Genomic DNA, 72,089 nt, shown 5'->3' with positions numbered 1-72,089 from the left:
CTCAGGTAACTGGAAAGGTAATTTCTATGTGTCCAGTCATGGGTAACATAACTAGTTTAATGACCCGTTATTTACACTGGGCTATTGAAAGCAGGGTAAAGTGGGATTTAAATTTAAAATTGGAATGTCCCGATTGTGTATTCAATGAGCTCACATTTTGGCTGAATAACATTCTAAGATTGAACAGAAAACATTTAGCAGGTTATTCTTTTCCCCACGTGGTTGTATACTCTGATGCAAGTAATGTAGCTGCTGGTGCTTACTCGATAGATATTGACTCTAATATTTTTCATCAGATGTGGACTTTACAAGAGTCTATACAGAGTTCTACTTGGAGAGAACTTCAAGCTATTTTGTTAGCATTGATGTCTTTTAAAAACCGTTTAAGAAATAAATGTGTTAAATGGCATACAGATAACAATAACTGTGTTTTCATTGTTCAGAAAGGAAGTTCAAAAGTACATTTACAAGAGATAGCTATGAATATTTTTAAGTTGTGTTCTGAATTGAATATTACGTTAGAAGTTGTTTGGATCCCAAGATCTGAAAATACTAAAGCTGATTATATTTCAAAAATGATTGATATAGAAGACTGGGGAACAAGCATAGAATTTTTTAAATTTATAGATGATATGTGGGGTCCGCATACTGTGGACAGATTTGCGAGTAATTTAAATAAAAAATTACCCAGGTTTAATTCTAAGTTCTGGAATCCAGGTGTTGAAGCAGTTGATGCGTTCACGCAAAATTGGAACAATGAAGTTAATTGGATTGTTCCTCCAATTTCTGTTGTCTGTAGAGCAATTAAACATTTGATTTTATGTAAAGCTAGAGGCACTTTGATCGTTCCAAAGTGGCCTTCCTCGTCATTTTGGACAATGATTTTTAAAAGAGGTTCGCATTTGCAACCATATGTAATTGATGTTTTAGAATTTCAACCAAATCAGAACATTTTTATTCATGGTATGAATAATAAGTCCTTGTTGGGATCTTCTGAATTCGTTTCTAGTGTTTTAGCTATTAGATTGAACGCTGAGTTCACGTAAGAATTGACGACAAGGCTGTTGAGCAAGGTCGCATAGTAAAGACAAGGCCAAATTTATTGGCAAGGTCGTTTGTTGATGACAAGGCCAAATTTAATAGGCAAGGTCTCATTGACATGGCCAGTATGAAAAATAAATATGGCAAGGTCATTTAATTATATTGTAAGCTTGTTGTATAGTAGATTATATTTCTATTTCATATGCACGTTTTTCAGATATTTTTTCATGTGGAATATGGAAATCCTTGCCTAAGCCAGTCGACCAAGATTTGACATCTTTATCTAATTGCCTACCTGAGTTCTGTCTGCGTTCGAAGGCCGAGAATACCAAAAGAAAATATTCATATGCATTTAACAATTTCTGTAAGTGGTGTAATAACTATTTAAATGTTAAACCTTTACCAGCTTCAGATTTTTATGTTTCATTGTACTTAATACACCTGTCAAAGACATTTAATTCGTATGCTAAGGTTGAAGAAGCATATTATTCCATAAGCTGGGCTCATAAACTAGCAGGCTATCCAAACCCGTGTTATTCACAGTTGTGTATATCGGTTAAAGAAGGAGCTCATAGAAAGATCGGACATGCTATTGTAAATAAAAAAAGAACCAATTACACCAGATATTTTAAAGAAAATTGTTATTAAATATGGTCAAGAATGTAACAATCTTATAGAAATTAGAATTTGTTGTATGTGTCTTATAAGCTATGCAGGGTTCTTAAGGTTTTCTGAAATGGTAAATTTAAAAAGATCTGATATAAAATTTAGTGATTCACATGTCTCTTTGCTCATAACGAAAAGCAAAACTGATCATTATAGAGAAGGCACACAGGTTTTAATTGCTAGAACAGATACACAAACATGTCCTGTTAGTATGTTGGAGAAATATTTATTATTATCTAATATTGACGCTTTATCTTCAGATTATATATTTAGATCAATGTATTTATGTAAAAAATCTAAGTCTTATAAACTGAGAGGTCTTAAACCTTTATCATATACTAGAGTAAGAGAAATTATATTATCAGCTCTTGAATCTATCGGTTTAGATAAGTCCAAATTTGGATTACATAGCTTGAGATCAGGTGGAGCTACTGCAGCTGCATCAGCTGGCATTCAGGATAGATTATTCAAGAAGCATGGTAGATGGGCTTCAGATAAAGCCAAAGATGGCTATGTAAGAGAAAATATAAAAGAAAAACTGACAGTGTCTAAAAGTTTGGGAATATAATTTTCATAAATATACTTTATACATTGTATATGTATCACTCTATGTTCACATCTCACATCTACTTGCATTTTTTGCTTTCTTTGTCTTTCGAAAGGCTGCTACAGCTGTAGGCACACTTATCCTATTTATGTGTTGTTTTATTTATTAAATAATTTATATTCGTTTGAGTTGGCGAATTAGAATATAAATATATTTATTAAAGGTATTAAGTCACATGACGTTGTAACGGTCAAGTGATTGTTTACTATAAACACGTGTGTGTGTTTATATCAAGCACATGGTGTGTGTTTACGTTCTATTTGATTGGATGGCATATACCCGTACTGCCGGTTTTACGGGTATATGCCCTCATGATTTTCGTGAAAAGCATGATTAAGTATTACTTAAGGGGGTAGCTTGAGAAAATTAAGTTATTCGAAGTTTGCCTATAGTACGACGTAGCAGCATTCGTTATTATGTTTACCCACCCACCCACCCCTTTTATGAGATGGTTATCGTTAATAGGAGTATATGCATTAGTACATTATATTAATATGAATTTTTCCTCTTTTGTAGATAGTTTTTGATTGTGTTACTGTTACTGTATATAACTGTGCTATTGTATGATTGGACTGATGGTAGTGTGCCTGAATTTAAAGTGAAGGACTTTAGTTTTGAGAATGAAATTGAATGTAATGTAATATTAAAGGCTGCTACAGCTGTAGGCACACTTATCCTATTTATGTGTTGTTTTATTTATTAAATAATTTATATTCGTTTGAGTTGGCGAATTATAATATAAGTGTTATTTTTAATGATTGACTTTATATCCTGACATCATTTTACATATCTGTTGGACAGATATGATAAGGGAAAACAATGTTATCATTTTATTTAGTTTTTTAAACTAACAATACAATTTCAAAGACAAAGCAACTGCTGTTTCTTTAGATAATGGTTATGACAATGTTAATAGTTTTTCAGTAGTGATTTATGTTTGAAATAATTAAGTATAAACTGTTGCAATATTTCATACACAACTAAATGTAAGTTAAAAATTATGTCTTTGAATTTTTGATAAAAAATTAATCGTTTTACGTTTTTTTATTTATATATTTCACATCGGAAAAGACAAGTAAAGTGTTATTTGTAATTATATAAAGAATAACGGAAGAACGTGTATCTTTTCGCCAAAAAAAAAAAAAATCACAAAAATACCGAATTCCGAGGAAAATTCTAAACAGAAAGTCTGTTATTAAATGACAAAATCAAAATCTCAAATATATCAAACGATAGTATAACAACTGTCATATTCCTGACATGGTATATGCAATTTCTGATTTAGAAACAAATTCTATACGGTCTTTTTTCTGTTTGTAATCAGTATCGAATGACATTTTTTGTAGTGCTTTTCATCTGTACATAGACATTGTATTAGTTTTTCTAAATTCTTTGGGTTTTTTTAATGACAACAAACAAAAATATGCAGAGAGTTTACAATTTCTAGTACGTTACTTCAATGCAACTGAATGTTCTATTAAGACTTAACCAACATGGAAATGTCTCTGTAAACTGTAATCAACGACAACATTGTGTTAATAAGTTACTGTATCGACTATTCCGTTACTCCCGGAAGAGATATATGTGTTTCGTATGCTGGTGGCGGATGAGATGGATAGTTATAGTTTCGAGGTGAATACGCCGGTGGATCAGGAAGTCTGTAAGGACGTCTGGTGTCGTCATCTGTAATGTATAAATAAGATTAACATTACCGTGTTCATTTTGTGTACATAAATTAGACCGTTAGCTTTCTCGTTTGAATTGTTTTACATTATCATTTTTGGGCCTTTTATAGATGACTATGTGGTATGGGCTTTGCGGATTGTTGAAGGCTGTACTTTGACCTATAGTTGTTAATTTCTGTCTCATTTGGTCTCTTATAGAGAGTTGTCTCATTGGCAATCATACCACATCTTTTCTATTTAATAATTACTTTTCAAACGGATATGTACAACAGTTTTTATAGTGTTGCATTAAATTGTTGTTTTCAGCTTTTTGTCTATTTTTATTATCTTTACTTAAAAGGATTGATTGTTGTATCTTTTACTTTTACTTTTGCCTCTGCTTTTCGTATGATTTTACTCCATAGATGGAAAAAACGATAAAGTGTTTGTAAAATTATTCAAAAAACACATTGTACATGAAACGAAAAGCAACATATATCCTTTCATGTTATACTAAGAATTTAACATAAATGGATAAGCCACGATTGCAGTATTGTGCTATATACTTTTTTTGTAATAATAATAACTTTGTAATGTGTGTTTTCTAACAAAAATGTATGGATTCCGTTTGTTTGATGTGTAGACTTTTTATTTTTAAGCTACTGCTTTCTACTAGATGATTTATTTGCGTTTTGCTTTTTTTATGAGACGTTGTTAAAGTAACTTTTTTGTCGAAGCGATCATATTTGATATGAGAATGCTTGGCGTTGAGTTAGACTAAAATTTACACAGATATTGCATATGTAAAGTAAATTCTAACATAGCATACAGGTGTATTTTAGAGAGCAAACCAACAGGCACGGCTTCCTCTGCCTCATTTCCAAACGTATACCTCGAATTGTACATACACGGTCACCTAATTAATTATCAGAATCTATGTCAAACGAGACGAATTTAATTTTAAAATTATCATCTCGCCCACCATAAGATCTTTTATAGAACATACACTCTAAGTATATTTTCTCTGTCAATAGTATTGAACATTTGCTAGTTAACCAACAATTTCAAGCGAAGAATTAAAATCATCACTTCCAAAACTTTACGGACGCTATCACGAATTGGATGATCGTTATAGAATATTTCAGATGACAACATTTATGTTTTATCAGTCTTTACTTCTCAGTCCTGTTTGTCCTCGAATGAAGCCTACCAAATACGACTTATAAACGTGTTTTTATTTACATAAAAATCTATACGATACCATATGGAGCAGGATCTAATTACCTTTCCAGAGCACATGATATCACCCCAGTTATAGTGGGATTGTTAACGCTCAGTCTTAAGTTTTCTTATTTAGATTATGTGTATTGTTGTTTGTCCTTTAGTTGTTTTTCGTATTTTCCCATGGCGTTGTTCAAAATACACAAAGGAATACTTGCAAGCAAATGATGCGATGCCTTTATTGTTTGGATTGTATATTTCAATTTAGTTTTATTTGAACACATTATCCTTCCTGCAATTTCAATTGTTTGGATATTAGTATTAGTTCTTGTCCCTTTTGTCAAACATGCGAATTATACGAATGAAATCATTTAATAAGTAAAAGTAGATAAATACATTTTTGCGGCAATTCTGAAAATACGTACATGATGGCGGACCACGTGCTCGTATATTTCGGACAGGTGTCTTTTTACACTTCAAACATACACATCGTACAATTAAAATAACAATCACCATGAGAACCATTCCACCTGCTATGGAGGCAATAATAATTGTAACCCTGAAAAATAAAAATCCCTCTTCAAAATCTTTCAAAGAGATGAATGCCTTGTATCAATAATTTCTAAAAATGCTTACCACTTCTTGTATAGACAATTAAAATTTCTGATCTAATACAATAGTAAAAGGGATAAATACCAGTATGGTTGATTCACTTTAAAAAAAAAATAAAGAAGTCGTCATGTAAAGTATCTACACGCGCATTTCTGAAACAAAACTTCTGATCAATTGTTCTGTGGAAGATATTTTTAACTATTCATATTGTATTGGTAAAATTTGATCAGCAAAAAAAATAAACAAGAAAAATGAGGAATAAAGAGTAAAATAATTTAAATCTTAAAACATAACAACTTATTTCAATATCTACAAAATATTACACGAATAACATACCATATGTCGCTCTTTTTAAGAAGAACACAACTTTTAGAAAGCCTTATACACTATATTTATTTTGTTATCAAAATATGTTGTGGACAATAGTTTTTAATGTTATTGTAATAAACAATGAAACAAAGATAATTTTAAGGACATCCTTATTAGTTTTCTTTATAAACGAATAATGTGCAGTAAAAACAGCCACATTTAAGCTCAAAGTATAAGTTCGCAACTTGTGAAATGAAACCTTTGTGGTTTGTGAAACAAAATTGTAATCAACTCGAACAACTGAATCCAAGACGGGCCTAAATAAATATTTTGTATTTTTTTTTCCAATTTCGCATGCTTTATTCATTATATCTTATTTATTTGGGTTAAGAACTTTATACTACGTCATACACTTCAGATGTGTTTAGTACAACATAAGATACAGCTATTTGATATTTTAAAGACAAATTACATCGTTTTGTATTTTTCTGATACATGCTAGGATTTACAATACAAATACTTGATACATGTACATTGGATAAGAAGAAAAGTAATATAACAAAAAGATCGAACTCCGAGGAACGTTCATATCGGAAAGACCCTAATCAAATGACAAAATCAAAAGCTGAACTCATCAAACAAATGGGAAACAACTGCCATTTTTTTTAACGTATACAGGCAATCTCTGATGTAGAAAAAGACGGATTAAGGTAGATGGGGTGTCTAAATTATAATCCATAGAAATTTTAATAATTTGCAAAAACGTAGTTTATATCATGCTTTTAAATACAATAATACAACGCAAGGGTCTATTACGATATACGGTGATCGAAATTGACAAATGTTGTATAGATTATGCATTGAAAACCCAATTTTCTGCAATAACGCGTAATCTACACCATAGAATTTTGAGATAACATATGAGAAGATTGCTTTAATAGTATGTTTTCAGTTAAGAAAAAGAAACAATGGGGTCACCGGACCCGTTTTCTTGCTGATAAAATAGGTAAATTCCTAACACATTCTGTTATAATTAGTACCTTAATCTGAATTATTTGCCTTTGCATTTGAGTTGCCTCCCCTGATGTGGCAAAGTTGGGAAAAAAATTGATCAAACAAAAGTTTTCTGTTTTTTTGTAAAATACAACCATAAGAACATGTCATTTTATATATCAAAGGGGAAAATCTTACACATGAATTACCTACTACTCTAAAAATTTGCACATTCTATTAAAGATCTAGAACTTGCTTTGTGGTATTTCCAAATCAAAGATAGAGGAAGACACCTTATCTACCTAAAACCTCGTTTATTGGCTAACTAAACCTCTCACTAGTTTGACAGTCGTATAAGATTCTATTAAATTGACAACAATTTGTGAATAAAATAAACAGACTTGATAGGTAAAAATGTCAAAATTAAGGGCACATTGTGTTTTAATCTTAATCACTAAAGAAAACAATACTGACTACATTCTCAAAAAGAATATTCATGAAAAACAAATTACACAGTGAAATGAATAAAAATGTAATCACATTCAATTATTATAAGCAAAAAACATATGTAACATTGAAGAGCAAGGTAATTAACAGACTAAATCTTGACTGTGTAATCAAGATTATATTTAAATTCATTAAAGTAAGTATTGCCAATATTACTTCCTTCGTTTGACATGTATGCATATCTAGTATAACCTCGTTTGACAAATTGACAAATTTAAAAATTTAAATAATTTATTTTACGGAATGCAATCACCCTTTACGTTATCAGATAATACACTAAAAAGATCATGACGTATCATACAGGCATTATGCCAGATGTAATTATTGATAGTTGAATGTATTTTGCGAGTCTGGTTATTACAATCTTTTGTCACATATACAAATCTAAAATCAAAAGATATACATGTGTTTTGTTTAAATTTATTCTATTCTACTTAATACAAGGTTAACAAGTCCACAGACGCCTTTTTGTGCACAGGGCTAGTATGAACTCTTATCGCCTTCCTGTGTCCATTACAATATGCTTTCAATAACTCGATTCGCATCACACATGGTCAATATGAAACCATACTTTCCAATTAATTTAACTCAATTTTATTTTTATTTATACAGAACCAAACATTTCTTATCCCTTGCTATTGACTCGGTTTTTCGGAGGTATAGAAATTGAGACCCTAATCAAATGACAAAATCAAAAGCTGAATTCATCAAACAAATTGGTAACAACTGCTATATTTGTTTTAATGTATACAGGCAATCTCTGATGTAGAAAGAGACGGATTAAGGTAGAAGGGGTGTCTAAATTATAATCCATAGAAATTTTAATAATTTACAAAAAAAGTAGTTTATATCATGCTTTTTAAATACAATATTACAACGAATTTGTCTTTTACGATATACGGTGATCAAAATTGACAAATGTTGTATAGATTATGCATTGAAAGCCCAATTTTCTGCAATAACGCGTAATCTACACCATAGAATTTGGAGATAACATATGAGAAGATTGCTTTAATAGTATGTTTTCAGTTAAGAAAAAGAAACAATGGGGTCACCGGACCCGTTTTCTTGCTGATAAAATAGGTAAATTCCTAACACATTCTGTTTTAAAAAGAACCTTAATCTGAATTATCTGCCCTTGCATTTGAGTTGCCTTTCCTTATGTGGAAAAGTGGGGGGGGGGGGGGGGAAATTGATCAAAGAAAAGTTTTCTGTTTTTTTGTAAAATACAACCATAAGAACATGTCATTTTCTATATCAAAGGGGAAGTTCTTACGCATGAATTACCTACTACTCTAAAAATTTGCACATTCTAATAAAGATCTAGAACTTACTTTATGATATTTCCAAATCAAAGAGAGAGAAAGACACCTTATCTACCTTAAACCTCGTTTAATGGCTAACTAAATCTCTCACTTGTTTGGCAGTCGTATAAGATTCTATTAAATTGTCAACAATTTGTAAATAAAATAAATAGACTTGATAGGTAAATGTCAAAATTAAGGATACATTGTGTTATAATCTTAATCACTAAACAAAACAATACTGACTACATTCTCAAAAAGAATATTCAAGAAACAGAATTACACAGTGAAATGAATAAAAATATAATCACATTCAATTATTATAAGCAAAAAACATATGTAACATTGAAGAGCAAGGTAATTAACAGACTAAATCTTGACTGTGTAATCAAGATAATATTTAAATTCATTAAAAGTAAGTATTGCCAATAGTACTTCTTTCGTTTGACGTGTATGTATATCTATATGCAATCACCCTTTAAGTTATCAGATAATACACTAAAAAGATCATGACGTATCATGCAGGCATTATGCCAGATGTAATTATTGATAGTTGAATGTATTTTGCGAGTCTGTTAATAACAATCTTTGTCACATATACAAATCTAAAAACAAAAGATATTCATGTGTTTTGTTTAAATTTATTCTATTCCACTTAATACAAGGTTAACAAGTCCCCAGACGCCTTTTTGTGCAAAGGGATAGTATGAACTCTAATCGCCTTCCTGTTGTCCATTACAATATGTTTCCAATAACTCGATTCGCATCACACATGGTCAATATGAAACCATACCTTCCAATTAATTTAACTAAATTTTTTTTTTTTATACATAATAAATCATATGTTATCCCTTGATATTGACTCGGTTTTTCGGAGGTATAAAAATTAAGACAGTCCTGGAATTTTCTTACCCGATTGCTGATTAAACCAATGCTTATGGAAAGGATGTGCCAGATGTTTAAATACGCAATTACGTCCGGACTAAATTAAGACCTAAAATCCTATTTCTCGAATACGAAGAGTCGGACGCTCTCTGCATATTAAAGATACTTTACAAGGCATAATTTCTGTCCTTATCCACGACATGTTTTCAAGCTTCAGTGTATTTCCGCTTTTAAAATAGGTCCTGACAATTAGATTTATTATTACCTTGATGTAAATGTAAGTGATATAATGTATTATTAACAACATGTTATCATGTCATAAGATGTTGCTTAATGGTGCGTTTGGACGAAAATAGAAAGAAAGATATTTGAGAATTGTCTTGATTATAACCGCTTACATAAATTATATATATACTGAATAAAGTTTGGATATCAATAGCGGTAGAAACATTATTAAGGTAGCCAATTTTATATACAAATTCACTGGACAATTTGAAAAACATTTTTTTATTGAACTACTATACAATCACTTGCATGTCTCATGTTTTGAAGTTTAATTATTTAACACGTGATTAAAAATGACTTAAATTGGGAACTTTTAGATAGTCTTTCTCATTTGGTATTTTTATAAGTAACTTACACATAATCGACATCTTGTTGAGCAGTTGAAGAGGCTGCCTTCACACCTGTACTACCTGAAATGTGTAAGCTAACTTCAATGAAATGCAAAGGAAATCAAATATCAACACATGTGTATATATTAACTCAAGTCGGTAAATTTTTCAATTGGTATTCAATGTCTCTTGTCTTTTCTTTTTTATAAATATTAAATAAATTCTTCAAAATTGGTTAATCTTTTTCATCACTTTCTATCAATTATGCTCTCCAACTTTTTACTTATTTGGCTTTATAAATATTTTGATATGGGCATCGCTGATGAGTCTTATGTAGACGAAACGCGCGTCTGGCGTACTAAATTATAATCATGGTACCTTTGATAACTTTTACACCACTGGGTTGATGCCACTGCTGGTGGACGTTTCGTCCCCGCGGGTATCACCAGCCCAGTAGTCAACACTCCAGTGTTGACAGGAATATCAATATTGTGGTCATTTTTTCAAATTTCCTGTTTACAAAACTTTGAATTTTTCGAAACACTAAGGATTTTCTTATCCCAGGCATAGATTAACTTAGCCGTATTTGGCACAACTTTTTGGAACTTTTGGGTCCTCAATGCTATCCAACTTTTTACTTATTTGGCTTTATAAATATTTTGATATGAGCGTCACTGATGAGTCTCATGTAGACGAAACGCGCGTCTGCTGTACTAAATTATAATCCTGGTACCTTTGATAACTTTTACACCACTGGGTCGATGCCACTGCTAGTGGACGTTTCGTCCCCGAGGGTATCACTAGCCCAGTAGTCAACACATTGGGGTTGACATGAATATCAATAATGTGGTAATTTTTTTTTAAATTTCCTGTTTACAAAACTTTGAATTTTTCGAAACACTAAGGATTTTACAGTTAACCTTCTTTTAATGTCTATAAATGCCAAACTAGTTGCCAAAGATGTGGCCTTCTTTTATTGCTTTCTAATTCGACTTAAGATTATTTTCCTTTTTATCAAATAAATAAAGCTAGACTAAATCAATGAGACAGTATTCTAACAATACCTTCCCTTTACTTAATATTCACACAGACGTATCTACCACATCTGTACAAACCCGCAAACTGATTTTTTTTTATTTAATTACAATGACTGTGCTATGGACAAAAGAAGCAGTAAGTTAAAATGAGACAGCAACCAAAAGTAAAAATCTTAAAGGCCGTCATGTCCTGCACTAACTATCACACCACATCTTCCTATTTCTATCTACTAACTAAAATAAACAAACAAATTTGTATTATCATTAGGAAAAGTATTGTTAATCAGATGCTTCTTTTATAGATCTTGTTTATTTTTTATTAGTTTAATTGAAGTTCTTATATTTTTACTATACATCACCGTGAATACACTAAGGCGATGATAAGTGTTTTTCTTCTCGCCGAAAACATGAGACGTTTTTTGGGCGAAGTGTGCATTTTCATCTGTTGTTATGACGGCTTATTCCTTTTCACACTTATGCACAATAATGTCCTACTATTATAATTTTTCAGAATATTGATACGTATACTTTCTAGGCAAGATTATGTCGTTTTAGTTCTGAATAGGCCCATGATATCCACTTGTTCATGTCTTGTCTCCCTCTTTCTACTAAGAAAATGAAATGGTCTTTCCCTAACCTCCTTCACTTACAATACACAGAAAAAATCACTTAAAACCTGTATACATACCTAAATGAAATAGAAATAACCATCCTAAAAAAATATATAACATATTACAATATGTAGAAAAGGTACCAGTTATTTAGAGTCTTCCATATTGAATCACGACTTCTTTACAAATGTCATATATTTATAAAGTATCTGTATGATTCGTCTTGCTTTGATATTATCATTTATTTTTTTGTGGATATGTATATTTTAATTATAGATTTAAATCTTTAACATTATTGTCGAAGAACAACTGTATATACATTTGAACCATATAATGACAGAAGTTGAAATAAGTATTTAAACTTTTGAGGCCACGAATTGGTTAAATTTGATGGTCCGTCTGATTAAGGTATTTATCGATCATTAATAATAAAGTTGTTCACTTATGGTACCATTAACTCACTAATAAGATCACACTGGGGCCTGTCTTGATCATTCTAATTGTTTAATTTTACTAGACAAATAAATGTTATTAACATTTCCATTCACAGTAAAAAAGAAAATACGCAATGCCTTCAAATAGATTTAAGTCCTTCGTGTCTACTAAAGTCCAAGCTGATTTCGATTTTATTAAGAATGATTTCACTGTCATGGGGCATACAAAACCTGTAATATAATTGGTAAAACATAACCTAATTAGTTGTGGTTTACAGTAATAAGCACTGAGAACTATTGGCTCAGTTTTAGACATAAATATTAACAGCTGCAAGAACAGCGAGAAAATTTCTGTAATAGGTAAGTCCAGGAAAACTAGAAAAAAATCATTTCCACATGATATACTTTTTTCACATGTTTCTGTGATACGAGTGTCCATTTTTGTGTTTCTTTTCAAAATATATCATGTGTGTGGGTTTTTTGTGTGTCACTTTGTGTGTTTTAATACAATGTAATTGACTGCATTCTTATCAAGTTTTTTCTGTTCTAAGTGTCTTTCAGTATATCTTTTTGGGTGATTTCTTTAAGGTAATAGTATTACTTTTTGTAGATTTATTGTAGAAATAAAAGATTTCAGTTAATTTTGAGAAAGTATTGACATAGCGTTTATAGAAAGAGAAAAATACAAAGGAGACAATTCGAACATCTAACGTTCAATAAAAACTGACGACACCATACCCACATATAAACACGACGAACAGACAAACACATAACAAGACGTTCCGTTATAAAAATTATACAAAACGAATCAAACCAAGAACTTAAATGAAATCCAATGCTACGGCGTAGTAGGTAGTTTTATCGCCGCATTTTGCTCCCGTCATAATGTTCTAATCGATGAAATGAGACGGGTTTGCGGTACCGAGAAAAGGTGCAAATCCAAGATCAACTGTGAAATAGAAATTCCACGAAAACCACCAGTGTTCTGTACAATATTTGAAGAAATGAGTTTAATTTAATCACTTAAAACACCGTGTAGAACGCAACCTGCAGAGTGTTTGACAGGGTATGGCAATTTCGAAGCGGAGAAAGACTATCAAAGTAAGTTCAAGTACCAAAATTGTTTTTTTTTAGAATTCTTAGTACCATATAATGTATTGCACGGAAGAAAAGGTTTTTTTTAGAATTCTTAGTACCATATAATGTATTGCACGGAAGAAACGGAACATAATTTATTTCCTGCAAGCAGAAGCAGTCGTTTTCAGTGCTCTGTTTCCTCAAATACCTCTCCCTAGATTTCCGTGTTGCAGATTTTGAGGCTTCATATGCAAATTTCTTGATAAAAAAAATACTTTATACGACTACCTCCCGGATCATTTAAATAGAATTTAATTTATATCATGTAATTTTACCAAGTACCAACTTCTTACTAAAAATTAATTGGTTTTAAACTTGTTTTTCATCAAAATATAAATTTTCGCTCGGGGTGTCAGATTTTGCGTCTCAAGGGGTAGGGGCTTTGAATAGAAAATTGAATAAATTTGCATATAAATCGGTCTTTATCTGATACTTTTTAGTTCAAATATTTCCACTTTATTGTTATAACACATTACATACTGAAGGTACTTCATTTTGCCTTTTTTAGTGTTATAAGACATGTGCTTTTTATTTCATAAAAAGTAAAAAATTACTACAAATATTTTGTTTTGAAGCTGGAAAATGATTTCTTTTCCTTTTCAGTTACCATCATGGTCGGACAAAGTCAAGGCTGTGGCGCAATGCACCGAAACATGGAGGAGAATCACAGACAATACCTCCATAAAGATTTGCCAGAAACCACCAACAGTCAAACTCCATCAAAGTTCATCACACAGTTCCTCTCAAAATCTCTCGTGCATGCCGCAAAAAGCACTCATTCAAAAACGAACTCGATAACCCTCTCCAATGAAACATTCAGCGGCATCTTTAACACAGAATGACAATACAGCTTCAAGGATACATGAAGACAATGACACTTCTATTCTTAACAATTCCTTAACAGAGATTCAAAATCTTTAAAAACTTAATCTGGCTGCTGATTTTCTATCTTTTATGTAATTGGTAAAAGAAGAGGAATATCCTTTATGCATTTTTCTTTTTTTCTAGCCTGAAGGCGTTCAGATATATGTCAAGAAGAATACAAATTCGAGGTTTTGGAAAACTGGCTACAGATTTTTTTCATGGTAAATTTTTATATTTTATGGAAGGACCAAAACGTATTGGACACATTACAGAAAACTTGTGTGAACGCGGAATGGTCGATTCCCAAGACGCAGGAACTATTTTTCCAGTTCAAAGCCAAAAGATACTATCAGACTTCATCGCCATGGACCTTGATATCCCAAATTCTGACCTCTGCTTTAGGTATCTTGGTTTTAACGTTGACTCATTGTATTATGTTCTATGAGGCTGACATGGTTTCCTTGATACCAGATGTCTACTGTGCGTTCATTCAAATACTGTGATTGTGTTCCAAATATATCACTCGAACTAGAGAGAAACGAGTTTATACAAGAAAGGCCATTTCCCACAAGTTCAAAATATTTTGACCACGAGCATCACTGAAGAGACATGTATTGTCGAAATGCGCATCTGGCGCAAGAAAATTGGTACCGTTAATTTTATTCCGTTAGCTGAAACAATTGCGCCTGTCATCCACTAATCACAAACACAACTTTCGATAACGCCAATTGTCACCTGCAGACCCAATTTCTGGCGTTTGGCGGGCTCTTGGCATAACCTATAACACCTCGTATCAAAGAAATCATGCTTGTTTCCCGATACCATGTCTGGAATTAAGTACCTTCAGTTTGTAATGTGTTATCACAATAAAATAGATGTGTTTGAACTAAAAAGTATCAGATAAAGCCTGTACCCCTTGGGACGCAAAATCTGACATCCCGAGCGACACTTTATATTTTGATGAAAAACTAGTTTAAAACCAATTAATTCTAAGTAAGAAGTTGGTACTTGGTTAAATTCCATGATAGGAATTCAATTCTATTTAAATGATACGAGAGGAATAAAGGCAATAGTAGTATACGATGTTCAAAACTCATAAATCCATGGACAAAAAACAAAATCGGGGTAACAAACAAAACCGAGGGAAATGCATTAAATATAAGGAGAACAATGACACAACACCGAAGCGCAACACACACAGAAACGGACAAAAAGAAGTCGAATAAAGTATTTTTTGTCCAGAAATTTGCATATGAAGCCTCAACATTTGCAACATTGAAAACTAGGGAGAGGTGTTTGAGGAAACAGAGCACTGAAAACGACTGCTTCTGCATGCAGGTAATAGATTGGGTTTCCGTTTCTTTCGTGCAATACATTATATGGTACTAAGAATTCTAAAAAAAGAAATTTTGATACTTACTTACTTCGCTTCGAAATTGTAAACCCGTGTCAAACATAGCTGGCACTCCGTATGTGGCGTTCTACACGGTGTATAATCCTATAACAAATCTTCCGTATACGCATCATAACTCCATCAACGAAACATTGATAGGAAATAAATACAAGCCTTATTTTTCAGTTTGAATCGAAAATTTTGGGATGCATGACATTACACATATTCATATTTTATACTTCTAAAAATGCAAATGCGTTTTCAATTATGTAGAAAAGGTTATAAGTCTGTTAATTTTAACCTTCCAGGTCCTTTTGTATTGGTGTAATAAAATTATACTGACAAGAAATGAATTAATGCGTTTTTCAAATAAGCTGGATTAGATGTGATTAAAATTGTCTCTCTTTGGCCAGTTTATTTGGAAAATATCCAAAGATTTGTTTGAAAATAAAAAAAAATTATAAAACATATGACTGATTAATTTGACTTGCTTTATTTCCAAATACACAGCTACTTACAACCTAAACCACAAAATAACATGAGTCAATTTGCCTCCTGTATTACCTATAATCAAGTTAAATAAAATAACGTCCTAACTAAATCAGTTCGAAACATCTTCTCAAATTTCGTAGGTACAAATGTAAAATTATTGGATTTGTTTGAATATTCATTTGTTACATTAAAGTAAATTCTTATCTCAAATATTTATTGTTGTATTTTTTTCTACATATAAAGTATTCTCTCTCGTATACCTCTTATACTGTAATAAAACATTATATTTTGCTGTTTTTACATTTGTGTCTGTAAGAACATCTTCACATTACAGTCAACTATTTTATTGGGAAAAAAATGAATTTATAAAGGTAAGGCTGATTGGGTATCTTTTTCCTTCACGTACCATATCTCTTAGAATGAAATCCAAATGAACAACGTTGGTGTGTGTCATAACCCATAGCATTTATAATGTTATGTCTTATTTTAAAAGTTAATTGTTCTGATGGGTTTTTTTTAATTGACAAGTTTTAATTACAATTGTGTAGTGTTGTGGACTATATTTCCCTTCCACTATTTTTTGTTATTCTTATTGTAGGATTGCTGTCTCATGGCCTTTTACCCTAAACTAAATAAGGAACTAAAAAAAAACTTTCTAAATTTAAGAAAATTCCCTTACATGTATGGTTAATAATTTAAAATACAAATCATTCTGTTTAAATGATACGAGAGGAAGTCGTATAAAGTATTTTTTGTCCAGAAATTTGCACTTAGATATTTCATAACATGAATTTGCGGTAGACTCAAAAACAATTGTGTCCCTACAGATTGTTGCAGTTGACTGTGACGATAACAAAAGATTACATAAATAGATGTAATCACTTTAAATGCAATCAAATTATGTTGTCATAAATTGACGCAACTTCGTTGCTTATGTTACAAACTAACAGTTGGTCAGTTTCTCGACAATAAGAAATCCCGTTTGGACCATTAAGATTATTTGATTTGTCCAGAATATCACGGTGATGTTTTCCGTCACTAGATACTACTAGAACCTGATCATAGTCTGGTAGAACAATGAAAACGTTACCATGCTTATCCACATCTAATGAAGTAGAAACACAATACCTAAAGATTGTTTGACTATGTAAACGATTGTCATGAAATGTCCATAATTGATTACCAGCATGGTCAATAGCATAAATAGTTTCAGTATTCAAGCTTACACAAAATATCTGATCATTGTGTACTGCTACATTATAAACCCCATCCAATTTTACAGGAACATATTGCAAACCAGTTCCATCCAAATAAATCATCTTTATGCGTCTTTCCCCCGCAACGTACAGCTTTCCGTTTCCATAGTATATTCCCCATTCAGCTTCATTGCATTCATTAATAGTCCTTTCTATCTTCTTTGTATTGATATCCACTATCTTAATATGTCCATCGACAAGAACAGCTATGTGATTACTATCAATAGGCGTAAGATCAAGTATTTCACCGACTTCAATCTTACCACTGAAACTCCCGTCGCCGTTATAAAATACGAGTCTGTTATACATTTCATCAGCAAATGCAAGCTGCTTTGTAGGAAGAATAACACAAGGAGTCAGAGACATTGCCTGACCTGGTAGACGTGTTATCTCTATCGATTGATGAAGATGCAGATTGATTCTATCGATTGAGTCATGTTTCAGAATGTTGAGTTGTGCTTGTTTCTTTGAACGATCGACGAACTTAAACGTGTCAGAACTTTCGCGGACGACAATATCACCAAATGATTTGAGGTCTGAAAGTAAAGACTTTTCAACATCATTCGTTGTTAATTCTAAATCGAACTTTGTCTCTCTCTGTAAGTTTTTCTCAATGTCTTGTTTATGTTTATTAAATAGATTTCCTATTTGCCGTATTCCAATGAAGACTTGTTTCTCAGATGCATACTTCTTCATGTTAGAAATACGAATGTGTAGCGCTTTTATGTCGGCATTTTTTACCTTAACAGCAGAAAAATACTCGGTTACATTTGTAGAGCAATTGTTATATTTCAAACCAAGATCTCTTAGAAGAGTTTTCTGTAACTGGTCTAAGTGGTTGTTTATTTTGCGACGTATATCAATAACTTCATCTCGGATACTTTGTTCTTGGTCTTTCAAATCAGTAGTATATTTGTCTTCCTTCTCTTGACATTCATCAAAGTTTTGACTCGTACTTTGAATCTCGTTTTCAAGATCTGCTAGTGCAGTAGAAGTTTTGGATCCTTTTGTAACTTCTGACAGCTTAGATATTTTGCAATTACTGTGATGGTCTTGGAAACATTTTAGGCAAAGTATTGAGTCATGTTGTGAGCAGAAAAATTCAAATGGCTCTTTGTGACTCTCACAGTTGTCATCATTGACCAGCTCTGTGTTGTTCATGTAGTCAGTTATTGAAATCAAGTGGTGGGATCGTAGTAATTTTGTCCTTTTATGGTCTTTGACACATTCTTCACAGAAGCCTTCTCCACAGTCATTACACCATAAATGAGCAGACTTTGATAAACCATCATACCCACAAGGTTCACAATTAACTGCAATACTCTCTGCCATACTATTCCTGCTAAATAAAACATTAGATAATGATCATGGTATTTCAATATATGAGTTCTATTTCAAAGATGTCATTTCTTCCCATTGACTTATACTTTAACAATGTATTGGACAATATGGTCAAATTTATCTACATGAAAAATCCCGATAGTGTGAAGGTGTATTTCAATTTGATATTAACGGAACAGTATATATGTTCCGGACCATATGAGTATTTGGACCATACGCGTATGGTCATGACCATATGCGTATACTCATATGGTCCGACCATACGCGTATGGTCCGACCGTACGCGTATGGTCGGACCATATGAGTATTATACTCGTTTGGTTATGAACGGGCCGGACCATATGAGTATTTGGACCATATAGGTATTTTTTCAAATTTACAATAGAAATAATACAATAAACTTTATCTTAAAAACAAATGTGTTTACAAAAAAATGTATTAATTTTACATGTCAAAAGCTACATTAACATTGAATATTGATGCCACAGTCAGTTGATCTTAGTTTTCATCGCTAATTGTATTCGTGTATGCTTTTGTACACTTAAAATGAAATTCACACGGTACCATACATGTCATTTTTCTGAGATTGCTTGTTTTGGCTGCGTGCAGTGATATCGACTCGGACAATTCCGATGTGTCTACGGTGTTTTTGAGAAACTCTAGATCTCCAATATCATAAAATGAATTTCACAGATCAATTTAGATAAAGACAGTGGCTATTTCATGGCTCTTAAATGCTATTTTACCGTCTTATAATTTAGATTAAATAGAAGTATAGAAAAAAGGAATAGAAAAAATAAAGAAACATACACTTTTAATATTTTAATTTTAAAATGTCTTAAAAAATATCATGATCCTTGCCGGTGATGTCACCTACTTTAAACAATAAAATTCCTTGTACAATATGTTCATTTAATTTTGGCATCTTTTTATAATTGTACTTACAAATAGTAAGAAATATTAACTGTGCGAAACTGTTTTTTTAAATAATTTTTTTTTAATATACATAAAATGACATTTTAGTGACGTAACAATCAGAAGGGTCACACCTAATGAAGAGTTTAAAAGTAAACGTGTTGATTACCCCGACCATACGCGTACGGTCCGACCATACGCGTATGGTCGGACTATATGAGTATATACCCATATGGTCATGACCATACGCGTATGGTCCAGATACTCATATGGTCCGGAACATATACAGAATATACGATGCACTATACTATATTTTTTTTTGGAACGGACATGTTAACCAAATTGAAGGCGTCAGGTATTTATGAATTTCATTACGTGCTATAGGGCAAAATTTGATTCAATCGAACGGACGTCTTAATATGATACTCAATAATAAAAAAGTAGTTTCTTTAAACAAACTTCAATGTAAACCAGGAAGTAAGTGTAAAAGCGTTTGAAACGCACTGAATGTGATATTTTTCCTTTACAATTTCATAAAAGTATTCTATTAATCTTCTAAACAACTATTTGCTATAGCTTTACTTCAAAAATTAAAACAGTTTACCTTTGAAATCGATAATTTCTTTACAATCAATCACTATTAACCTGATAACATATGCATATACAGGCAAATAAAATAAAATCACGTGACAAATGAAAAAGTTTAAATATTTAATAATACAAGGAACACTAACTCTATATAGATGTTCCAGACCATATGAGTATTTGAACCGTACGCGTACGGTCCGGACCGTATACGTATACTCGTACGGTCCTACCATATGCGTACGGTCGGACCGTATGAGTATACGTGTACGGTCCAGCTGATCATACATGTTTTGGGATCTTATGGGTTAAATTTAAACAAATATTTATCATAATCTGTATTTTTAGTTACACAAATTCTTATTATTACAATTAGATGGATTCAGTAAATAAGCGAACAATTGAAATTAAATATTTTTATATCCGTGAATCTTATTTTGTCACTCTGGCCCAAGGTGACAAAGAATTGCTTCCAAATATTTGTTTTACATTAACAAGTTTTGATCATGCATGTTCCTATGCATATGCATTTTTTGTAAAGTTCCTAAATATTCTAAAACAATTGTTCTCCAACATTATATTTTCTTCTGATAACTTCAATTACAAGGAGCATAATGGGCAGCAATTATTGAAACATACTGACATGTTAAATACAGGAGATTAACAGATTAAATCAGTGTAATTTTGTTTTCAAATAGTTAAAATATTACGTTTTGATTTCAATTACTATTAAACTTTTTATATTAATTTGAGATATAAGATATGTTGATCTGTTATATACATGTGTATCTAATAAACTTGACAAACTTCTTAATATTAATCAGACCGTACGCGTACTTTAAAAAAAAAGTACGCATACGGTCCAGACCGTACGCGTACGATCCAAATACTCATACGGTCTGGAACATAGATACCATATATGATGAATTATATTTTTAGACATGTATAGCTGGCATGTCAGTTAACTGCTAGTAGTCTGTTGTTATTTATGTATAATTGTCATTTTTTTTATTTTTTTTGGTTACATCTTCTGACATCAGACTCGGACTTCTCTTGAATTGAATTTTAAATGTACGTATTGTTATGCGTTTACTTTCCTACATTGGCTAGAGGTATAGGGAGCGGTTTGAGATCTCATAAACATGTTTAACCCCGCCGCATTTTTGTGCCTGTCCCAAGTCAGGAGCCTCTGGTCTTTGTTAGTCTTGTATCATTTTAATTTAATTTCTGGTGTACAATTTGGAAATAAGTATGGCGTTCATCATCACTGAACTAGTATATATTTGTTTAGGGGCCAGCCGATGGACACCTCCGGCTGCGGGAATTTTTCGTTACATTGAAGACCTGTTGGTGACCTTCCGCTGTTGTTTTTTCTATGGTCGGGTTATAGTCTCTTTGATACATTCCCCATTTCCATTCTCAATTTTATTATAGTTATATAAATCAAATGACTTGATTTCTTTTGTATTAAATATTTTCCTGTCTTAATATTTGATTTCTAAGTGTTAATCAAATACAATGTGATACTATTTAAAAACTGATACACAAGATTGTATGTGCATTTTTGTACTCACTGCGCGATTTTATACAAGTAGCAATTACATATTATTATTGTTAATTTTTTGACAATACATTCACGTCTGTTGATTTGACTGTGCTTACACTCACCAAATATACCAGGCTAATAGTTTTGTACGCCAGACCCGTGTTTCGTCTACAAACGACCCATCAGATGAATATTCAATTTAATTAATTTTTAATGAAGCTTGTATGAAATTGAATTGTAAAACATTATTGACAAGTAACTCATTTACTACATTTATTGTTCAATGCTTTCTAATATACCAGTATAATCTAGCTAAGAGCCTTTCACTGTTCATTTGATCAAGACTGAAAGAGTTATCTTATTCAACTTCGTTAAATGTGTAAGTCATTACTTCGTTACGAATGGATTATAATGTGTTGCCCTGTTATGAACTTTGTGTTGATAAAAAAATGTGTTCATACTGTATACAATAACTGGATAAATGTATTAGAACATACTGAGACGTGATTTCTGACCAAATCAGTTACTCTTGATGTTATTATACACAATGCCCTTCGTATTTTTTTCTGACAGTGACAACAAAATAATTTAATTATATGTTATTGATGATAACCTGTTACACATGGTACATAAACCCTTAAATGCTTTAAGAGCATTATCACTTATACCGGTACTGCAAACGAAAACAGTTCTCCAACCCACTATAAATAATCGTTGAGCTTTTGATTTTGCCATTTGATGAGAGACTTTCCTTTTGAATTTTCCACGGAGTTCAGTATTTTTGTGATTTTACTATAACCTATCAATACATTTATACATCGAATCATTTGGATAAAATATTCAAAGTAGATGATTCACAAATAATTTAAATTTGTTACATTATTTGCGGTTCGATGTTTTCTATCAATCTGCATTATAAAATTAAATGAACTGCAGTAAAATCTTATATACCAGGCGATTTTAATGTTTTATATATATAAACATAAAAATAAAGAAACAAAATCTTAATTGAACACAACGTTCAAACCTATGCTTTGATTGCGTTGGATAAAACCGCATTTTTTATACGTGTGCATCTAACAAATTTCGTTGTAGAGGGGTCTAAATACAGCACAAACAAATTTTTCAAATAGACCAAAAGAGTGCAAAAAATATATTTTAATATATAAAAGAAGATCTGAACAATTGACAACTTTACGACAGATTTAGCTTTTAGCAGCCAGTATGGTTTGATTTTGTCAAAATAAGCTTAAAAAAACATTGTTTATCAATTATTCACTTGCAAGTGAATATTTCGACCTCATTAAATCCGTAGTCATATGAACTTCAATTTAACCCCTCAGCTTGGGATGGATAACACGTGAATTGTATGTGTAAAGTTATTTAAAGGAAAGGTATGTCAACATTGAAAGTGAAACAAAGGCAAATCATTTGATTGACTGATTCGATCCACAGAAAATCATTCTTATATAGGTAAAATCTAAGATTAACATTTATTTTTCATCTATAATATGAAATAAAAAAGTCCTAGAATACTAGTAATCTCACAGCACGAGCTTGCTTAATCTATTTATATCTATATTTATGTTTATACATCGCTTATATGGTCATCGGGTGACTATAGAGGTCAACACTCGATAATAAATTAGATGGCGTCTAGACTAAAATACCCCCGAAACGAAGCTACGTAATTTCATGCTCGTGCTCTGTTAATGGTTTATTTAAGACTTTTGATAGTTTGGATAAATGTTTTACATTGTTATAAACCAAATATGAGTTAAAATCGGTGAACATGAATTTGACAACAAGTACCCCTTTAATCAGCCAAATCTTATACAAATAACAGGTGTACAAATAAACTTTTGATTGATTTGTACTTTATTAATGTAGTCTCTTGTTATTCTTATATTTAATCAGGTTAAATGGCTGAATAAAAATATTTAATATTGTCGGGAATTTATTTTTTTAAATGTACTCAAGTCTTTTTTTTTATGTCTTGTATGTTTATTAACACAATTGGGCTGCTAGATCCAAAGTTTTGACACCTTAACCAATCATGTATGAGGTTTATCTAGATGGCTATAAACTTAGGTTAAACCTTTCAATTACTTCAGAATCTGCCTGTACCAAGTCAGGAATATGACAGCTGTTATCCATTTGTTCTGTTTGTCAATAAAGTCTAACGTTTGTTGGGGTTTTTTTGGTCAATTTTTTTCTGACTTCCCTCATTTTGAATTTACCCTTTTAGTTATTTTGTTACATAATTTGTTGACGTTATTTTCTTTATATGGTGAATAATATTCGCTCTTTCTGTGTGACAATAACATACATTTCCCCCATGCAATAATTTTCATTGAACTCGGTTTGAAAAGAAATGGTGTTTAAACCCATTTTCGAACATTAATTATATAACTACGATACCAGTCAAAGTAGACAAAAATCATTTAAGAATCCGGAAAAAAAACCAACACTAAGCTTTAAGTTGTTTGTGTGTACTTTCCTAATTAATTCTGGTTATTCTTTGGTTAGAATGTAGACATGTTCTATTATATCATTTATTTATGTATTTATCTGTCATTGGTGTTCTAACATTTATTTTTACTGCATTCTCGTCATGTAATTATGTCACTTTAGCAGTATACAACATTGCCATAAAGCGTAGAGGATTGGCTAGCCACAAAACCAGGTTCAACCCCCATTTTTCTTAAGATGTCCTGTACCAAGTCAGGAATATGGCAGTTGTTATATATTAGTTCGTTTCTATGTATATTGCATTGTTGTTTGTTTTTGTTGCACTTTTGTGTTCTGTTATTTCGTTGTTTTCCACTTATATTTGATGTGTTTCTCTTGGTTTGAGTTAGTAACCTGGATTTATTTCTCTCAATTGATTTATGACTTTTCAACAGCGGTATTTTACGGTTGCATTTATATAAATCATAAAGAAGAGGAAGATGTCAAATTTTACTTTTGCAAAACATGATGAAAATAAAATAAAAACAGCATATGATGAGTTTTGACCAAGGATGAGAAGAACACAACCAATTGTACACTGGGTATCATTATTGATTCACTTTGATAATAACAACTGTGGTAATGTTACTAATTAACTAAATCCACACAGTGTGGTATCACGGGTGTCATTCGGTTTATCGAGAGAAATGGGCGTGAAAGAATATCTAACGGCGGTCAAGTATTGAGAGACGATCGTGAAAGTTCTGGTAACGGATCGTGAAAGGCATTTAATGTACATTCTAGTTCAGAATCTTTGAAAAAATCGCTAAATTTTCAAAACGCGGAACAAATCCGAACAAAAAAATATGTCTGTCAAAATGGTTTAACTTCCTCAACATAACTGTGAAAGAAGATAAAGAAAATATGATGTACTTTTTGAAAAAACACAAAAGGCGCAATGCGTGTCTATGAAATTAATTACAAATAACACGCTTTGTGTACCTATAATGGTCATATTTCAGAATATCATGATATATTTGAAATTTAATCTTTGGTGTATCTGATAGTGCAGTAAAATTAAAGAATGTTCTTCCATTAAAAGCGTTAATTTGTTTATGAAAACCTTGAATTTCTAGAATTTCCATCAAACTTGATCGTGAAAGATCAGGCAACGTATTTTTTCGATCGTGAAAGAAAATGCGTGACCAGACTTTATACTAGTAATCAGAAATCAGTATTTCTTTTACCATTTAATAAATCTGCAAGTGGTTGAAGCCTGTAACTATATTGATAAGGATGAACATTAAAGCTATATTTTTTTTTTCTATTCAACACTTTACCTCAAAAGTTAAAAAAAAACACCTAATAACGTGTCTTAATAAGTGTGAAAGATTCAGCTCTGTGAATCGGTCCAGTGCACTTCAGGCACACCGACACTAGTTAGCCAATAATATGGATATGCAACGTTTAAACCAAAATGTTATCCATCAGACAAAAAATCATAGCAAAAACAGCACATTTCAAAATGCTGTAATGTCTTGTTTGCTTTACTTGTGATAGAATATTTGTTGAACGTCTATAATATAAAGGGTTTTACTAGAAGTGTCAAATGCGCTTACGATTATCAATGTTTCATAAAAAAAAAAGTCAAGGTCAGATGAACCATGCCATACAGATCTCTACAAATATCCCGTACACCAAATTAATGTGTTCCGATCTTTACAGTGCCTTAGAAACTGACAAATGTAAAAGTTGTGCTTGGCCAATTCATTCGAAACATAAGGTCAAAAGTATATGAACCCTGACCGACAGCCAGACATAGACATCTATCATTTAATAAATCAAACAAAAAATTGAAGTCATCATGGTCATATAAGAAACATGCAGACAGACATGTACACCATGCACGAAACACCTTGTTGCTATTGCATACATGTATATATTCAAAAGGCCAAATAGCATAAAATAAACATTGCCGAATGATGCATGATAATGAGATCAATGTTAGTTTGCACAAGTCGAAAATATACACCGTACAATCATCACAACAGACAGTTATCATAAAGCTTAGCGAATCCTCGATACGGACTTGACCACTAAAATGAATCTTCATCCATGAAATGAGGCAAATTCAGGGTTAGGTGAATCCTGTCTGACGGACATTTAGTTTTTTGGATCCAATATACAAAATATGGGTATCCTATAACTCATGATAAGTGAGTACTTCACACGACGATAAAAAACTTCATCCTACAATCAGCCTGGGAACAGTTTATCAATATATATGTTCCTGAATCATCCAACTAATTTACAAACAACATGTTCACAAATGCCCAAATAATAATGTTAATGTATTTGCGCGTCTTGCGTACTAAATTATAATTCTATTACCTTTAATAACTATTTACGCCACGGGGTCGATGCCATTGCTGGTGAACGTTTCGTCCCCGAGGGTATCCCTAGCCTCGTTTTCAACACATCGGTGATGACATGAATATCAATAATGTGGTCATTTGATACAAATTTCTTGATTACAAAACTTAGAATTTTTCGAAAAAATTAAGGATTACCATTGTCGTATTTGGTACATCTTTTAGGAATTTTGGAACCTCCATGCTCTTCAACTTTTTACTTGTTTGTCTTAATATATATTTTGATATGAGCGTCACTGGTGAGTCTTGTGTAGATGAAACGTGCGTCTGGCGTATTGAATTATAAGCTTGGTACCTTTGAAAAAAATTTGTACTTGTACAAATAAAAAATTCCTGTTATCCCGCTTATATCCTAAAAAAGCGATGATATGGATTGGGTTTTTTTTTTGCGCAGCAGTTCATTTTAGCTCCTCTTCGAGATCTATACAAAAGTTTCAAGTGCGGGGTGTAACAACTTGCAGTTTACAATATGCATACATTGGTGGATAATATTAAATTTACTTTTTTGGCGACTGCACTACGTCCTACAGTGACATCGGAAGTTGCGTGGCACCAAATCAACATTACAGGTAAGATTTATTTTGATAACTATATCATTTCAAAATACTAAATTGAGCCAATTCTGATGGTCTTTAGATAAGAAAATAAACTATTGTATGGAATTATGCTATCCATAAAAAAATATTAAATGTTTGATTTATATTTCGCGCTTCATTCTGAAACACGCACTGTCAGCAACATGATAGTCGAAAATGTAAAAAAACAAAAACAAGACTAACTAAATGGACTGCAGGTCAAAATAAAGAAATAGTGGGGTTTTTTTTCAGAATGTTCCAGTGTGACCAATGCAACAAGACGTGTTCTAATAAAAGTAATTTGATAAGACATCTACAGCTGCATCAAAGGGACACCTTTGATTGTGAATGTGGAGATAATTTCAACACCAAACAAGCATTACTGGAACACAAGAAAAAACACCAGGATGTTAGGCCATATAATTGTACAGAAAATGGCTGTACAAAGACTTTTGCCTCAGTCAGTGGACTATGGAGTCATAAGAGACGAGTTCACAGAATGAGTATTGAAGATGGGAAAAATAAGGTACATATGGTTTAGTGACACTTCCGTTAAATTATATATTTTTCACAATTTAAAAAGGTATGACCTGTTAATATGGCTTACAAAAAATGAATAAACCGTTCATTTAATGATCACTTTCCATTCATCTGTTATATTCTACATCTAAAATACCTTTTCATTATAAAAATATCAATAAACATTGAATTTTCCAAACAAACTCAAACTATAACCATACAAACAAGGTTATACAGATTTTGCCCATGTAGTGTTTTTGGAATTTAGCTGATTTTGCCATTCTTTTTTCGATTAGTGAGTCTAATTCTTGTTCTATCCTCTATTATATTCCACCTATTCTTCAAACAATCTATGTTTAAAAACTACATTTACAACCTTTGAACTTATGTATTTACAGTGTGAAGTATGTGATAAAATATTTGGTCAGAAGGGTCATCTACAAGACCATATGCTAACCCATTACGATGTAAAAGAATTCCAGTGTGATCCTTGTAAGAAGAAATTTAAATTTCAAAGAAATGTTGCCAGACATCGAAAAAATTGCCTTAAAAAGAGAGGTATGTTATCAAAACAATAGTGTTATGAGAACAAACAAAATTTTAAAACTATAACAGTTTTCAAAACCTTTATGATTCTTTATCATCAATCAAAGATAAAATGTGTACAAGATGATTATTACAAATGGATGATAATACAATAATGAGATTTATGAAAAAGAAACAAGACGTCAAGAAAAATCTAAATATTTCACAATATACGTTAATACATTTACAATGGAATACTGTTACATCAAATTCAAAAAAAAAGAATGCACTAAATGAAATATTATATTTTCAGAAACAACAGTTGTTACATACAAATGTTCTATTTGTCCTAACGCAATATTCAAGCGAAAAAGGTACCTGGATGAGCACAAAAAGGCAGAATAACTCAACAGTATTCTTAAATAAATTTCTAAGGTAGCATGTCTCTTTGTCACTCCAAAATAACGATCTCTTAGTTGATTTCAAAGCCAACAAAATATTATTGACGTGTGTTTCTGATATTTCTAGTTCTGTTTCAGTTTCACCTGCATTATCACTGGTTTCTGTACTATGTTCTGCATTATCACTGGTTGTCGTACTATGTTCTACATTATCACTGGTTGTCGTACTATGTTCTACATTATCACTGGTTTCTGTACTATGTTCTACATTATCACTGGTTGTCGTACTATGTTCTGCATTATCACTGGTTGTCGTACTATGTTCTACATTATCACTGGTTGTCGTACTATGTTCTACATTATCACTGGTTTCTGTACTATGTTCTACATTATCACTGGTTGTCGTACTATGTTCTGCATTATCACTGGTTTCTGTACTATGTTCTGCATTATCACTGGTTGTCGTACTATGTTCTACATTATCACTGGTTTCTGTACTATGTTCTACATTATCACTGGTTTCTGTACTATGTTCTGGATTATCACCTGTTTCCGTACTACTTTCTAGTGAACATTCATCTATACAGTCTTGGTCTACCAAATTTGATTCTAAATCAGAAACCACTGTTGTTTCATTGTTTTCAATCCTAATTTCAGAAAATTCATTATCAGTTATTTGCTCGAGTACTGAAGCCAAACGTGCATTTTGTTCTCCTCCGTTGTCAGCTTTTTCCTTAGTTTGTTGTAAAAGTAGATTAATGTTGGTTGATGGTATACATTCATTGGTGATTCGTTTACACGATAAGATTTTGAAAACTGAAACATTTGTTGCAACGAATACTATCTGGCTATGATATTTGGTATTTAATGTCTTGAGATGTTTCACTATTTCCTGTTTACTCAATTTCTTAGCCTCTTTCCAGACATCTTTTTGGAGTTGTAGCTTCGTAAGCGGGTTTCTATTGCAATCCCTTGTGACAAGATTCATCCACTGCCCGTCAAAAGTTTGTACAGGCACGTGTAATCCATTCTGATGGCAAAGTTGCATGAAGTCTTCAGCAATTTTCCTCATTGTTTCGGTGCTCAGACTATAACCTCTGAGAAAATAACCAATTGGAACAGCATGTCCGGTTTCAGCATTAAATGTTCTATCTAAAGTTGAAATCAAAATTGGAATTATCTCGGAAGCTTTTTTTCGACTCAACTGATACACTTCTTTGCGTGCTTTTAATGACAACAAAAGTGCTTGAAGCAGATCGTCTACTCTCATGTCTTCATCAGCTTTTTTTTCATCTCCAACAACGTAAGGACCAGCAGATGGCTTCGAATTCTCCATAGTTACAGTACCGTATACTGATGGGAATTCACCAATGAATTCTGACTCCTCGGATTCTTCTTTGCAAAGTACTTTCATTTCTTTTGTTCTCACTGACAAACGGGATGGTGCAGTTTTGCTATCCCCGTAATAAACATCCATGGTTTCATTCAGGATTAATGCAATAAGTCTTTGCTTTACCCGTACTCTGAAAACAGTGCTGCTTTCTTCAGACCAACAAACAAAAAGGCACTCTTTACAACCTAATGCTCTCATTTCCAACATAACTTGGCAAATGTATCTTTCGGGAATCTTGTAGTAAACAGGAGTGTTGTATTTGTATACTGACATGGGGCATTTTACTTCTACGGCAAATGTGATATTTTCTGAAGTTATTACATTTTTCTGTGATGCTCGTATACTTCCGTCGGGGGACACACCAATAATATCACGACTTCCAGTTTTCACAATTCTTATACCTTCTTCGTAGGAACTTAAATTCGGAAAATATGATGGCAAAACTTTGGAATGAAGGGTAGCTAGCGCATTTATTTCATTTTCAGTTCCATGTCTCATTGCGTTTTTCTGTACATCATCTGGTTCTGGTTGTCTTTGCTGACCTACTGATTCCTGAAAAAATGCTTTCTGTTTTTTTAATCCATCAAGACCAAGTGCTTGGTGTGCTTTGCTTCCTGTCACTTTAAATGCGGCTCAGAATTCTTCCCATTTCTTGGTTCTTTGTTTTATAAGGTGTGTAGGGGTCTCTTCGTCTTCATTTATAACTTCTTTCAACGAATTGTGATCTTTTAAAGTGAAAAACGATGGTGATGCAGACAAATCAACTTTATTACAAAAGTCCATGACATATTCTTTAGATTCATTAAAGTGTGAAATAGCATTTAGGATACAGTTGTGTGCTTTACGCGCATCTGAAATTACAGCCTTTGCCCTGTATATATTTGTTTTAATCACATCAATAACGTAGGAGTAGTTTTTTCCAATTTCCTTTTCATCTTTCAGTATAAATTTATCGAGTGCTTAAGTTTGTTTGCTAATTAGTTGGCGCATGTCTTTAGTCGCAAGACTGAGATTGAAAGATACATATTTTAGGCTTGTTACAAATTCATTCTTGTCTAGTTGGCTCAGAACTGAGCCTTCGAAATGTTTTAGTCGATCATATAAATCCATTATCTGTTTATACATGGTTTGAAATTGGTCCTGTTTAATTTTCAGTGGTATTTCTTCGTATCCAAGTAAATCGACGTCACCAGAATTAGTTGTCAAACCTGGTGCCAATTTCTTACCATCAAATGTTAGTGCAAAAGAATTGGATGGATTCGTTGAAACAACTTTCTTAACCATGAAATCAAATTTACCGGGTCCTTTAATATCGGGTAGATTCAAATCTGTGTTAAGTCTCAATATGAATATGGATGGGAACGGCAAAATTAATGAGAGCGTTGTCGGGATTATACAATCCTTTGCTTGTGTGAAATGATTGGCCAGTGTTCTTATATCCAGTCATAAACCTTTGAAAACGTCCATGGAATAGAATTTTACCAATGTACCAGAACTGCTTGGTTTCTTTAAATGGATACCGCATTAATATTGTTGTGGGTGTACTCCAAAACCTTAAAATGTCACAAAACAATAAAAAGCAAATGTTTGAAAAGTCGAATTTCTTATTAGCTATTAGATTGAAAAACATTAAAAGATACTGCAGGAATCCAAACCTTGCTATTTCTTTGATAACAATTGGTAATAAGTTTACTATCTCATTCATTTCCACATCATCTTCACAATATTCGTGTGTTGCTTCTGTAATAATATTTTCATCTTCAACCTCTTCCATTGGCCCACCTTCGCTGGATTGTGTTTTTCAGCGTTTTGTCCCTCACTGTCTTTTCTTATTGCCATAGTTGTTATTTCTTTTTCTTTTCATTTTCTGAAAATATTAATACTTTGAAATGCTTAAACCGATGGAGGATATTGACCTATCTAGTCTGTCTCAATACCAATAACAAATATCAATTATCATTTAAAGGAAGAATAATGTAAACGTCTTCGTAGCATTAGATCTTTCACGATCCTTTTCACGATCTTCAAAAATGCGGTACGTGATCTTTCACGATCCAAAAAATCAATGTTGTGTAAATAGTTCTTTATTAACCAAGTTTCAGATTATATTTATACCAAATAACTATGAGAACCGTTTAATTATTTCAAATACAATGCCCTTATTTTGATAAAGGTAGTTTATCTAGTCGAATTTTTGAAAAAATCGTGTTTGTTTACATTTTTTATGTCATTGAAATGTCGAGAAGCAATCTGCCTTTTGTCGTTTTGTAATAACTGTGTACTTTTGAAACTGGATATTCTGACATACTGATCATAATGTTGAACCATTTTGACAGACAGTTTTATTTTGTCGTAATTGTGTCTGTGAAATTAATTAAATTAGAATATTTACTGACCTTTCATATGTCTTCTCGATTAAATTTCTTTCACGATCCGTTACCAGAACTTTCACGATCGTCTCTCAATTCTTGACCGCCGTTAGATATTCTTTCACACCCATTTCTCAGGATAAACCGAATGACACCCGTGGGTATGCGTGACATTTTGTTTTCTCATACTTCAGATTATATTCATTCATTCGAAACATAAGGTCAAAAGTATATGAACCCTGACCGACAGCCAGACATAGACATCTATCATTTAATAAATCAAACAAAAAATTGAAGTCATCATGGTCATATAAGAAACATGCAGACAGACATGTACACCATACACGAAACACCTTGTTGCTATTGCATACATTTATATATTCAAAAGGCCAAACAGCATAAAATAAACATTGCCGAATGATGCATGATAATGAGATCAATGTTAGTTTGCACAAGTCGAAAATATACACCGTACAATCATCACAACAGACAGTTATCATAAAGCTTAGCGAATCCTCGATACGGACTTGACCACTAAAATGAATCTTCATCCATGAAATGAGGCAAATTCAGGGTTAGGTGAATCCTGTCTGACGGACATTTAGTTTTTTGGATCCAATATACAAAATATGGGTATCCTATAACTCATGATAAGTGAGTACTTCACACGACGATAAAAAACTTCATCCTACAATCAGCCTGGGAACAGTTTATCAATATATATGTTCCTGAATCATCCAACTAATTTACAAACAACATGTTCACAAATGCCCAAATAATAATGTTAATGTATTTGCGCGTCTTGCGTACTAAATTATAATTCTATTACCTTTAATAACTATTTACGCCACGGGGTCGATGCCATTGCTGGTGAACGTTTCGTCCCCGAGGGTATCACCAGCCTCGTTTTCAACACATCGGTGATGACATGAATATCAATAATGTGGTCATTTGATACAAATTTCTTGATTACAAAACTTAGAATTTTTCGAAAAAATTAAGGATTACCATTGTCGTATTTGGTACATCTTTTAGGAATTTTGGAACCTCCATGCTCTTCAACTTTTTACTTGTTTGTCTTAATATATATTTTGATATGAGCGTCACTGGTGAGTCTTGTGTAGATGAAACGTGCGTCTGGCGTATTGAATTATAAGCTTGGTACCTTTGAAAAAAATTTGTACTTGTACAAATAAAAAATTCCTGTTATCCCGCTTATATCCTAAAAAAGCGATGATATGGATTGGGTTTTTTTTTTTTGCGCAGCAGTTCATTTTAGCTCCTCTTCGAGATCTATACAAAAGTTTCAAGTGCGGGGTGTAACAACTTGCAGTTTACAATATGCATACATTGGTGGATAATATTAAATTTACTTTTTTGGCGACTGCACTACGTCCTACAGTGACATCGGAAGTTGCGTGGCACCAAATCAACATTACAGGTAAGATTTATTTTGATAACTATATCATTCCAAAATACTAAATTGAGCCAATTCTGATGGTCTTTAGATAAGAAAATAAACTATTGTATGGAATTATGCTATCCATAAAAAAATATTAAATGTTTGATTTATATTTCGCGCTTCATTCTGAAACACGCACTGTCAGCAACATGATAGTCGAAAATGTAAAAAAACAAAAACAAGACTAACTAAATGGACTGCAGGTCAAAATAAAGAAATAGTGGGGTTTTTTTTTCAGAATGTTCCAGTGTGACCAATGCAACAAGACGTGTTCTAATAAAAGTAATTTGATAAGACATCTACAGCTGCATCAAAGGGACACCTTTGATTGTGAATGTGGAGATAATTTCAACACCAAACAAGCATTACTGGAACACAAGAAAAAACACCAGGATGATAGGCCATATAATTGTACAGAAAATGGCTGTACAAAGACTTTTGCCTCAGTCAGTGGACTATGGAGTCATAAGAGACGAGTTCACAGAATGAGTATTGAAGATGGGAAAAATAAGGTACATATGGTTTAGTGACACTTCCGTTAAATTATATATTTTTCACAATTTAAAAAGGTATGACCTGTTAATATGGCTTACAAAAAATGAATAAACCGTTCATTTAATGATCACTTTCCATTCATCTGTTATATTCTACATCTAAAATACCTTTTCATTATAAAAATATCAATAAACATTGAATTTTCCAAACAAACTCAAACTATAACCATACAAACAAGGTTATACAGATTTTGCCCATGTAGTGTTTTTGGAATTTAGCTGATTTTGCCATTCTTTTTTCGATTAGTGAGTCTAATTCTTGTTCTATCCTCTATTATATTCCACCTATTCTTCAAACAATCTGTGTTTAAAAACTACATTTACAACCTTTGAACTTATGTATTTACAGTGTGAAGTATGTGATAAAATATTTGGTCAGAAGGGTCATCTACAAGACCATATGCTAACCCATTACGATGTAAAAGAATTCCAGTGTGATCTTTGTAAGAAGAAATTTAAATTTCAAAGAAATGTTGCCAGACATCGAAAAAATTGCCTTAAAAAGAGAGGTATGTTATCAAAACAATAGTGTTATGAGAACAAACAAAATTTTAAAACTATAACAGTTTTCAAAACCTTTATGATTCTTTATCATCAATCAAAGATAAAATGTGTACAAGATGATTATTACAAATGGATGATAATACAATAATGAGATTTATGAAAAAGAAACAAGAAGTCAAGAAAAATCTAAATATTTCACAATATACGTTAATACATTTACAATGGAATACTGTTACATCAAATTCAAAAAAAAAGAATGCACTAAATGAAATATTATATTTTCAGAAACAACAGTTGTTACATACAAATGTTCTATTTGTCCTAACGCAATATTCAAGCGAAAAAGGTACCTGGATGAGCACAAAAAGGCAGAATAACTCTACAGTATTCTTAAATAAATTTCTAAGGTAGCATGTCTCTTTGTCACTCCAAAATAACGATCTCTTAGTTGATTTCAAAGCCAACAAAATATTATTGACGTGTGTTTCTGATATTTCTAGTTCTGTTTCAGTTTCACCTGCATTATCACTGGTTTCTGTACTATGTTCTACATTATCACTGGTTGTCGTACTATGTTCTACATTATCACTGGTTGTCGTACTATGTTCTGCATTATCACTGGTTGTCGTACTATGTTCTACATTATCACTGGTTTCTGTACTATGTTCTGCATTATCACTGGTTGTCGTACTATGTTCTACATTATCACTGGTTGTCGTACTATGTTCTACATTATCACTGGTTTCTGTACTATGTTCTACATTATCACTGGTTGTCGTACTATGTTCTACATTATCACTGGTTTCTGTACTATGTTCTACATTATCACTGGTTGTCGTACTATGTTCTACATTATCACTGGTTGTCGTACTATGTTCTGCATTATCACTGGTTGTCGTACTATGTTCTGCATTATCACTGGTTTCTGTACTATGTTCTGCATTATCACTGGTTGTCGTACTATGTTCTACATTATCACTGGTTTCTGTACTATGTTCTACATTATCACTGGTTTCTGTACTATGTTCTGCATTATCACTGGTTGTCGTACTATGTTCTACATTATCACTGGTTTCTGTACTATGTTCTACATTATCACTGGTTTCCGTACTATGTTCTGGATTATCACCTGTTTCCGTACTACTTTCTAGTGAACATTCATCTATACAGTCTTGGTCTACCAAATTTGATTCTAAATCAGAAACCACTGTTGTTTCATTGTTTTCAATCCTAATTTCAGAAAATTCATTATCAGTTATTTGCTCGAGTACTGAAGCCAAAAGTGCATTTTGTTCTCCTCCGTTGTCAGCTTTTTCCTTAGTTTGTTGTAAAAGTAGATTAATGTTGGTTGATGGTATACATTCATTGGTGCTTCGTTTACACGATAAGATTTTGAAAACTGAAACATTTGTTGCAACGAATACTATCTGGCTATGATATTTGGTATTTAATGTCTTGAGATGTTTCACTATTTCCTGTTTACTCAATTTCTTAGCCTCTTTCCAGACATCTTTTTGGAGTTGTAGCTTCGTAAGCGGGTTTCTATTGCAATCCCTTGTGACAAGATTCATCCACTGCCCGTCAAAAGTTTGTACAGGCACGTGTAATCCATTCTGATGGCAAAGTTGCATGAAGTCTTCAGCAATTTTCCTCATTGTTTCGGTGCTCAGACTATAACCTCTGAGAAAATAACCAATTGGAACAGCATGTCCGGTTTCAGCATTAAATGTTCTATCTAAAGTTGAAATCAAAATTGGAATTATCTCGGAAGCTTTTTTTCGACTCAACTGATACACTTCTTTGCGTGCTTTTAATGACAACAAAAGTGCTTGAAGCAGATCGTCTACTCTCATGTCTTCATCAGCTTTTTTTTCATCTCCAACAACGTAAGGACCAGCAGATGGCTTCGAATTCTCCATAGTTACAGTACCGTATACTGATGGGAATTCACCAATGAATTCTGACTCCTCGGATACTTCTTTGCAAAGTACTTTCATTTCTTTTGTTCTCACTGACAAACGGGATGGTGCAGTTTTGCTATCCCCGTAATAAACATCCATGGTTTCATTCAGGATTAATGCAATAAGTCTTTGCTTTACCCGTACTCTGAAAACAGTGCTGCTTTCTTCAGACCAACAAACAAAAAGGCACTCTTTACAACCTAATGCTCTCATTTCCAACATAACTTGGCAAATGTATCTTTCGGGAATCTTGTAGTAAACAGGAGTGTTGTATTTGTATACTGACATGGGGCATTTTACTTCTACGGCAAATGTGATATTTTCTGAAGTTATTACATTTTTCTGTGATGCTCGTATACTTCCGTCGGGGGACACACCAATAATATCACGACTTCCAGTTTTCACAATTCTTATACCTTCTTCGTAGGAACTTAAATTCGGAAAATATGATGGCAAAACTTTGGAATGAAGGGTAGCTAGCGCATTTATTTCATTTTCAGTTCCATGTCTCATTGCGTTTTTCTGTACATCATCTGGTTCTGGTTGTCTTTGCTGACCTACTGATTCCTGAAAAAATGCTTTCTGTTTTTTTAATCCATCAAGACCAAGTGCTTGGTGTGCTTTGCTTCCTGTCACTTTAAATGCGGCTCAGAATTCTTCCCATTTCTTGGTTCTTTGTTTTATAAGGTGTGTAGGGGTCTCTTCGTCTTCATTTATAACTTCTTTCAACGAATTGTGATCTTTTAAAGTGAAAAACGATGGTGATGCAGACAAATCAACTTTATTACAAAAGTCCATGACATATTCTTTAGATTCATTAAAGTGTGAAATAGCATTTAGGATACAGTTGTGTGCTTTAAGCGCATCTGAAATTACAGCCTTTGCCCTGTATATATTTGTTTTAATCACATCAATAACGTAGGAGTAGTTTTTTCCAATTTCCTTTTCATCTTTCAGTATAAATTTATCGAGTGCTTAAGTTTGTTTGCTAATTAGTTGGCGCATGTCTTTAGTCGCAAGACTGAGATTGAAAGATACATATTTTAGGCTTGTTACAAATTCATTCTTGTCTAGTTGGCTCAGAACTGAGCCTTCGAAATGTTTTAGTCGATCATATAAATCCATTATCTGTTTATACATGGTTTGAAATTGGTCCTGTTTAATTTTCAGTGGTATTTCTTCGTATCCAAGTAAATCGACGTCACCAGAATTAGTTGTCAAACCTGGTGCCAATTTCTTACCATCAAATGTTAGTGCAAAAGAATTGGATGGATTCGTTGAAACAACTTTCTTAACCATGAAATCAAATTTACCGGGTCCTTTAATATCGGGTAGATTCAAATCTGTGTTAAAAGTCTCAATATGAATATGGCTGGGAACGGCAAAATTAATGAGCGTTTCACGATCTTCAAAAATGCGGTACGTGATCTTTCACGATCCAAAAAATCAATGTTGTGTAAATAGTTCTTTATTAACCAAGTTTCAGATTATATTTATACCAAATAACTATGAGAACCGTTTAATTATTTCAAATACAATGCCCTTATTTTGATAAAGGTAGTTTATCTAGTCGAATTTTTGAAAAAATCGTGTTTGTTTACATTTTTTATGTCATTGAAATGTCGAGAAGCAATCTGCCTTTTGTCGTTTTGTAATAACTGTGTACTTTTGAAACTGGATATTCTGACATACTGATCATAATGTTGAACCATTTTGACAGACAGTTTTATTTTGTCGTAATTGTGTCTGTGAAATTAATTAAATTAGAATATTTACTGACCTTTCATATGTCTTCTCGATTAAATTTCTTTCACGATCCGTTACCAGAACTTTCACGATCGTCTCTCAATTCTTGACCGCCGTTAGATATTCTTTCACACCCATTTCTCAGGATAAACCGAATGACACCCGTGGGTATGCGTGACATTTTGTTTTCTCATACTTCAGATTAATTTTAATGTACCAAATAATCACACATCCTTTACTTACGAAATTCAACTCTAGATCTGGAAGCCATATACAAATGTCAAAAAGAGAACAAAATTTATTGTGAAAAATACTTTAATAAAATGCACGATACTACAAAAATAACATGAGTAACAATATTAGAAAAATAGAAGTATAAATGTAAATGCATGCATTATGTACAATCAACAGATCATTATATAATTTGTGTTTTTACAGAAAACAGAAAACAACATAAAGTACATGCAAAATCAATACTGTATTCAGAGTGTGAGATATAAATAGTTTATAGTGTAAAAGGATGTACGAAAAAATGAAAGATAAATCTAGAGCAAGAAACATTTGAGAGATGAGGGGAAAAGGCACATATCAAAATCCCAATCAACCTTAAATACAAATTTAAAAAATACTTATGCTATTCTTTTTAATTTTTGATATATACAACCATCCACCAATGACTAATTATAAGTACCTTACAACCCACCAGTAGCCTTAACCTCCTTTAAAATCAATTAAAAAAACAACCCAAAATAAGAAATTTCAGCAAATGGTTACAATGCACAAATTTCAACTGATTTTCCAAAATCTGACTGATCAATAGTAATAGCATCTTCAACATTTTATCCATAACAATTAATACTTTTCAACTAAGAGCATGAGTATGTTGACAAAGACATTAACATATTGGTAAAGGTAATAAAAATCTCAATGTTAATATAATATCAAATTATTGTCAATGCAAATATCATACAAATATGCATATCTATAATAAAACATTATTACTTCAATAATGTAATATAATAAATCATACAAATATATTCATAAAAATCATAAAGTCTCTAACAACATTAAACAATAACCAAAATAAACTCCAAAAATGATAAAGTTATAAGCAAGGGTTGTTTCAACAAATTATACATACCTGCCAACTTTTCAAAATGACCATGGGAGTTTTACATGTGAGATGGTTCTTATAGTTCTAAAAACCCTTCAAAGGGCCTTCAAATGTTATTTTTTGGCTTCTTCATACATTTCACAGCCTAGAACCATTATAAAACTAACTGTTTGTCTTAACTTTTAGACAAATTTTGTCTTTTAAATTTTTCATGGTTGAGCTTTCATGGGGGAAATCCCCCACAAATAGTGACAGCTGGTAGGTATTCAAATAATTATACATAAATATACATAAAAAGGAAAACTATTATTTTAGTGGTTAGATTGCAGAAGTCTATTCAGCTTAAAAATACATATGGTGGAATTTTTACCTTGACAACCATCTTACAAAAGTAATGTCATTTTATTCTAAATGAAATGAAGAAAATTAAACTTGATTTTAATTTCATCAAATAAAAGTTGAAATTGGTGTCACATATCTTCCGCCATTTCAGCTTACAAATAAGTGTGATCTTTAAAATTCTAAATACTTCCTTTTCCTTGAGTCTACTTTCATATTTTCAATAACAATAACATTAAATATTGTATGCAACTATATATAAAATATCACTAAAGAACAACAATTCACAAAAAAAAAACTGCAAGACCTGAGAGCATCTTTGCATAGGCACAATATATTCAAGAGGAATGTACAATTTTTTATAAAAAATATTAAACTTTCAGATCTGACATTATTTACAAAGCAGTAAATAGAAATATGATGAGAGTACAATTAATCACAGATACAAGCTCTTCAGATTTCTTATAAAGTCTTTGGTACAAAGGTTTCTTTAACAATGCTTTCATATTCTGAACAGTAGAAACCTGTTTAGTTATGTAGTTTTCAAAATCCCTAAACTAACCAATGAAATCAATAAATATTGGAACACAATTAAACATTTTGAGAATTCATTTTGTGATCCAATACTTTCTCATTGAGCATATGTTATAAAAAAACAAAGCAGAAATGTGTATTTGTTGTAAAATATTACTGATCTTTTTTCTTCTCCACTGTTAACTCATTATTGTATTGTAATTGTATGCTGGTGTTTCAATCTCATTGGTACTTAAGATCTGTTCCAATCATCAGTGTGTCCTATAAAACATACCAAATAGTAAATAGTATTAAAGTAATCTAACAAACAGTATATTTCTTTCATGAGGAGGGGGCAGGACCTTTTTCGGGACATCAGGATCGGGTGTTTTTAAGCTCAGGATTTTGGGATTGATCATTTCAGGATTCCGGAACTCTTTTTTCGATTTTCGGGATGTCAGGATTTAAATTTCTTTAAATTCAGGACCTCCGGATTTCATGTTTTTAAGCGAAGGATTTTGGGATCAGGACCTCTCCAACACCCAACCCTCTTTTCCCCTCTTTCATGGGTATTATATACATATGTTTTCTATGATGTGTCTTGTGTACTATTATTTGTCTGTTTGTCTCTTTCTTAGCCATTGCGTTGTCATTTTATTTTCAATCTATGAGTTTGAAAGTCCCTCTGAATTCTTTTGCCCCTCTTATATATATAAATGTATGGGGTATAAGAGGTAAAAAAAATTCTGATCAACCATTTATAATGATTTACCCCCATAAACTAATTTAACCAAAACTTCACTTGAAACTGGCTACAAGGATAAATATGGGTTACATCCAGACAAAAAAAATCTAATTTCAGGTTTTCTTATTATCAATCTTCTCCAAAGTTTTGATGAGTTTAAATTTCATCAAAAGTTTGTTTCAAGTTTCAATTGAGGAAAATCGGCTTAGAAATGAATATCTTTTCCTATCAACAATAGTTTATATAGAATACATTTACAAATCCATTCTCCAAGAGGAAGTCAATCATATCATATTTTTCTTTTCATTTTTAATTTTTGTACAACTTTCTTAGATCGATATTGTCTTGGTACTATTTTGTTTTCCTTTGTTGATTGCTATCTTAAATTTCAACTCAATAAGTTATATGTAAAGTACTAACCTTAGCAAGTGTGACTTCTGTGTTGACAAAATGTACATTGTCTGTCACTGGTAGGGGTATACCTTTAGCACCAAGCTCTACAAAATAATATACTTTAATCATTAAACAATGCATAACAAGAATTCTGTTGTTTGGTATAAATTATAATGATACTAATTACTTAAGTTCTGCTTATTTTATAACTCTTGTCTTATATATGGATAACAAGATACATTCCCTGTATGCAAGTTTACTTGTATACTGGAGCATAACTGATTATTCCCTTCCATTGAAACAAGGATATTTTGACTATGATTAGAATTGGGCAGTGTTGAAAAATTACAAACTAATGACAAACAGGAAGTGGCTGCTTGAAAAATGTTAAAATTGCTTACAAGCTACAACTCAACAGGTCAAGTAATAAATATCTAAAAACAATTTGATAAGATGTTTTTAATGAAATTGCATTGTGGATTTCCCTATGAATATTTTGTTGTACTATAAAAAGGTTTTGCATTGGTTATTATCTAAAAAAAATATTCAAACCTACTCAGCATCATTTTTACAAGAGAAAAAGTACAGACTGTGTCCATAAATATGTGCCCATAATGTTATATCAAGAAAAACGGCAAGTTCTGAAAACATCCATGCTTGTTTTTATCAAACTGAACCATTGCTTGCACATAGCTTTTTCCCTATAAGAATAAAACAGTGTTTACATAATTTTAAAATAAATGCACTATACATGTAAATAAATCTTTACTTACTATTCAACTGTGGTTCAGCAAATGCAAGTATTGCTGTGTTAGCTATAAAGTTCAACACTGTATCCTAAAATATAGAACATGCATTGTGTTATTAAGATAAGTGATGTTTTACTAAAACTTGCTTCATTTGTTCGTTTAGATTCTGAAAATTTTACAGAATGTCTGTACATAAGTGTGTGGGAATTCTCGCTACATTTAAGACCCATTGGTGGCCTTCAGCTGTAGTCTGCTCTATGGTCGGGTGGTTGTCACTTTGACACATTCCCCATTTCCTTTCTCAATTTTATTACATAAATTTAACATAAGTTATCTTTGATGTATAGAAAAGTTAGCTTGTAACTCAAATTCCCTAGTATAAATCAAGTCTTGTGTCTTCCAAAGAATCAATATTTGAATTTTTATTAACCAAGGCCTTTCTTCATTAAGCACACAAAATGTTTTTGTCATCCAAAGTTTCCCCCGTTCCCTCTGACATCCTGGTACTAGAGATTAAAATTACTCTGATCTGTCCAATGTTAAACTTGACAACATTATGAAGTTTGAAAAGGAAAAAAGGAAAAACATACATTTAAAAAAATACATTTGACCAGCAAACACAACATTGTTGGCATCCAAGGTCCCTATTTCATTCTCCCAATCCCTTCTCAGATTTTATACTTACACTTATCTGTCCAACATTAGACTTGACAACATGAAGTTTGAGTCTGTAAAAAGTGAGAGAGAAAAAAATTATTAATAAAGTTTCAATACTTATTAACATAAATGTTTGAGAAGCAAATGATAAGGTGCTAAAATTGTACTAAGGGATTTAGAATAACTCAAATAATATATTTTTGGCACCATTTTTCCAAATTTCAAAAAATTTAATTCACAAAAATGCAGATGATGATTTGTACTGTATAAGGTTAGAATAAACTAGATTTTAATATTTTTTTTCATTATTATGGGCCGCGGATGGAAGATATTCATATAAACATTAGATTAAACACATTTTTTAAAAGCTTATTGATCTGTAAAGTAGGGCAATAAACTTACAAACTGAATAAGTCACTCATTCAAAGTGTGTGTGTTAATTTCTCTTTTAATAAGATAACCAGTCTTGCTCTTTAAACTAAATGCTGTATTCATACAGATACATCCTTTTACAATATCAATGATATTCATAAATTGATATATTAATAAACCGTTTTGAATATTCTATATATATAACAAGATCCAAGGATTTAATTACATAATGTCCTTAATTTTATAAATAATGATAATATAAAGATTTATTATTACTCACTTCATATCACTTATACTTCCATAAATCTTCTCACTCTTCACATTCAGTGAAACAGATGCAGTCATTGTCTAAAACACAGGATAAAATAAGTATTTCATACTTGAAGAATTTAAACATAACAAGCGAAACTGAGAGCTACTGCTCACTGATGATACCCCCGCCGCAAGTGGATAATATTAATAGTGTAAAAATATGCAAGTGCTCGGTAAACAGGAAGTTGTCGAGTGATGAATCTGAAAAGGCATCACACGGTATAGCTGACTTATATAATTCCTGAAACCAAATTTCAGAAATCCTTGTATTGTAGTTCCTGAGAAAAATGTGACAAAAATTTTCAACTTGGCTATCATGTTTAAAATCATACAAGTGTTTTCGGTAAACAGGAAGTTGTCCAGTGATCCACTGAAATCGCATCACACGGTATAGCTGACTTATATAAACACTGAAACCTAATTTCAGAAATCTTGTATTGTAGTTCCTGAGAAAAATGCTACGAAAAGTATTCATGGGACAGACGGACGGACTGACTGACGGACAGACAGAGGTAAAACAGTATACCCCCCCTTTTTTAAAGCGGGGGTATAATTAATATACATGTAATAAGCCAAGAGACAACTTTCCAGTTTGATGCATTTCCGTCAAAAACTTTGGTTTTAGTGAATCACCTTAGGTGCGTTGTGACTTCCGTTTCAATATTGAGCGAGTGGTTGAAAACTATACAGCTATATTGCACGAATTATTCGGCAAATTAAATTCTCATAAATGACAATCTGCATCGCTGTCATTAGGGAATTGTGATTAAGTACCCACATAACAAAGTTTATTTCTAGTTGGTCCTGCACAATGACGATCACTAAGATGCTTGATGAATGTTTATAGGGCAGGGATACAGGCAAGCTCCTCTATCTGGTAAATGATGTCACAAAGGCGCGTACAATTGACAGCTTTTTCCGGTGACGGATGAACTCCAAAGTGGTCTATTAACACAAGCTGGGTGTTACTGTGTAAAAACTTTGCTTCCACTCACACATACATCTTTTAGGGAGGGCTTGTCCCAAGTTAGGAGCCTCTGGTATTGTATGTCATTTTTTTAAGTTAATTTATATGTTTTGGTGTTCATTGTGACATCCATGTTTACTAAACTACTACACATATTTGTTAAGGGGCCAGCTGAAGCAGCATCTTGGTGTGGGGATTTTCTCGCTGTGTTAAAGACTCATTGGTGGCCTTTAGCTGTTTTCTTCTCATTGATCTGGTTGCTATCTTTTTGACACATTCCCAATTTCCATTCTCAACTTTATTTGAGGTTGATTATTCAATCACTCACGCAAAAATATGTTTCTAATGAGAGAGCAATCAGTTTTTTTACCCAATATATACCTTTTAGCAGATCTGGTTGTCATTTGATATATAATACTTATAGGGAATGGCAACTCAGGACAGTTAACTTTCCAAATAATATAGGTGTTAATGAAATTGTATTATCTATTTTAAAAAAACTTACAGCATTTAATGTTAATAAGAATGTATCTCCCTGGACTGTAAACATGTTAATGGTTCCACCACCCAGAACATTTACTTTACCATTAGATACAGACATGTTTGGTGAGAAATCACTGGACATAAACATTGCGACTTCTCTGTTTGGATACTTCTTTCCTATCTAAAAACAAATATTTTATGTTTAAATGAAGTTATTAAAGTCAGCAATTTAGAATTTCAAGAGGTCAATACATGTATTAGAATTAAGGTTTTGGGTGTTTAACTGTTAAATATTTTTAGAATAAAATATCAGTTACAAAAAAAAATCTGACATTGCCAAAATGTTATCATATTTTTTCTTTAAAATGAAGTATACCGTTAATGAATATTGTCTTCTTTATTTATCATTTTCACTTCTTAACATTTGTGACACAATTTTTTTTCACAAAAGCTTATTCCTGACTTTTATAGCTTGGAATGCCATCAGTAAGAATAGTCCTTAAAGCCTTCGTAAAGTAAAGTAAACAATCTTACTAACTTGAGGTATAACCTGCCCAATACATGGTGTTCCCACACAGGTGGTATTTAGAAAACCTCTTTCTTTAGCTGGCAGCTGTAATAACAAAGAAAATATTCAATCAGCAGAATTCTAAATTAAACTTATATGTATGACTCCTTGATATTGTCATGATTTTAATTTAAAAAGTAATAAATATCCATGAACTCTTTCTTATTATTTGTTTATCTGTATATTGGTATTGCTTGCTGTTGCCTTTCTTTTTCTAATATAATTGTAAAATATTTACCATGTTCATTCTTGATTCAGCTACCGTATAGGGGGTTATTTACGCAGGCTGTAAATTTTCACTGATATAACAAAATCGCAAATAAAATTCCACCAATTTTAAAGAGCTAATGCAACATTATTGATAAAATGTAGAGAGTCTTATAACAACAACACTTTAGGGACTGCTGCAGAAATTTATTGATCGACATGTTTCGGTGCCTAGGGCACCGTCATCAGGATAAAAACAATACATAAAATCATGTTGAAGTACAAAATCGGGTTGTTAAAATTTAAACGTCACAATGTTACAATGGTAAGTAACGTTATTAATAGCAACGTACTGAAAGTGAAAGTGAAAGTTCATTGTAAGTGTGTAAATAAACTATAAAAAGAAATTAAAATAAAATAAAATGTTTTTGTTGTTTGTTAAAATTATTTCTGCCAACATGTGTTTGTCCTCTTGCATCGTGGAAATAATAATACAATAAGTTGTCAGGCTGTGTATAGACTGTATAGGTTGTGTTGTCTGAATGTTCTGTTAACTTTCTTCCCCAAAATAGACGACATTTTATCAGCAATTCCGTACCATTTCGACTGGCTTCCCTTGGCCAGAGGTACTGCTTCCAATTATTTTACACCCGCAAAAATAACCCGCTATACGGTAGTAAGTTTACCATCATGGTGTCCAAGATATTTGTTTATATCATACTTTTCAAATTTTTTACTTTCTAGAATGAGCAGTTTATAAATTTTATGATCCATAAATATGCAATATTATTTTCCTTAACAAAACTTCAACAATTTAAAGCTTATTTCAAAAACCAAGTCTTTTTTAGCATAACATTTTGTGTAAGACAGAACTTAGTGCTCTTTGATGAGAAACATTTACATTGATAAAAGTACTCACATCTTTTTGTGTCAGATTGTACTGTAACATCTTGTGAATTTGAGCTTCATAGGCCAATGAATTAAACACATAATCTGACATGGAAATGTAGAACATCTTGTTTGTACTGCTGATGGATGGCATGGAAGGGGGGTCAAATGGTGCCTCTGTCATACTGTCTGTCCAATAAACTTCTCCCTAAAATATAACGAGAGGTTAAGACATGGATATGTAAAACATCTTGTTTGTACTGCTGATGGATGGCATGGAAGGGGGTCAAATGGTGCCTCTGTCATACTGTCTGTCCAATAAACTTCTCCCTAAAATATAATGATATATTAAGATGAAAATAATTTTCTGTGTGCTGTTATTTCATTAAAAAGTGCCTGTTTAATACTGCTTGTCATAAAATTATCATTACAATAAATTCATACAATATACAGTACTTATGGGTTTTGTTCTGAAATATAGTTTTAGAGGTTATTTCAAACTTTTTTATTAATATCCAAGAAATGTTGACATGGTATTGCTAGCAATGTTGTTTTTCATATATTATTTACAAGCTGCATATGCAACTTCTGTAAAATCTACACTGTTCCAAAACATTGCCCGTAAAATATTTGATAGATTTATTAAAAATCCTTTTTGAAATGTATGAGAGTACTTACAATGCTATTTAATGTATATTTTGGGGCATTATAAATTATAAATATAAACTCCTATAAAAATGATTGATCTGCACTGATCTTTGATGTGGAGATATTCCATTAACTATTACCTTGTGGTATGTCTCCAGAAATTGTCCTGGATTAAATGATGGTCTTCCTATAAATCTGTAATCCAACATAAACATCTTAGCTATGTCTACTGTCACTGAAATGAATTCCATCAAAGTCTAATATATTCAGTATAAACAAATGACTAGACGTACAGCAAGCAAAGCTAACAAAACCATCACCCCTTAAACAGTCAATAAGTTATTCCCTATTCAAATAATTCTGGTATACCTTATTGGAGCTATTGCCCTTTTATAAATAATGTCTATTTTGTCATTCTTTTTAGCTTATTTGCATATATATCAGAAAAAAGTATAAAAAATACAAAATCAATAGTTTGATCTTAAAAGGAATGCTTGTCCTTGAAACAATTGCATTACCTTCTTTTGTATTTTTGGTGTAACTAATGAATTTCACCAGAATATTGCTATTGTTATAGTTATTCGCCTGTTAAAACAAAATCAACATCACTGAAATCCTAATCCAAAAAATGTTATTTTTGTTTACGGTCTGAAAAATGACCAAGCAAGGTAAAAAGAAATAAAATAGGTGCATAATGACATTTGATGTCAGTCTTAAATGAGGGGGGGCAAGGGGTTTAACTGTTATGCTGTTATTGGGATTTTTAATTCTTTGTTATCTGTTATTCTGAAAATATATTTACTGTTAGCTGTTATTGTCTAATTCTTTGTTAGCTGTTATAGGACTATTATCAATTTTGTTATCTGTTATTGTGAGAATCTATTTGCTGTTAACTGTTATTGAAAATTTGAATGTTAGCATTTTGACAGCCAATCTTCTGTAGAAATTGAAGATAATTCAAAATTGTGATTTGAATCGATAATAGTCTCATTGGCACGCTTACTACATCTTCTTACAATGTATATCTATTGGGGTCTTTCTACTGGTGATATTGGGTGGCCCTGTATTTGCAGACTGAAGAATTTCAGTAACATACATCACATAAATATATAAAATCAATTGGACCCACGACCATTCCAGTATATATTATTATTATCCTTTGTTATAAATTCCATTGTCTGTGAACATGTAGCATTTTGTACAAATCATAATTCACTAATACTTGTACAATAACTTATAGTATGTTTTTTTTTTTTTATAAAAAAAGCATTGGTACACCCTATAGATTTTTTTATTCAATGACCACATGATAATCTTTATGTTGTACTATTGCACCAATGTCCCTGATTTGGGGAGGCTTGGACACCAACTAGCATGCTTAAGTTGACGCAGTCACATTCTGTATGTGCCTATTTCGAGTCCAAGTCAGGAACCTGGATTCAGTGGTTGTAGTTTGTTACTGTGTTACTAAGATTCTCGTTCACTATTTTGTGGATAAATTTGACAGTTAGTTTTCTCCTTAGAATTGTTTTACATTACTAAGTGGTGTGGGTTTGAATTATGGCTTTTTGGAATTATACATCTTTTTTCTTTTAGCATTTATATTATAAGTGCAACTCCCTCTCTTTTCATTTACATGAAAGAGAAACCTACCACCATATTTTTAAAAGCTTTTTAACTGCTTCACAGGGCGAAAATTGAAGCTCAGAAACCAATGATGCAAATACAGATGTGTCCTCAGTTTAATTTTTCGACAAATACCCTTTTTAAAATCCTACAGGTTCTCCAATGCTGTACCCAGATTTTCCATATTCTATAATTTCACATAAGATACATGATTGGTGTTTCACTTGGTGTCATCCAAATTTTCACTAGGTCTAATCTATAATTCTATCAGAATTGTCACTTGAGTCAATTTCTATTATCAGAATAACCATAACTGGCATGCATGTTTCAGTTAAATGTCCTGTCGCCACTGATCTGGGTATTTTTTTAAGTAAGTTTTATTATGAGGCAAAAAAAACATTGTGCATCAATGTTTCTTTTAATACTTGTACAGTATATATATATTGCTTTTCAGAAGAAAAACAATCTAAAATTAAATTGATAATAAAGTGTCACTGGCTGCACTTTTTTTCAAAAAATTTAAAAATATAAAAAAACTAGAGGCTCTAAAGAGCCTGTGTCGCTCACCTTGGTATATGTGAATTAAACAAAGGAAGCAGACAGTTCATGACAAAATTGTGTTTAGGTGATTTTGATGTGTTTGTACATCTTACTTTACTAAACATTCTTGCTGCTTACAATCATCTCTATCTATAATGAACTTGTCCGTGTAGTTTCAGTGGAAAATGTTAGTAAAAATTCACAAATTTTATGAAAATTGTTAAAAATTGATTATAAAGGACGATAACTTCATAGGGGGTCAATTGACCATTTTGGTCATTTTGACCTATTTTTTAGTCTTAAATTGCTGTATATTATTGCTGTTTACAGTTTATCTCTATCTATAATAATATTCAAGATAATAACCCAAAACAGCAAAATTTCCTTAAAATTACCAATTAAGGGGCAGCAACCTTACAACCAGTTGACCCATTCATCTTAAAATTTCAGGGCAGATAGATTTTGACCAGATAAACAATTTTGCCCCTTGTCAGATTTGCTCTAAATGCTTTGGTTTTTGAGTTATAAGCCAAAAACTGCATTTTACCCCTATGTTCTATTTTTAGCCATGGCGGCCATCTTGGTTGGTTGGCCGGGTAAAAAAACACAAATTTTAAACTAGATACATCAATGTTGATTGTTGCTAATTTTGGTTTAATTTGGCCCAGTAGTTTCAGAGGAGAAGATTTTTGTAAAAGATATGGAAATTTACGAAAAAAGGTTAAAAATTGACTATAAAGGGCAATAACTCCTAAAGGGGTCAACTGACCAATTTGGTCATGTTGACTTATTTGTAAATCTTACTTTGCTGAACATTATTGCTGTTTACAGTTTATCTCCATCTATAATAATATTCAAGATAATGACCAAAAACAGTAAAATTTCCTTAAAATTACCAATTCAGGGGCAGCAACCCAACAACGGGTTGTCTGATTCATCTGAAAATTTCATGGCAGATAGATCTTCACCTGATAAACAATTTTACCCCATGTCAGATTTGCTCTAAATGCTTTGGTTTTTGAGTTATAAGCCAAAAACTGCATTTTACCCCTATGTTCTATTTATAGCCATTGCGGCCATCTTGGTTGGTTGGCCGGGTAAAAAAACACAAATTTTAAACTAGATACATTAATGATGATTGTGGCCAAGTTTGGTTAAATTTGGCCCAGTAGTTTCAGAGGAGAAGATTTTTGTAAAAGTTAACGCCGGACGCAGGACGACGACGGACGACGACGACGACGACGGACGACGACAGACGCCGGACGCAAAGTGATGAGAAAAGCTCACTTGGCCCTTCGGGCCAGGTGAGCTAAAAAAAAAATCATTAAAAATTGATCCCTCGAATGCCCCAGATTAAAAATATCCCTATATCAAAAACAGAAACTAGTAATTTTGTTTAGAAAAATTCAACATGCATACTTTAACTTATTGTACAAGTTACAGAAAAAAATAAACCATGGCAGAACTGCCTCAACAGCCGAAACGTTTTGTTTACACAAATTACAATTGTCTAGGTCCATCCCACAAGTTATATACTAAGATCTACAAGTCATCTACTGGATTGGTCCTGGACAGATTTATTTTCATATTTTATTCACTGTTATCTGTTATTATCCCTTTTCATTTCCTTGTTATCTGTTTTTCACCAAATCAATTCACTGTTTTGCTGTTATGGGGACCCCCTTGCCCCCCCTCGTAAATGGTTTTAAAAGGAGTAATTGGGAATATAAAATTGGTACCTCCAGATTAAGGAATGGTAAAGTCTATGATTTGATAGCAGGTAATATTACTTAAATGCTTGTAAATTTGTCACACATTGGTATATTTTATGCAATTGTCTGATGACAATAAACTTAAATTTTTATTCACAGATGAAAATATGTGTACTCTTTATTCTGCCAAAATCTGCAAAGACATTTTAATTTATTTCATATAGCTTTTAGTATAAATAATGTATATGCATTTTAGATAGTCTATCATAACTTTTTTTAGAGTGGCTCTTGTATGGTTTATGATGATGTTTTATTAACTATTTGTATGTTTTATATAATGAAGATGTGAAACTTCAATAAAATATTGTTGTCTTTGTAAGGCAACTCAAAAAAAGTTTACTCTTCAATTACCCATGAACAATAAGAAATATCCTTACTTTGAGGTTAAAACAACTTTTGAAAATAAACACACTAATCTTATATTATATATATATATATATATTGATTCTATATTTATGATGTTGTTTGTGTCGTGATACAATTTTTAAACGTCTTATTATAAATTCCAAACATCTTCGTGAAAGAAACCATTCTTTTTAATAAAAAATGCCCAAGAAATTGGTCATATATATATAACAAACTGAATTCATGGTACATGTAAAATTGAGTCCCAAATGATCAGATACTGTTTCATGTGGAATGTGAAGCATGTCTACAGGTTGCAGCTTGTGTCATAAATGATTTCCCTTATGACTTTTAAGATATTCAATTTTATATTATTACCTTTCAGTTTAGCCAATGCCTGACTGGCATCTGTATTCACTGCCTTATCTATAATGGTACATAACTGGAAAAAGATATATAGAGAATAATACATGTCAAAATCCGTATCATATGTCGTATCATCCCGAGACATCAATATCAGCCCGAGGGCCTTTAGGCCCGAGGGATGATATTGGTCGAGGGTGATACGGCATGTGATACGGATTTTGCCATGTATTATACGCTTTATCATATATTTCAACAGAAGAGTATTACAGTATATGAACTGTTTTCTGATCCATAGCACTGGGTTACCTTCAGTTCTGCTTTTGTCTTTCAAACCTTTAAAATAACTGCTCAATTATTTATACAAAGCACCTAGGTTACCTTACAATCTGTTGTTTTGAAAATATTTTGTTTATTATTGTATATATTTAAGTGTTTTGTATTTTTTATAGTTGCATTGAGTGTGCCAAAAAATATGTTGTAAAAACTTGATATTCGTGACGTTACATACCAAACAATGACGTCATTAAAAAATGTGCTATGGATCAGAAAACAGTTCATATAATATAAAACTCTTCTGTTGAAATATATGATAAAGCGTATAATACATGGCAAAATCCGTATCACATGCCGTATCACCCTCGACCAATATCATCCCTCGGGCCTAAGGGCCCTTGGGCTGATATTGATGTCTCGGGATGATACGACATATGATACGGATTTTGCCATGTATTATACGCTTTATCATATATTTCAACAGAAGAGTTTTATATTATCACTGCTTGGTCTTGTATTCATTTCTAGATGCTAAATATTAAAAAATTCATACAATTTTAAAATAAAATATTCTTGACTAATTTCTGCAAATCTCTACATTTCTTCATAGTTTTTTTTTAGTTTGTTTAATAAGAAAACCTATATAACATGTACAATGAAAAGCAGGATAATATTCATAAAGTGGCTAAACAAAACATGTTCATTATCATAATCTCATTTTAAGGCAGCAGACTGAAAAAATCCATTGTATACATTTATTTCCCACTGTACCTGTCCATTTAGTTGTTTCTTTAATGCATCCTCAACAACTCCTTTAAAGAGATTATAGATCCATGCAGCACCACCGTGGAAGTGGACATCTAATGAACCTATACCACAGCTACATCCACTTGAGGCTATCTTTGGTCGACCTGTGCCATCCACTCCTAAAAACAGAAATTTATTCAAAGATATACCAGCAGTTAAACAATAATTTAATAGAAAATAACAGTAACAGCAATGGAATTTAATCCAGTAACTTAATATGCAACATCTGGCATAAACTCACCTCAAACAGGTAACTGCTCATGTGCAAAAGACAGGATTGAAAGATGTTGGATTTACTTATATAAAGTTATAAATAATAATATGTATTATCTTATTGTGAATAAAAAACAAACAGTTTGACATCATAATACAATAAAAAACATTTTAATTGTGTCTTACACTGTTTACGAGACAAAACTTAAAGATAACATTTTCTTATTTTATGTATTTTTATTATGATATAAAATTTTCTAGAAAATCAACTACTAAGTTCAGTCAGCTGGTCAGGTAACCTTTCCTTTCATTTCTTTTTTCCTTTTTCAAAGCTGCTTGAAATTTAAAGAAATATTTACCTAAAGAAATTCCAACATTGAAATTGACTCCACTGACAGACACATCTATGTTACCACTATCTGATATCGGTATACTGCAATCAAATGTAACATAAGTTAGCATAAGTTTAATACAATTTTATCATTACAAGATTAATAAAGGATGACAGAACACTGTTCTGACTGTTAACTGATTGAGGCTGCAGTATGGAATGTAGTGTTAAAAGCTAACACATGATAAATAATCTTGTTTATTTATTTATTTTATTTTCAATCAAATGTAGTTTTTTTTATGTTCATTTTTCACTTTCTTGTCCATTTTTGTGTTTGCTGGGTAGATGTCCCACTAGTAATCATATCAAAATCTTTCTTTTTTGTTATCCCTAACGTAAGGGTACCCAAATTGCAACGAGTACCCTATTTGCACCTATTTAGCAAAAATAGGAGCAGAAGTCTTACAAGATTTCATAAAGATTAAACAATTTGTATTTTTATGATTTGATACTATGCATGTCTTTCAGAATAGGTACATATATTTAGATATATACACAAAATGTTCACAGTATTTATCAACAGATGAAGTGTTTACTGAAAAAGCAAATTGTACCGTGGCGACGTCATCAAATCGTCATCTTTTAAAAATTAGAAAATACAATATGTTTCAAGTATCCATTTCTTTAAAAAACTAGAGGCTCTAAAGAGACTGTGTCGCTCACCTTGGTCTATGTTAATATTAAACATTGTACACAGATGGATTCATGAAAAAATTGTGTTTTGGTGATGGTGATGTGTTTGTAGATCTTACTTTACTAAACATTTTTGCTGCTTACAATTATCTCTATCTATAACAGTAGTTTCTGTGGAAAATGTTAGTGAAAATCTACAAATTTTGTGAAAATTATCAAAAATTTACTATGAAGGGCAATAACTCCTTAGGGGGTCAATTGACTATTTTGGTCATGTTGACTTATTTTTAGTTCTTACTTTGCTGTACATTATTGCTGTTTACAGTTTATCACTATCTATAATAACATTCAAGATAATAACAAAAAAAACAGCAAAATTTCCTCAAAATTACCAATTCATGGGCAGCAACCTAACAACCGATAATCCAATTCATCTGAAAATTCCAGGGCAGATAGATATTGACCTGATCAACAATTTTACTTCATGTCAGATTTACTCTTAATGCTTTGGTTTTTAAGTCATAAGCCAAAAACTGCATTTTACCCCCTATGTTCTATTTTTAGACGTGGTGGCCATCTTGGTTGGTTGGCCGGGTCATCGGACACAATTTTCAAATTAGATACCCCAATGATGATTGTGGCCAAGTTTCAATTAATTTGGCCCAGTAATTTCAGAGGAGAAGATTTTTCTAAAAGATTACTAAGATTTACGAAAAATGGTTAAAAATTGGCTATAAAGGGCAATAACTCCTAAAGTGGTCAACTGACCATTTTGGTCTTGTTGACTTATTTGTAGATCTTACTTTGCTAAACATTATTGCTGTTTACAGTTTATCTCTATCTAAAATAATATTCAAGATAATAACCAAAAACAACAAAATTTCCTTAAAATTACCAATTCAGGGGCAGCAACCTAACAACGGAATGTCAGATTCATCTTAAAATTTCAGGGCAGATAGATCTTAACCTGTTTAACAATTTTATCCCATGTCAGATTGCTCTAAATGCTTTGGTTTTTGAGTTATAAGCCAAAAACTGCATTTTACCCCTATGTTCTATTTTTAGCCATGGCGGCCATCTTGGTTGGTTGGCGGGGTCATCGGACACAATTTTTGAACTAGATACCCCAATGATGATTGTGGCCAAGTTTGGTTAAATTTGGCCCAGTAGTTTCAGAGGAGAAGATTTTTGTAAAAGTTAACGCCGGACGCAGGACGACGACGGACGACGGACGCAGGACGCCAAGTGATGAGAAAAGCTCATTTGGCCCTTTGGGCCAGGTGAGCTAAAAAGTGTAAGCATGGACAAATATCCAATTGTTCAAAATATTTAAAAAAAATAAACTTTTGACGATGCGAATTCAGACTAATTTTTCTATGATTCCATATGAATTAAAAATCAAATTGGTGTAGCTATATAATAAAGAAGGATAAGGCTACAAAATAAACACAAAATGGAAATGTTTGTCTTAATCTTAAAACTAGAGGCTCTAAAGATTCTGTGTCGCTCACCTTTGTATATGTGAATATTAAACAAAGGAAGCAGATGAATTCATGACAAAATTGTGTTTTGTTGATGGTGATGTGTTTTTAAATCTTACTTTACTAAACAGTCTTGCTTCTTACAATTATCTCTACCTATAAAGAACTTGGCCCAGAAGTATCAGTGGAAATGTTAATTAAAAATTGACTATAAAGGACAATAACTCCTTAGGGGGTCAATCGACCATTTCGGTCATGTTGACTTATTTATAGATCCTACTTTGCTGAACATTATTGCTGTTTACAGTTTATCTTTATCTATAATAATATTCAAGATAATAACCAAAAACAGCAAAATTTCCTTAAAATTTCCGATTCACGGGCAGCAACCCAACAACAGGTTGTCAGATTCATCTGACAATTACAGGGCAGATAGATATTGATCTGATAAGCAATTTCATCCCAAGTCAGATTGCTCTAAATGCTTTGGTTTTTGAGTTATAAGCCAAAAACTGCATTTTACCCCTATGTTCTATTTTTAGCCTTTGTGGCCATCTTGGTTGGTTGACCTGGTCACGCCACACATTTTTTAATCTAGATACCCCAAAGATGATTGTTGCCAAGTTTGGATTAATTTGGCACAGTAGTTTCAGAGGAGAAGATTTTTGTAAAGATAACTAAGATTTACGAAAAAATGGTTAAAAATTGACTATAAAGGGCAATAACTCCTAAACGGGTCAACTGACCATTTCGGTCATGTTGACTTATTTGTAGATCTTAATTTGTTGAACATTATTGCTGTTTACAGTTTATCTCTATCTATAATAATATTCAAGATAAAAACCAAAAACAGCAAAATTTCCTTAAAATTACCAATTCAGGAGCAGCAACCCAACAACCGATTGACCGATTCATCTGAAAATTTTAGAGCAGATAGATCTTGACCTGATTAACATTTTTATCCCCATGTCAGATTTCCTCAAAATGTTTTGGTTTTTGAGTTATAAGCCAAAAACTGCATTTTACCCCTATGTTCTATTTTTAGCCGTGGCGGCCATCTTGGTTGGTTGACCAGGTCACGCCACACATTTTTTAAACTAGATACCCCAAAGATGATTGTGGCCAAGTTTGGATTAATTTGGCTCAGTAGTTTCAGAGGAGAAGATTTTTGTAAAAGATTACTTTAATTTACGAAAAATGGTTAAAAATTTACTATAAAGGGCAATAACTCCTAAACGGGTCAACTGACCCGTTTAGGAGTACTTGCTCTACTAGGTACTCATGTTGACTTAATTGTAGATCTTACTTTGCTGAACATTATTGCTGTTTACAGTTTATCTCTATCTATAATACTATTCAAGATAATAACCAAAAACAGCAAAATTTCATCAAAATTACCAATTCAGGGGCAGCAACCCAACAACCGATTGACTGATTCATCTGAAAATTTCAGGGCAGATAGATCTTGACCTGATAAACATATTTACCCCATGTCAGATTTGCTCTAAATGCTTTGGTTTTTGAGTTATAAGCCAAAAACTGCATTTTACCCCTATGTTCTATTTTTAGCTGTGGCGGCCATCTTGGTTGGTTGACCGGGTCATGCCACACATTTTTTAAACTAGATACCCCAATGATGAATGTGGCCAAGTTTGGTTTGATTTGGCCCAGTAGTTTCAGAGGAGAAGATTTTTGTAAAAGTTAACAACGACGACGGACGACGGACGACGGACGCCGAACGCCGGACGCAAAGTGATGGGAAAAGCTCACTTGGCCCTTCGGGCCAGGTGAGCTAAAAATGTAGTTGAAAAAACTGTCAAAATAGGTGCAATTTGGGTATCGTCACGTTAGGTTCTGCATTTTTAATATGCAAAAAATAACAGAAACAAATGTTGATTTTATAATAAGTCTTACATGTGAATAATTATGTTGTTTTGTGGTCTTTAATCTACCTAATAGCATGAACAGGGTACATGTTACTAAATGTTCTGAATCTGTTTCTTTCAGATATTTTTACACTTTTCATATTTTATAGGCATACAAATATCATATCATGTACATAAAAAAAGTCTATGGACCTTGAGCATAATAAAATTCTAGATTTTGTGCAAAAATTTAACTAGGTAAAGAAAATGCATTGACACAAGAATGAAAGAATAAATGTGTGATGAATGGTAATAAAAACAAAAAATTTCACATTTGAATGATGCACAATTTTTATTTTTCGAAACTTACCACTGTTCAATAACTGATAAAGACACACGTAATATAATAAAATCAAATGATGAATTTTTGCCACACTTACATGCCATGATATTTGTAATGGAAGTGTCCAGAAATGGACAGCCCTAATCCATCAGATTTCCAATTCAGTCCATCTGCTGTTACTGTAATACTACCCGACGGATTACTGAAACTATCTATCACCACGCTGGAAAATATCAAACAATGCATGTAAACAGGTTATTTACTGAAACTACATTGTATCTATGACAAAGATGTGAAATATCAAACAATTTACATATTAACTGATAGTCTACTGAAACTATCTAAATAACCTGTACAATACAAGAGATACAGAATGTTGTAACTAATTGTGTTATGCAGACAATTTTATTACAAAATAATAACATAAACTGGTGTGTAAAAACATTAAATAACAAGAATGCGTCCGTAGTACATAGATGACTCAATCACACTATAATTTTTTATGTTCAGTGGACAGGGAAATTGGGGTAAAACTCTAATTTGGCATTAAAATTATAATCAAAGCACTGTAAGAGCTGAGGAACGTTAACCAAAATCCAAGGCAAACATATTTATGAAAACTGTGGCAATGTTGCTTCAACATTAAACATTCCTATATTGTACATTTACGTTTATCTAGTAATGAATTATTTATAAAGGCAAATAATCTTTGTGTTATCAAGGTTTCAAAAGCAATGCATATATCAATGTATATTTTTTTATGGTGAGTCTGCAGTGGTACAAATTGGCAATGATTGCAGTTGTTCTAATTGTGCTATTTATATATAATTGGCGACTAGAGATAAAAGAAATAGACTTTATACTGTTCGAATTATTTCGGTTCTTTACATACAGCTAATGATACAACTTGTTATGAATTTTATAACATAACAATGCATTCTGATTGGTTCCTTTATATACTTGTGATTTAAAGAATTTTAAGTTTTTCATTCTGCCGTCGATAGCCGAAAACTAATGTTGTGTTTTCCGTTGAAAGTTCATCCTGTGAGGCATGGCAACTACTTTTGATTTATTTGAGCTGTGAAACTTTTGTATCTTTATTTTTCGTAAGTACTTTTTTGGTGATTAATTTCTTTTTCTTTTTGTCTTTTAAATTTTTTATCAAGTCATTTGTTGCAAAAAAAAAAAAAATAATTACTTTTTCAAGTTGCCCTGTCTTACACAGGAGGCTTACCATGGCTGTAACCCGAAATAAAGCTAGAAAAAATTATAAACTATTAAGTGAATTTGGTTTGGATCAGGACGTTCTCGATGTTTCGGACCCTACTTCTGACATTTTTGATCATGAGACTTCACCTGATGAAGTGGATAGGTTGGAACATAGGATCCACAATTTAGAGTTAAGCATTTCCGAAAAAGAAAGGAAACTTGAAAAATCCGATTTTGAAAAACAGGGGGCTATCCCAAAAACTCGTTTGAAAAATGGGGAGTTGAGTAAACTTATTGATCCGGTCAAGGAGAAAGGTGTAGTTGAGAAGTCGAACAATCCGCACAAGCCACAGTCGAGTGCTCCTAAAGTGAAATCAACTGAAATAGCCGGTAAAAAGACCAAATCAGCGAAAAGAAAAGACACCAGCGACTCCAAAAGTGTTAAAAGGAAGGGTGAGATCAATTTAGACAAATTAAGAAAAAAGAAAGTGTTGACTAAATTAGTAGAGAAACAATTATCATATATTTTAAAAAAGAATAATTTAATAGATTTAGTTGATTCTAGTGAAAGTCTTCATGGTAGTTCTACTAGTGAGCATGATTTTTCTTCGCATTTACGCAAACGTAAAAACAAATCTTTGAAAAAGAAGAGTTCAAAAGTTCCTTTACAATATTCTGATACCGATTCGGACGACAGTATTCATGTCCCGAAGGTTAAATCGGCTAAGGCCAAAAAGTTTAAAAAGTCGGGTAGCTCCAGGGTGACAAAACACAAGTCAAGAGTAATATCAGAGTCATCTGATAGTTCTGACTATGATTCATTCGAGTCTAGTACTGATGATGATACTTCAAGTACATCAGGTACAGATTCGTCCTGTAAAAAGAAATCACTTAAAAAGCGAAAGGTTAAATCGGGTATGGTTGCCAAAGCAAGCGATGACGTGCAGAATCCACAAACTTGGCCCCATACTACACTTCAGTACGAATATATAAATAAATCTGTTTCATTTCAAGATTTAGATTTAAAGCTGTTTGTTGCAGGGGAATTAGAAATAATTGGATCAAGTAAAATTAAAGCTATCGAGAGAAATAGTCGATTGTCCCTTTTGAAGAAAATTGTATATTACAGTTCCATTTATCAGTGGAAATCTTTACTTGACTTCTATGCTGCCTTTTTGAGACAAATTGAAACGGGTGCTAAAACCTGGAAAGATACTCCTGATAATTTGGAAGTTCCTCTTTTGTCTAAATATGTCAAACAAGAGTTCGATAAGAAGCATTCTTTTGGGGCAAAAAAAAAAAGAGACCAAGACACATACTTTATGGTATTGTTCGTTATTTCAGAAAAATAAATGTTCAAAAACATCACCGCATAAAATTCTGATTAGAGGTGTTGAACGTGAGGTTAATCATTTTTGTGCCACTTGTTATAGATTAGACAAACTTAAAAGTCATCATCCTGAATGTTCGTCTGCATGTCCTCATCATAATGAATGACTAAATCAACATGTTCAGTTACCTGATTTTCAAAAGACATTATGGGGTTCTAGACATTCACTTAAATGCAGTCTTTGTTGTAACAGTTATTTGGGTTTAGATGATATGCAAAATTTTGTATCTATTCATAACATTGTTAAAAAATCTGGATTGTACAATTTTCAGGGTTGTAAAATTCCAATTTACTCTAAAATCAATATTTGTTTTTTAAGAAGTTTGTTACAGAATTACAGTGACGCTCAGGTTTGTGACTTCTTAAAGTATGGATGGCCGGTGGGTCACGATGGGAGCCCGTTCAGGTCATCTTTTTCCCGTAATCATTCGGGGGCTACTGATTTTCCAGATGATATTGCCAAATATTTGAAAAAAGAAAGTTCTTATAAAGCAATTGTTGGACCATTTAAGGCAAATCCGTTCAGCTGTCCTTCAGCTTTATCTCCTTTAAATTCCGTTCCTAAAAAGGATTCAACAGAACGCAGAGTTATTGTTGATTTGAGCTTTCCAGAGGGCGAGGCGGTTAATTCTGGTATTTTCAAAGATCGTTATTTAGGCGATGAAATTTCAGTTTCATATCCCACGGTTGATGATTTTATTATGTTAATTAAGAGTAAAGGTCAAGGTTGCAGAATGTTTAAGAGGGACCTGAAACGGGCTTATAGACAATTAGTCGTTGACCCCAGTGACATCCATCTCTTAGGTTACAAATGGAGAGGACACTTGTATTACGATCGTGTATTAACAATGGGGTTGAGATCTGCTGCATATATATGTATGCGAACAACAAATGCTATTGCATTTATATGTCAAAACATGGGTATAGATATTTTGAACTATTTAGATGATTTGGCTGGATGTGATATTCCTTCCAGCAGTGATGATGCTTATGCTAAATTGGGTCTTATTTTACAGAATTGTGGCATTGAAGAATCAATTGAGAAGGCTTGTCCGCCTACTACTAAAATGATGTTTATTGGCATTTTATTTGATTCTGAGAACATGACAATTTCTATTGATACTCAAAGATTGTCAGAGATTCTGCAGTTAGTTTCTAATTGGCTCTGTAGCACAAATTGTACAAAGAGAGAATTACAATCATTGCTGGGAAAATTAAATTTTGTATCTCAATGTGTGCGCTCTGGCCGAATTTTTGTGTCAAGGCTGTTAAATTGGTTAAGAGATTTTCCCGATAATGGGAAAATAGTAATTCCAACTGATTTTAAACGTGATTTATTCTGGTGGCAGGAATTTTTGCCTAGTTATAATGGGATTTCTATGATTTTATCTGATGAATTCTCAAACCCTGATCAATTGTTTTCTGTTGATGCATGTTTGACAGGATGTGGCGGATGGATGGATGGAAGATACTTTCACTGTTCATTTCCAGAGTTTATTTTAGATCAAAACTTGCATATAAATTTATTAGAGATGTTGACGATTGTAGTAGCCTTGAAATTATGGGGAAAACATTTCACAAATTTAAAGGTGATCATTTATTGCGATAATATGGTATCAGTACGTGTTTTGAATACAGGCGCCACCAGAAATGAGTTCCTGCAGTCGTGTTTGAGGGAAGTTTGTTGGATTGCAGCTGTAAATAATTTTGAGTTAAAAGCTAAACATATTTCAGGTTGCGATAACCGTTTACCAGATCTTTTGTCTAGATGGAATTTAGATTATAAATTTCAGTTAGACTTTTACGAAAGGACAAAAGGCATGTCCCTATTTAGAGATTTGATTTCTAAAGAATTGTTTCAGTTTGAACATATTTGGTAATTGTTTATTCGTGTTTTTGTAGATTTGCAAGTGCTAAGACGAGATATGTTTGTGACTAGGATTTCGGCTTTCGCGAAAGGTACTTTGTTTAATTTTAAAACGCAGTGGAGAGCTTATTTATTGTTTTGTAATTACTTTCATTTAGAACCGTTTGATATTGATTCTGAATTATTATGCACTTATTCCGAGTTTCTCAGTAGAAGTTTCAGATCAGCCCAATCTATTCGCAATTATTTAAACGGAGTTAAAGTTCTTTTCCTGTTGTTAGGATTACATGTGGATGTTTTTTCGTCTTACGAATTGAAGTTGACTATGAAAGGGTTAGATAGGAAATTAAAACATTTACCTAAACAGGCATTTCCTATTACTTTAGAAATTTTAGGAAAAATTCGTGAACATTTGAATTTGAATACGCCGCTAGATGCGACATATTGGTGTTTATTTCTTTTTGCTTTATTACTTTTAAGCAGGAAGTCTAATTTAGTTCCAGTATCAACCAAGAAATTTGACAAAAATAAACAGCTGTGCAGAGGTGATGTTACAGTCTTTCCGTCTCTTATAATAGTTGCATTCAAATGGACAAAAACAATTCAGTTGGGTAATCGTATTTTAAGGATACCTTTGCTTGCATATCCTCTATCTAAATTTTGCCCAGTAAATGCATATAAAAGGATGTGTTCTTTAAATCCTTGCACGTCAGATGATGCCGCTTTTTCTTATAAAAAAAAAGGGGAAATGCATACCAATTACTTATAACCAGTTTCAGAATAAACTGAGAGAATTACTTTGTAAAATTGGGTTAAATCCAAATTTATTTTCTTCCCATAGTTTCCGAAGAGGTGGAGCAACGTTGGCATCGAAAGCAGGGGTTTCTCCTAGTTCTATTCAATTGATGGGTGATTGGAAAAGCAATTGCTATACTAAATATATTGTCAGTTCTTTATCTGATAAAATCAATGTAGCGGAACAAATTAAAGACTTTGTTTTAAAATAAATTTTGCTCTTTATAGATTTTAGGTCTACTCTGGTGTGCGATTCCATAGCCAAGCATGTTAAAACAATTAGAAGGTGTCACTTGCAAGCCTTTCCTGGAGCAAATATTTGGGATATGATCAATTTGCTTAATTGTGGAACAATTCAGGTAAATTATGATATAATTCTGATTCATGTAGGAACCAACAATGTTGGTACCTATGAGATTGCTGATTTTGATATAGGCTATAATGTGCTTATCTCTACAATTGAGAAATTAGTTAAGCCACATACTGTCATAGTTATGTCAGCAATTATCCCACGCTTACTTGATTTTCAGAATACAAGTTATTTTGTCACTACTATTAATTCTAGATTAAGAAGTTTATGCTTTAAACGTGGTGTTCAGTTTGTAGCTACTTATAAACCTTTTTTAAAGTTTGGGATGCCAGTTTGTGAACTTTATTCACCCATCTGTAAGTTACATTTGAATTATTTTGGTAATTTAAAATTGACAAATTTTTTTGTTCAAGTATTGTCTCATTGTTAAACAAGAGGATGTTAAGTCTCATCTTGTTACTGTTAAACAGAAGGAGCAATCTTATTCTGTGCCTTTTTTTTTTTTTTTTTTTTTTTTTTTTTTTTTTTTATCTAATTGTGCTTACAGTAGTGGGTGATTGTATATATCCTTAAGGGAACATTTTGTTTTCTGGCCAATCTTGTCAGAAAGATCTGATCATTCATGTCAGTGGTATTGTTTGATATCTGACCATTCATGTCGGTATTATTATATGTATTTGTTAGAAATATCTGACCAATCATGTCAGTAATATTTTTTTTTGATTTCTGACCATTCATGTCAGTGATATTTTGTGATTTCTGACCATTCATGTCAGTATTTTCATTATTTTTGCTTGTAACTTAAATAGCTTTTAAATTTTGTTTAATATCAATCAATGTGCTGTAGTTACTGTTTGGCCGTTGGGGTTTTGGTGCTGAACATTGATTGGATTAACTTTAACGTCTATTATTGTTTTTTCATATGAAATTGTAATAATTTGCCAAAATTAAATGTTTTATTTTAATTCGTTTTAATTCCTACTGAGCATTTATTTAGTATTGCTTTGCATCCAGTCTTCTCATATCTTTAATATATCTGCGTCTATTTACTTCGAAAGAGCAAATTGTGCTATTTTTAATTAATTAAAAATATATAATTGGCGACTAGAGATAAAAGAAATAGACTTTATACTGTTCGAATTATTTCGGTTCTTTACATACAGCTAATGATACAACTTGTTATGAATTTTATAACATAACAATGCATTCTGATTGGTTCCTTTATATACTTGTGATTTAAAGAATTTTAAGTTTTTCATTCTGCCGTCGATAGCCGAAAACTAACCCTCCCATTATTTATCCCACCCAATATTTATAATCAGTAGTTTCAGTCTCATTTTCTGTGAAAGTTTTATTTTTCAGTGTATGTTCCTTGACGGTGTTACTGTGGATATACGAATTTACAATATAATCGACTGATTAAAGGACAATAAAGGAGCAATAGAGTTTATAACCGATAATTTGGATACGGATTAATTCACAATGGTGTAGATGTCAGATTTATCGTTGCCTGCAGAATATAGATGTGTGGTCAAAGTGTTGTTGACGAATGGTGGTGCTGAACATTGATTGGATTAACTTTAACGTCTATTATTGTTTTTTCATATGAAATTGTAATAATTTGCCAAAATTAAATGTTTTATTTTAATTCGTTTTAATTCCTACTGAGCATTTATTTAGTATTGCTTTGCATCCAGTCGTCTCATATCTTTAATATATCTGCGTCTATTTACTTCGAAAGAGCAAATTGGTAGTTAACGTTGGTTCCAGTTAATTGTTAGAAGTGCAAGTTGACTTAGTACGAACATGTAATAGTATGAATGAACTGGTTTTCCTGGAAAGAAAACTGAGTTTGTGTTCTATCATGTCTATAGTACAAAAGTTATAGACACAAATCAGACAAATTTTCATTACTACAAGGATCAAAGGTAAGGTCTGATTGACCTAAACATAGTAAATGTAAATGCAGGGGCAGATCCAGCCATTTTAAAAGGGAGGGTTCCAACTATATGTCCCCATTCAATTGCATAAATCATCCAAAAACCAGCCCCCAGAACCCTTCCCTGGATCCACCACGGAAATGGTTTGTTATATTGTCCCATTCATGGATATTTATAGTTAAGTGGTGGGGATTTCAACGGTTTTCAAGTTCTCAAACAGGAACGGGTAGGGTGACCCCAGAGACTTCCCCTTTATTTCATTTGATATGTTATATTGTATCATACATGAATATAAACGGTTTAGGGGTGGGGATCTCATCGGTTTCAAAGTTCTCAAACAGGAGGGGGTAGGGTGACTCCAGGAACTAAATTTCATTTAATTAGTTATATTGACTCATACATGAATATATATTGTTTGTGGATGGGAATATTGACTTTCTCGAAGATCTCAAACAGGAGGGGTGGTGTGACCACTATATTTGATTTGATTTGTTTGTTATATTGTCCCATACATGAGTATACATTGTATATGATTTAGAGTTGAGGATCTTGACCATTTCCAAGTTATCAAACAGGAGGGTGTACAGTGACAGCAAGGACTCTCCCTATATTTGATTTTAATTGTCATATTAATATTGTCCCATACATGAATGTATATGGTTAAGGCATTGGGATCTCGACTGTATCCATGTTCTCAAACAGGAGGGGGTGGGGTTACTCCAGGAACTCCCACTTTATTTCATTTCATTTATGATATTGTCCCATACATGAATATATATAGTTTAGGGGTAGGATGGTCCATTTTCAAGTTATTAAACAGAAGGAGGTAGTGTGACCACAGGGACTCCCCCTATATTTCATTTGATTTGTTATATAGTACAATACATGAGTAAATATATGGTTTAGGGGTGGGGATCTCGACCATTTCAAAGTCCCCAAACAGGAAGGGGGTGACACCTGGAACTCCTCTATATTTCATTTGATTAGTTATATAGTCCCATACATGAATGTATATGGTTGAGAGGTGGGAATCTCATCCATTTCAAAGTCATCAAACAGGAGGGGTAGAGTGGCCCAAAGGACGCCACCTTTATATCATATGATTTGCTCACATTCAGGTATTATATAATATAGTTGCATTATTTGTGAAAATGAAGTTAGAAACTTCCAGCTACTTTAACTCACTCGGACCCTTCAAAATTGAGAAAAAAATACCCCTTAAAAATTGCAGTGATATGTTTAAACTTTTTTAAAAAGCATCTTGCAATTGCATGCATATCAACAACATTTATCACTTATAAAGAAAATTTATACTGTGACCACCAACATATATATTGTTAGATATACTGTTCCCAGCTTCACATTGTATTGGATTTTGACATTAAAATTTGTCAAAAACTGTAACCAGAAGCAGTACAGACGGACAGACAGACAGACAAACAGGTAAACAGAGGCACAGACCAAAAAAAATAATGCCCATAAATGGGGCATAAAAATATCTTTTAACTTAATTTTTTTCTCTCACAAATATTCTATATGTTCATGATATTCAAATATCAAATGGTTGAAATTAGTTTTCCTAATTTATTGCCTCTGGAAATCAGAGCATTTCACTTCCTGCACAATAGTTGTGTCCCTATCATTAATTTAGCAAATATCTGGAAAATATGAACTATATTACAATGTATAAACTATTTACAAATGGCAGGTATTTTTAACAAATTATCATGGTTATGATTGCATAAACATGATAAAGGGATTAAAAAGTTGAAGGTACATGTATGTTGGACATGATAAAAAATATTTGAATAATACATATTAATGTGAGGAAATGATACAGGAAAACGTATATGACAGATAATAGAACTTATGAATCTGAGGTACAAGAAAGTGACCTGAATCATGCCTTCTCCTTTCTTGCTTGCTTTTTAAGTGATGTTCAAACCTGAGAAAGCCTTTACTATAAGTCATTAACCACTGTTATAATCTGCAACTAAAATTATTTGATACTTACTTTGACAATTCATAACTAACATCACCAGAACGGCCACTCTGGTCAGGAATTTTCTGACCTTTTGCAGATTTTGATAGCTGTTCAATGGCTACTTGGCTAGCTAAAATAAAAGAACAACCATGATCATGATGATAATAAATAAACAAAAAAAAAGTCAAAGATTGCAAAAAGAACACAAAAATGAAAATAAACTTACAATATTAAAAGGATGATATTCAATATGCATACATGTGATGGACTGTGAAACTCAGATCAGGAGATTTGGAAATTTTGGTCAGGAGATTAGGACTCAGATCAGGAGGTTTTTTATCGACATAAATTTTGTTGTTAATGCGGTATGATGTAGAAATTGTAATTTTTCTTCAAATTTCCACCAAATTGTAAAATGTTTATAGTACATGTACTTTAATGCCTTTCTATTTAAATGAAAATAAAATATAAAGAAGAATCTGTTTCTTGTTTTTTTTTTATAATTGATTGTTCACTGCTTGCAAATAAATCATTATATTTATTTATCTTATCTGTATAGATTTGTATTCATGTCTCTGTCTCCTTATCATTGGTAACTGTATAGACAAATGAGAGAGAAATATTTGCAACATGATAAATTAATTAAAAAAATAACAAACACTTAACAATTGTGCTGCATGATTTTTAAGCATTATGGAAGATATCTAAAAATCTTAAACACTCATACTATAATGTACAAGGTTTTGCTATATTTAGCTCAGTTAACATACTCAGAAAATTGACAGATTTGATATATAAACTTCAGTTTAATCCTTGAAAAGAAGTCCAGATTGCTAAAATAATTTATAAATTTATAATTTTTTATTTGTTCCAAAACATTTAAATTCATTTAATTACCATCCTTTTATGATTATTTGATTCAAATATTATTCATTTGTAGTCTTTTTACAATTTACGTTTTTAAAAGCAAAATAACTTAAAACAAGATAATTCAAAGGGAAGTAACAAAAATGTATTTGAATATTCCCAGTACACCTCGTTTTTATTACACAACAGCAGATAGCCAGAGGTAAACATCGTTGATTACTGGTATGTTTGACACCCAAGCTGTCATAATGAAGTCATATAATTATACATCTTATATGATTTACAGGTAAAATTTAACACAGGTGATAATTACACATGTAAGGTAGTAAGAATAAATCAAATATGGGGGCTGAAAATTTTCATTCATGAAATATTTTATACACGGGAGTTTTTTCTCCTAAATGGGAGGACGGGAGGAGACCCCTGAAAACGGGATTATTGTACTCCCGTCAGGAGGTTCACATGTATGAATATGGATTGATACAATCATACCTGCCAACTTTTCAAAATGCCCATGGGGGTTTTGCGTGCAAGATGGCTCCCATAGCCCTTAAAAACCTTCATGGGGGGCTTCAAATTTATTTTAATGTTGTATTTTTGCTTCTTCATACTGTTATAAGCCTAGAGTCATTGTAAAATGAATTGTTTTGTTTAAAATGTGGACAAAATTGCTCTTTCAAAATTTCAAATTGGGAGCCTCCATGGGGGAAATCCCCCGCCAATAGTGACAGTTGGCAGGTATGTACAATATTTTCAATAAGTGAATCACTGTCAAAATTTGAACTATGTCCAAAAGTTCATTTCTTAAGCATTATCATGATTGAGTATGAGTTTCATTAAATTTGGATTTGAATACTGAAACAGATTTATTATAGATGGAAGGTCAAGGGTAACACTTAATGCATTATTGCCTACATGTGGTGGAAATCATCGTAATTTAAATTTGATCTGTATCATGTGGGACATTGTGGGAAAGTGCCACAATCCTTAAGCTTGTAATACATTTGCAGTCTTTACAATGTACTTTTAAATCTACAGACCCAGAGATTATTTTTGAAAGTTTTTAGTTTAATTCTGTTGGCCTGTAAATATGAATCTTTACAGGCCCAAGAGCAAATTTACAAGCCTGGGCTGTGCCAAATTTACAAGCCTTGGCTGACGTGCCTGTGGTTTAGTGTGAAGACTGAATTTGTAAGCATGATAAATCACTGAGATGACTTTATGCCATAAGGATTGTTACCTACAAAAACTACACTTTTCATGCTTTTCCCATAATGGATCATATATAATGTCCATTGATCATTCCATCCAGGCTGTCAGACTAAAGAATGTGGAAAAGTATGTGCAGTTAGTTTGGTCTATCTATCTACTATGCAGAGGCGGATACACCCCCCCCCCCCCTTTTTGGCAAAAAATTTGGTTGCTTATATAAGGAATCACTGAAACGAGACTGGAGCAGGCCCCCTCTTACATGTCTTCTTAGGGTACCACGATTTCCCGAGAACTACGAGAACAACATAATATCCCGAAAACAAGATTATATATCCGGAGAACAAGATTTTTTATGGTGTTATATGTGTTTTTTGCTTAAATAAGTGTAACAGCATACAACGATTAAGGTTTATGGCGTTCATAATTAATAAAAGTACACGCAATCTTCAGAAAATAGATTTGTATGAGGCAAATTCCTTATTCCTTAAAACAATATGGCGGACGTTATATTTTGTCAGTTTTTATATGAATGTTTAACATTTTTTTTAATAAAATCTATTCTTTCAGTACATTTGATACTTTTCTTTTCTGTCAGTTCTTCTAAGATCTTCTAATACTTTGATTTTCTTAAGTTGTCTACCTTAAGAATGTCCGCCATATTGTGTTCAACAAGGATTTTGCATACAAGACATAGAAATCGAATTTTTGACCTAAAATTGCATTTTTATTGAATAAAAACGAGTATTATCTCTTATTAGTATTCTTTATTATTGTAAAAAGTAGTAAAAACACAATAAAAACACCTATAACACAATTAAAAATCTTGTTCTCGGGATATTATGTTGTTCTCGTAGTTCTCGGGAAATCGTGGTACCGGTCTTCTTAGGCAGTCAGTGGGCCATCACTTGTGACAATTTCTAGATCCGCCAGTGCTATGTCTACCTTGAAATATGCATGAAAACTTGTCAAAGTTACAGAATCAACCAGTGCCAGTGAGAGATCCAAAACTTTCTATTATATAAAAAAGGGGGGGGAGTAACTGACTGACTTAAAGAGGGGTGCTCCTGTTATGCTTCAGTGATTCCCTATATTACCAAATACAATGTTTCTCTCAAAAAGGGGGCCCAGGTCCCCTCCCCCTGGATGCACCAATATAAAATTATGTAAACACAGGGACTTTCCGTGGTACTGACAATGACTGATAAACATGATCAATGTACTGCAGTTTTTGTCTTTCCCGCTTTACTACTTTACCGTAAGTTAAACCAGCATCTGTAATTCTTGTTTTTAGACCTGGGTTCTTTGCTTCTGTCAGAGAAACAATAAAGACAGCACATATAACGTACAACTTCATCGTTTTCACATGTATTGTTTCCTTCTTCCTGAATTTCTACTCCAAAGGAAAACACCAAAGATAATCCGAACGGGAATTGAATCCGAAAATTCAGGTATAGCCATATACCGAGTAGACCTTAATTAATTTTCTGTGCAAGGTTCCATAAATTTGCAATTTCAAACTTATATTTATATTAAGATGAACCATCTTCAAATAATAATGCTAAGATTTGAAAATAGTTATACTGAAGTCAGGATGAAAATATTAAAATGCTATTCCTATGGGTAACAATTGCGCCCCTTTAGTAGTAGACTAAGTCACTTGTTCCTGCTTAGTTATTAATCGTAATTTTTTTCCAACCTCATTAAAGAGCCGTCCAAATTACATATAATTGATAAAGCTAAAAACAACTTTGGTAATACTTTTGCTTTAAACAGGCAAAAATTTTCTCATTATTTTACTGCTTTTTTCCCCCAAAGAAACTATTTTAAATGAACTCAATACAGATACTAATAATTGTCCTTTCGTCAGATTTGGTTAAGTCAGTTTCATACAGTCACATAAGAAACTTGATACAAAAGTTAAAACATAACTAAATATATTTGCTATATATCATGCACAGTAATGAGAACCAATGATTCTG

At 32.3% G+C, this 72,089-nt stretch overlaps 8 protein-coding genes across 14 annotated transcripts in view; 5 read left to right on the top strand and 3 right to left on the bottom strand.

Annotated features, from left to right (window-relative positions):
• The window catches only part of LOC134722924 (uncharacterized), a 3,652-nt gene extending 771 nt beyond the window's left edge, over positions 1-2,881 (top strand). Inside the window, exons 2-4 of the mRNA XM_063586558.1 lie at positions 1-666; positions 1,968-2,221; positions 2,831-2,881. The exon at positions 1-666 is cut by the window's left edge and continues 366 nt beyond it. Coding sequence (XP_063442628.1) covers positions 1-666; positions 1,968-2,221; positions 2,831-2,881 — 971 coding nt within the window. The remainder of the gene's footprint in view (positions 667-1,967; positions 2,222-2,830) is intronic.
• Positions 1-2,979, top strand: part of LOC134721696 (uncharacterized) — a 4,815-nt gene extending 1,836 nt beyond the window's left edge. Inside the window, exons 2-3 of one of the 2 annotated variants that reach the window (XR_010107909.1) lie at positions 1,250-1,405; positions 2,831-2,979. The gene's annotated coding sequence lies outside the window, so the exon portion shown is untranslated. Of the gene's footprint in view, positions 1-1,249; positions 1,919-2,830 lie in introns of those variants that run through there. The other variant, XM_063584865.1, reaches the window with a different exon arrangement.
• Positions 2,980-3,849: 870 nt separating this feature from the next.
• LOC134723667 (uncharacterized) lies at positions 3,850-12,289 on the bottom strand. The gene is made up of 4 exons (XM_063587224.1): positions 12,149-12,289; positions 10,450-10,504; positions 5,625-5,758; positions 3,850-3,997 (listed from the first exon to the last, which is right to left on the bottom strand). Exons 1-4 carry the CDS (start codon positions 12,189-12,191, stop codon positions 3,870-3,872), a joined length of 360 nt encoding a protein of 119 aa, XP_063443294.1. The 5' UTR covers positions 12,192-12,289; the 3' UTR covers positions 3,850-3,869.
• Positions 12,290-16,373: 4,084 nt separating this feature from the next.
• Positions 16,374-20,590, bottom strand: LOC134721695 (uncharacterized). Of its 2 annotated transcripts, none has more exons than XM_063584862.1 (2): positions 20,508-20,590; positions 16,374-18,989 (listed from the first exon to the last, which is right to left on the bottom strand). In XM_063584862.1, the coding sequence occupies exon 2, from the start codon at positions 18,977-18,979 to the stop codon at positions 17,285-17,287; it is 1,695 nt and encodes a 564-aa protein (XP_063440932.1). In that variant the 5' UTR covers positions 18,980-18,989; positions 20,508-20,590; the 3' UTR covers positions 16,374-17,284. The 2 variants fall into 2 exon arrangements, with proteins under 2 accessions (XP_063440932.1, XP_063440933.1); XM_063584863.1 differs by having other exon boundaries at positions 16,374-18,986; positions 20,508-20,581.
• Positions 20,591-27,745: 7,155 nt separating this feature from the next.
• Positions 27,746-28,589, top strand: LOC134722923 (zinc finger protein 320-like). The gene is made up of 2 exons (XM_063586557.1): positions 27,746-28,018; positions 28,410-28,589. The coding sequence occupies exons 1-2, from the start codon at positions 27,746-27,748 to the stop codon at positions 28,587-28,589; spliced, it is 453 nt and encodes a 150-aa protein (XP_063442627.1).
• Positions 28,590-34,400: 5,811 nt separating this feature from the next.
• On the top strand, positions 34,401-35,244 carry LOC134722922 (zinc finger protein 320-like). The gene is made up of 2 exons (XM_063586556.1): positions 34,401-34,673; positions 35,065-35,244. The coding sequence occupies exons 1-2, from the start codon at positions 34,401-34,403 to the stop codon at positions 35,242-35,244; spliced, it is 453 nt and encodes a 150-aa protein (XP_063442626.1).
• Positions 35,245-40,373: 5,129 nt separating this feature from the next.
• LOC134721702 (bactericidal permeability-increasing protein-like) lies at positions 40,374-71,528 on the bottom strand. The gene is made up of 15 exons (XM_063584872.1): positions 71,365-71,528; positions 68,062-68,161; positions 58,634-58,759; positions 54,183-54,256; positions 53,575-53,729; positions 52,543-52,606; positions 48,022-48,116; positions 47,265-47,441; positions 46,109-46,183; positions 45,593-45,751; positions 44,089-44,156; positions 43,465-43,507; positions 42,804-42,867; positions 42,058-42,134; positions 40,374-41,174 (listed from the first exon to the last, which is right to left on the bottom strand). Exons 1-15 carry the CDS (start codon positions 71,462-71,464, stop codon positions 41,136-41,138), a joined length of 1,416 nt encoding a protein of 471 aa, XP_063440942.1. The 5' UTR covers positions 71,465-71,528; the 3' UTR covers positions 40,374-41,135.
• On the top strand, positions 59,379-65,755 carry LOC134721704 (uncharacterized). 5 transcript variants are annotated; one of them, XM_063584877.1, is made up of 4 exons: positions 59,379-60,198; positions 63,038-63,094; positions 64,026-64,156; positions 65,470-65,755. In XM_063584877.1, exons 1-4 carry the CDS (start codon positions 59,772-59,774, stop codon positions 65,524-65,526), a joined length of 672 nt encoding a protein of 223 aa, XP_063440947.1. In that variant the 5' UTR covers positions 59,379-59,771; the 3' UTR covers positions 65,527-65,755. The 5 variants fall into 5 exon arrangements, 3 of the variants coding, with proteins under 3 accessions (XP_063440947.1, XP_063440944.1, XP_063440945.1); XM_063584874.1 differs by having other exon boundaries at positions 64,026-65,755; XR_010107910.1 differs by lacking the exon at positions 63,038-63,094 and having other exon boundaries at positions 59,379-59,642; positions 64,026-65,755.
• Positions 71,529-72,089: the final 561 nt, after the last annotated feature.

The sequence above is a fragment of the Mytilus trossulus genome, chromosome 6, assembly GCF_036588685.1.
Source record: "Mytilus trossulus isolate FHL-02 chromosome 6, PNRI_Mtr1.1.1.hap1, whole genome shotgun sequence".
In the NCBI taxonomy this organism is placed as follows: domain Eukaryota; kingdom Metazoa; phylum Mollusca; class Bivalvia; order Mytilida; family Mytilidae; genus Mytilus; species Mytilus trossulus.
Note: the sequence above shows the minus strand (reverse complement) of the source record. Positions and strands in the feature narration are given on the sequence as shown.

Bases quoted from the DNA above. Each gene is read 5' to 3' on its own strand.
- LOC134723667 (XM_063587224.1), bottom strand. From the start codon at position 12,191: ATGTTATATATTTTTTTAGGATGGTTATTTCTATTTCATTTAG. The intron at 5,759-10,449 runs GTAAGTTACTTA...TTTATTTTTCAG, and splicing joins CAACAAGATGTCGATTATGT to GGTTACAATTATTATTGCCT. The intron at 3,998-5,624 runs GTACGTATTTTC...TATACATTACAG, and splicing joins AGCACGTGGTCCGCCATCAT to ATGACGACACCAGACGTCCT.
- LOC134721695 (XM_063584862.1), bottom strand. From the start codon at position 18,979: ATGGCAGAGAGTATTGCAGTTAATTGTGAACCTTGTGGGTATGATGGT.
- LOC134722923 (XM_063586557.1), top strand. From the start codon at position 27,746: ATGTTCCAGTGTGACCAATGCAACAAGACGTGTTCTAATAAAAGTAAT. The intron at 28,019-28,409 runs GTACATATGGTT...ATGTATTTACAG, and splicing joins TTGAAGATGGGAAAAATAAG to TGTGAAGTATGTGATAAAAT.
- LOC134722922 (XM_063586556.1), top strand. From the start codon at position 34,401: ATGTTCCAGTGTGACCAATGCAACAAGACGTGTTCTAATAAAAGTAAT. The intron at 34,674-35,064 runs GTACATATGGTT...ATGTATTTACAG, and splicing joins TTGAAGATGGGAAAAATAAG to TGTGAAGTATGTGATAAAAT.
- LOC134721704 (XM_063584874.1), top strand. From the start codon at position 59,772: ATGGCTGTAACCCGAAATAAAGCTAGAAAAAATTATAAACTATTAAGT. The intron at 60,199-63,037 runs GTGAGATCAATT...GTGTTTTTGTAG, and splicing joins CAAAAGTGTTAAAAGGAAGG to ATTTGCAAGTGCTAAGACGA. The intron at 63,095-64,025 runs GTACTTTGTTTA...TGCTCTTTATAG, and splicing joins GATTTCGGCTTTCGCGAAAG to ATTTTAGGTCTACTCTGGTG.
- LOC134721702 (XM_063584872.1), bottom strand. From the start codon at position 71,464: ATGAAGTTGTACGTTATATGTGCTGTCTTTATTGTTTCTCTGACAGAA. The intron at 46,184-47,264 runs GTGAGTACTTTT...TTGTTATTACAG, and splicing joins ACAATCTGACACAAAAAGAT to CTGCCAGCTAAAGAAAGAGG. The intron at 41,175-42,057 runs GTTAGTACTTTA...TATGTTTTATAG, and splicing joins CAGAAGTCACACTTGCTAAG to GACACACTGATGATTGGAAC.